The sequence below is a fragment of the Thermobia domestica genome, chromosome 1, assembly GCF_964235325.1.
Source record: "Thermobia domestica chromosome 1, izTheDome1.hap1.1, whole genome shotgun sequence".
Lineage (NCBI taxonomy): Eukaryota > Metazoa > Arthropoda > Insecta > Zygentoma > Lepismatidae > Thermobia > Thermobia domestica.
The window spans coordinates 198,347,290-198,419,378 of NC_137454.1; the positions used below are offsets into that span (position 1 = coordinate 198,347,290).

Sequence of the window (72,089 nt, forward strand, 5' to 3'; positions counted from 1 at the left end):
GTTAGGCAACCCAACAAATGCCGCTCCAAGATTAATTACGCCTGGCAGAGCAGCTAGAACAGCAGCATGAAATTGCCTTCACCTGTTAAAAATACAAATCGTAAAGAGTGTTTTTGTGCAGCAGTGAGGCAAAACGCTGGCTGACGAAATAACAAGAGGAAGTCTTTGCATACTTGTACTCACAGTACAAAGCACAGTACCAGAGGCGCCGATGAGACTTTAATAATCTTATAACTAACTCAAATGAGGGATTATATAAACAAGTTAACTTACTTCAAATTACTATACATATATGCGTATCAAATAATATACAGATAGATTATGCGGTATATGTATTAGTTTATTTGTTTTAAAGTAAACACAAACCCTTGGCTGAGTTTTAAAACTATTAACAGTAGTCCTACCAGCAAATCAATTAAAGTATGGATTGATCATTCAGTGGAAGAACCCAGCTCCTAATGAAAATTTTGGGGGTCTAACAGGGCCTGACCTCCTAGGTTCCGGCGCCACTGATTGATATGTAATGTTACTTCGAAAAAAGAACTTGTCTGATTTCATTACTCGTGAAATAGCTTTTGAAAATACTAAATATTGTTATGCTGTAATTTATTTGCAAATATTAAAAATGCAAAATTCGATAATACTTAAACGAGTTGGAGAACTTATCCGTACTAAGCGTATTTCCCATTAGGTTGTAAACATAACTGAGGTTCGTGATTTTTTAAAAATATTTGTGCAAATTTACACACTGAGACACGAGAAGAAAAGATGAGAATATAGTGTCAATAAAAACAATTAAAAATGCATGAAATTAACGGTTAATATCAAATATAGAACCATTAACAGAATTAACTCTGTAACTCGTTTTCTCCATTCATTTTTCTTCCTTTATTTTCAGAATTACATCATCACTGAATTTCTTCACTGGAGATTATCTTTAAGTTAGCAGCATCCAACTGGAGCTCAGCCTTGTAAATGAAACATTTTAAAAAGTGTAAACGGCGAAAGCAAGAATCGAACACTGATTGGTGGATTACGAAATATTAACGTTAACCACTCATCTAAAGCGTTACTTCTTCCGGCTCGCCTAAATAAAGAATCAAAACAGTAGCTTGTTAATAATCAGATTGATTGGCAAAACACAGGAATATGTAATTGAGGACTCGGAATATGTAATTGTATTCACTAAATATCAACATTACAGATTTTTAAAAACAAAATACAAAACTCCTTTATTTTGAGTCAAATACGGCGCGTGTATTATACTCGTAAACAAACTAAAGACGAATCAATTGCAGCGTGGTAATCGTGGTTCAGTGATCAAGCCGCTAGACAATCTGAAAGTAGTTAAATCGAATCGGACGCATAAAAGACCAGTACCTTTTTTCTATTTTAGAATTTTGGTGGCGATTGATGGACAGTGACACACGTTTTATTATCCTCAGATATTTGAATACTCGGATGTTTCAATACTTGAACTATCAAATCTTCAGGATAATAGTAAGCTAATAATAATTATTATTATCCCATAGAAGATTAAAAGTTAGGAGCTTATTATTATCCCATAGAAGATTAAAAGTTAGGAGCTTATTATCGTTCAGAGCATAACATTCCAACCAGAAATGTAACATTTGGCAGAATATTTCGGTTTTGTTTAGTGTTGCTCACGAGAAGAGGAATATCTCATCTCGTTTCTGAAACAAAACAAACAAAATTGAGACGAGAGTTAACATTTTACATTCATGACGGGACAAGGTTAACTCAAATTATCGTCTCGGTTTGGAGATGGAAATCAAGACGAGACGAAAAGTATCGTAAACATTTAGTTTTATCTCGATTCTCGAAATAGTTTATGTCCATTGTTTAAGTAACAATTGCTTTGTACACTGAATCTTACACGCTGTTTTGTTACTTTGTATTTCGAAGCTCATTGAATTTATTCGGTCTGTGTAGGTATTTTTGTAGCAAAGCTTTTATAATTACTTCTGCATATCCTAAAAGTTAGTTTATTATATGCCTTACTGTTAGTGATATTCAGTTATTTTTATTACAGTTATTTTCCTCAAAATGTACAGTAGAATACTTTCTAGATGAAACTTTAGTGGAACGCTTTGGTTTAAAATTTTGGTAGTTGCAGAGGTGTGCCCTGGAGGTCCAGACATCCTCTCCAAATCCCGACTTACCTGTAAGTTTTGCCTAATTTTAGGACAACTTTAAAAAATTTATTACCATTATTATCATTATTACTACTACTGAAAATTTAAAACCTCAATATTACGTCCTATTACAATGTAAATAAGCAAACTGAAGTTGATAGGAAAAGAAAGGATAAGAGATTTTTCGACTGATTTGTGTCTGAAACGAAACGAGAGGGCAGAAAAATGGTGCCAGCTCCTGGACAATATTAATATCGAAACTTAGGATGCCTAACAGAAACTAAGTAGGATTTGTCTTCATCACGATACATAGTAGCACGCTTTCTTTGGGTAGAAGACTTTGGATTATGTATGCGTTATATTGATATTTTAACAAATTATACATACCAATATAGAAAAGAATAGTTCCTATTTACAAATTTTGGTTGAACGGATATATGGAATGTGTTGGAAATGGCGAACGAAAATATTATTATTTCTAGCAGTAGGAGTAATAGTAGAAGACGTTCGGAATAATTGCTCGGAAACAATCTCGCTTCAGATACATTTATGACTCATACTAGGCCCTAAGCATGACCCTTAGGGGTCGTATTCATGAATTATTTGCTAAACACTTTACGTTTTCACACAGTACGAATCAAGGTTGTAGAGAGACATGTGACGTCATTTTGCTAGTATTTTCCCTGTGTAAAAACTGTCTCCACTCTAACTTAAGATCGAAAGAAATCGAGTATTTTTAATTTTATTACACAACAGAAGTATAAATATTGTAGTGGATAAAACAACTTACCACAGCGAGAATCGAACCCGGGACCCCTGAATTACGGAATGAACGTTCACGCCGCTACGCTAAGACTCCTCTGTTAAATAAGAGTCAAAACACAATTATGTATGTAGGAAATTGTACACGTTTACGGCAACGATGAAACACACTGATTTCAGTCATGATAAAATACTATAGTCGAGAGACTTCAAATTTAAATTAAAAAAAAGACATATAACACCTCACTTTCTTTTCTCATACACCGAAAGTATCTCCGTAACTTGTCTTTATTATACTTAGTAATACTCGTTTTACAGTTATTTGCAGTTACCTTGAACGACAGGGACACCAACAAAAATACATCTAGTACATATACAATTTCAAAGGATCTCTCACCGGGAACTGAACACGGGAGTGCGAGCACTGAACTATCTGAGGCAGTGATGGCTTGGATCAATGAAAACGTGACCCTCCACCCACCATGACCCACCATGGTCCGCCATGACCCTCCACCAACCGTGATCCATTCTGACCCACAATTCACCTTGACCCAATCGGACTCACAACCCATCGTGACCTACTCGGACCCACCACCCACCATGAGCCACTCTGACCCACCATCCACCGATTCGCTCCGATCTACCACCTACCAAAACACATCGTTATCAACTCTGACACATGATACACAACTTGTTCTCTACTGACTAAAGAGTTTATACTTGTAATAAAACGAGGTTGTTTAATTCTAACTGATCGGAGTTTCAATTTGTACGGTCACTCGCTTAAGCACCAGTCAGTTACAATAACGGTGGATCTCACCTTTACGATATAAAATGGTAAAGTATTTGTCAAGGGCCATATTTTTTGGTAATTGGTATTTAATAGTAATTACCCCTTCAACTATATAGGTTGCTGCTCCAACATTGGCATTGGGATATTTAGATGCATCTGTATATATTAAAGAGTGGTCCTGAGCAAATTTTTCTGTTATGCTGCCAGATGTTTTGATAAAGTTGTTTTTGCCAACCTTCTTAATATTGATGTATGACGGAATCAATGCTTCTATTTGAACCATGTTTACTGAATATCCCCATGCATAATAAGCAATAGAAGGCAATTTATGGATATATTGATAATATTTCTGCAATTTAATGTAAGCTTCCACAATCCATGGTTTGTTTTTCGTATATGGAGTTTTCTTGTTTCCTAATAACATGGTTATTTTTTGTAATTTGATAATTATAGTTGATTTTGCTTTGCTGAAACTGTTATAATAAACTTGTTTGCTATTTTTGAAATTTCCAATTGTATTGGGATACATTTGGATTCATTTAATAAGGCTATTTTTGGGCAACATGTTGGTTGTGAAAAAATAATTTTAGCTATATTATATTTGGTCTAGGAGTTAATTCGTGCGGGTGGACAAGAGATGGCGCAACGAACGGAGCGTCTCACAGTTCCGTGTATCCACATATGTGTTGCAAACCCCTGTCATCGCGTATCGTTCGTAGTATAGGGCAGTGGATTAAAGCGTCAACAACACCAGTTTGTAGTTAAGTGAACATGGCGCAATTTGTGCCTGATAAAGTGTTTTTGCGGGGTGTCCTGCTGCATTACTTTAACATACAGAAAAGTGCGACTGAAAGTCATCGTATTTTGGTGGAAGTGTATGGTGACCATGCTCTAGCTGAGCGAACGTGTCAGAAGTGGTTTGCACGGTTTAGAAGTGGTGATTTCGGCTTGGCAGACCAAGAGCGAGCTGGACAGCCAAAAAATTTCAAGACGAAGAATTGACAGCATTGCTGGAGCAGGATTCGTGTCAAACGCAGGAACAACTTGCAGCAGCATTAGACGTTGATCAAACAACAGTCTCCAAACGCTTGAAAGCCATGGGAATGATTCAAAAGATGTCACATTGGGTTCCACATGAATTGAAAGACAGAGACGTTGAAAGACGAAAAACCATTTGCGAATTGCTGCTTCAACGACAGAGCAGAAAGGGGTTTCTGCATCGAATTATTACGGGTGATGAGAAGTGGATCCATTACGAGAACCCTAAACGAAAAAAGGCCTGGGTGAAACCAGGTGAACCAGGTCCATCACAACCAAAACGAGATATTCACTGTGCAAAGGTTATGCTGTGCATATGGTGGAATATGAAAGGTGTGGTGTACTATGAGCTGCTGCAACCGGGTGAAACTATGAATGGAGAACGTTATCGACGACAATTAATGCGTTTGAAGCAAGCTCTGGCCAGAACACGACCAGAATGGGAGAACAGACATGATAAACTTATTGTTCAACATGATAACGCTCGCCCACATGTCGCAAAACTGGTCAAAACCTATTTAGAAAATGTCGGATGGGAAGTTTTACCCCACCCGCCGTATTCACCAGACGTTGCTCCTTCGGACTACTACTTGTTCGATTGCATGAACAACGATTTGATTGGACAGCGGTTTACTTTTTCAGAAGATATCGAAACATGGGTCTCTGACTGGATCGCTTCCAAGGATGAGGACTTCTTTCGCCACGGAATCCGTACATTGCCTGACAGATGGGCGAAAGTGGTGGCTAGCGATGGACAATATTTTTCTTAAGGTATTTATGTATTTTGTGTTTGTACTACAGCTTCAATGTGTGCGTACCAACCGCACGAATTAATTCCTAGACCAAATATAATATTTGTTCTAACTTATTATAATGTTTATTGCTTTTGTTGAAAAATAAGCTACCGTATAAAAGTTTTGCCTGGTTTATTTGTTTTAATATTTTGACTAATGTGAATGGGTTGATGCCCCACTTTTTTGCAGATAAACTTCTTAGAAGTTGTACATGTTTTTCTGAATTCTTTATTAGATATTGCATGTGCTGATTCCAATTAAGTTTCTTATCTAAATATATACCAAGATATTTAATATATGGTTCAGGTTGTAATTTTATATTATTATATGATAAGTAATGTTTTAAATTATTTCTTTTTCGTGAAAAAATATGTATTTAGTTTTACCCCAATTCAGTTCAAATCCATTATCATGCATCCAGGTAACCAAAGTTTTTAAATTAAGTTCTATAATATTTATTCCTTTTTCAATAGATGATGCAGTAGTACTCAGAAGTACATAATCAGCGAACGACATTATTGTACTATCCTTCCATTTTTTATTGATTAGGTCAAGAATATATATATTAAAAAGTACTGGACTTAATTTGCTTTCCTGTAGTAGTCCTAATGATGATATTCGGGGTTCCGTGTAGGTATTATTTATCTTTCGATTTATGAGGGTGTTATGTACTATTCGTATTATTTTCCCTGGAATATTTAGGTTTGCCATTTTTCTAATTAATATGTCCAAAATTACATTGTTATATGTTCCTTTTATGTCAAAGGAAGTTACTAGCATTACATTCCTTGTGACAAAAGTTTTATATATGTTTAAAGTTGTTAGTGCCAAAGCATCATATGTTGATTGTTTTTTTCTGGATCCTCTAAGGTTGTATGAAAGAATTGATGATATTCTAAAAACCAGTTTAATCGATTTAATAATAAATTTTCAAATATTTTGTATGCACCTGACAGTAATGTTATTGGTCTGTAATTGTCTGCTGGGTTTAAAGAATTTTTTGACTTCGGTATTGGGATAACCAGTACTTCCTTTGGTATATTTCCAGTGTTCCATATTTGATTATAATAATTTAGTAATAACTGAAGTCCCTTTGAGGGTAAATTTTTGTAATGTTTATATCCGATTCCCTCAAATCCAGGAGTCGTATTTTGATGTATATTATTTATCACTAATTGTAATTCTTTCATATTAAATTCTGAATCTAATTCTGTGCAAGTATTACTGAATAAGTAGTCTTTCAGTAAGATACGATTATTATTTACTGAACAAAGAGAAAATTTTTAATGGGATTGCTCTATCCAGGATAAATCTTGTAAGTGCAGTTGTGTTTCTTGATTGAAAGAATAATTTTGAAATTACTTCCAGAAAGACCAAACCTTATATGAAGATGTGCGATCAGATATAGAATTACAAAATGTTTGCCAACTTAGTCGTTTTGTGTGATTGATTATTTTTTTAATTGAGTTTTTTTCTTTTGATATTCAAATAATAAATTTGTTTTTCGATTATTAATAAAGTCTTTGAATGCTGTTTGACAAGCATTAGCACTTCCTTGACATGTTTTGTTCCACCGTACGGGTTTTCTAGTGGTTTGTGTTTTTCCCTATGATTATTTATTGTGGTTGATGTGGATTTTATTATTTTAAGTAAATCTGACGCTGATGTTGAGGATGTGAATTTATCGTCAATTATTTTTTAATAATTCCTTCTGATTGAAATTTGTGTGAACATGTTGAAGTTTGGATCCTGAATTTTTAGTTTGTTGATGTGAAGGATTATCCATATTTTTAATATAGTGAGTTTTAAAGATTATTGGAAGATGATCGCTACTGCAAGGATGATAATAAGTGGACCACTCCGTTTCTATATAGTGAACATATTTAGTCAATGTTAAATCAGGTGCACTATATGAATTTATGCATATACGGGTAGGAGAACCATCATTAAGATATATGTAATTAGAATTTATGAGTGATTTCATTAATGCTCTTCCAGATTTATCGTTTCTGTTTGATCTCCAAATTTTAGCATTAGCGTTATAATCCCCTATAATATAATCTAAACTGTTATTAGAATTTAGTAATAAATTCCAAAAGTTTGTCTGGTTGAATTTTTGGAGGAATATATATATATATTTAGCATCTTAGTATTGTGTATTTTGTTTCCTATAGTTTAGATATGAGGATGAATAAATCTGAAATCCAAAGAGAATATTTGATATATAATATTTCTTTTAATACATACTGCTATTCCACCTTGGAATCAAGTTGAGTTGATTTTAGTTTAGCGTCCCGTTCAACAGCGAGGCTATATGAGACGTGGACCTACTGATTAACGTGGAATCCAAACCACATGATCTCCCGCCGAGAATTGAACCCGGGTCTCCCATGCCAAAGGCGCGTACGCTAACCGCTTAGCCACAACGGAGCTCCCACATAGGAATCAAATCTGAGTTGAGTGATACAATTGTATTTTTACGTCATTGCTTTGTTCGTTTTATATTCATATACGTTGGTTACATATGTAATTTCTTCTTCCTTTTCTTTCGGATAAAAGATAGTATCAAATTTTACAACACTATTGCCAATTTTACAATGAGCATTTATATGAATTATTTACAATAATTTAGATGTAAATATTTAAAATAAACTAAACAGTGATAACGAATGACAATAGCAAGATATATGAGTAATAAACAAAGAATAATATAAATATTAGTAATAGAATAAAAAGTTGCACAACATTAACAGAAACTTGTAACCAGTAGTAATGATACACTATCAGTGGTGCATTACGGTGATAATCACGTTAATGGGTGCCGCGGTGGATCAGTGATAGAGCGTTCACCTCTGGAGTATGGGGTCCTTGCTTCGATTCCAGCTCGCGGTAAGTGACGTTTGTGGTGGACAAAACCGTGTGTGTGGGTTTTCTTGGGGTTCTCCCGTTTCCTTCCAGTTTCTTCGTTACACTATTTCATTCATTTCTCATCATCATTGTCTAATTTAGGGTAGCCGGCATAAACCTAGAACGTAAAACTTGAAGATTTCATTTCATTTCATGTTAATGTTGATGTTTTCTAGCGTGCTCTACGCTAAGGCACCATTTACATATGTACATGAAAATAAGTGTTACAAACATAGCTAGAAAAATACATTACATATCCATTAAAATACGACTTGTGTATGGTGTAGCAAGAGCTTGCATTATGGTTGTTGGGTATATACAGCTTATAATAATAAAGTTAGTCGTCTTGTAGCCTGAAAAAAATCAGTAATGTTACATCTTCCTTATTCTTTAACCTCATGATTAATCAATAAAGTTACTTGTTATACGTGCACATTATTCCATTTTCATTATTTCTCCCTCTATTGTAAAGATTTTTGTCCTTTTAGAGTAGAGCTAGAAGTCGGTACAGCAGAGTTTGGACTTCCCATCAACTTTTATTATAAAATTCTCTTGTATATAATAATTATTACAAATAAGTATAAATTCCTCTAATTCTTTGGAGGTTTGTTGGCGAAATATACGAGCCCAATGACCATGAGTCTTAGGGCATGTTGGATGGGGTCTTCTCAATGACCATGCGTCTTACACAATAAGATAAGGAAGTCTCAATGACCGAGCGTCTTAGAGAGTTGCTGGTTAGCTGCCTCTCAAATGACCATGCATCTTAGAGAGGGTGTTAAAGAACTCTCATTCATAAGTCCTAAACGACACAAGACCTAAAATTATAGGCACTAGAGCTAAGTTTTAAGTCTTGTGCTGCAAAATTATTTTTAGGTCTTGTGCTGTTTAGGTCTTATGCCATTTATGACTAGTGTCGCGAAATGATTTTTAGGTCATATGCCGTTTAGGTCTTGTGCCTCTTTCATTCACTAACCTTAGTTCTGAAATTCGCCGCCACCACACAAAATTGTGACGATGCATTTACTAGTTAGCAGTAATGTTACGAATGCAGCTAATTCCAACGGTAACAGCTTTATTTATTCCTAAAAAAATTATTATCATTATCTGTTTTGCAGTTATACATGAATTACATTATATAATCTATTTCATTCTAAGAATTATTACATAATTGGTTAAGAAAATCGTTTCTTTCAAATAGAGATACGAGAATTCCATGAAAATTCGTTAAAAAAATAAAAAAATAAAAAGCATACTCTACCAGACTTTTCTTAACCAGGCAAGCATTCACAATTGTAATATATACTCTGTGGAGTGTATTTTATTAAGAGTAGGACAAAAGCCCGCTCTAACTTTCCAAATGTAGGACAAAAACCCACCAAAGTTTACTTAATTAGGTCAAAAGCCCACTAGATATTTTACAACTGAACATTTTGGGCGACCATGATGGAAGTTTTAGGTCACGTCAAGTTCTGGAAACGCCAAATAGTTCATAGTGTTCGTTTTGGACATATTTCGCTTAATAAGATTTCATTATACGAAAATATAAGGAAAAATATAAAAATATTAAAATATTAATAAGAAGCATGATTTGTGCAGCCACCAACAAAAGTATTTCCCCCTTAAGTGCTTTGATTCCAGTACTTGGGGTCTACATAACTTGCAGTTGTAAGAACTCCTGGACAGATGCAACCCATACTACACATAACTTCGCTCAGCACTGACAGCAGTTGGTACCACTGAGTCAGGTCTTTATGCAAGGAAAATTCTAAGTAGATGACACACGAAACAGTTCTCCATTATGTGATGATTGTCTATGGTTCAAAGTGTGTTGTCCAATGAAACCACATATTACTCTCAATATTGCTGTGTATGTAATGTATTATTTCGTTATATACTGTATGTTCAGAGAAATAAAATACTGACCATGCATAAATCAGAAAATGCTTAAAAGTAGATGAAAATATCAAATCTGGAACAACTGCTGGAAATAAGTTTCTAAATGATTGCCTCCATTGACAGACCTTCTCCAATTCTCCTCATTCCAACATCTTTTTCTTTCTGGTGAGAAGATCTTGCTTGTCACACTAAGTATGCATTGAAATTGATATTGAAACATTTGAAAAAGTTTCAACCTGACCGGGATTTGAACTCGGGTCCACTGAATTACAAGTTCAATGCACTAACCATTTACCTACCACGTCATTTCTTCTTCAAATTAAACTATTAATTAGCTAAAATCGTTGCATGTAACACTATACAAACATACTAATGCTCGTATAAGGGGATGTTCCTTATGTGATTGTCACAATGACTTACTCAAGATTTCTCCTTTAACTAAAAAGCAAGTTATATAGATATTCGTAAATGAGGAAAATATCACGAAACGTTCTTTAAGTTGAGGCAAACTCATCGTTTTTAACCACGGGCCCGATTTACATTAATACTATTCTTCCTCAATTTAACTTCTAATTTTGAAAGAAGAAAATACGGCACACATTATTTTTGCATTCTTTGAATTGTATGAAAACGTGTAGAAAAGGAAAGTTCTACTTTTATCTTCCGTAACTACTATTTTATTTTCTTATCTTTGTATGAGAAATTGTTAACAGACTGTTAGAGCATAACACTCCGTATGGCAGAGACCCGGGTTTGAATCGCGTTGTGGCAATTATTTTTCTCTTTATTGGAAAGTATTGTTTACGTAATTGGTATTGTAATTTTGTTATTATAATTATTATTATTATTATTATTATTATTGGAAAGTCGAGACTTGGCTACATATTTTACGAAGTTTTTGATTATTAAATTTCAATTCTTTTTGTTGATATGGAACGTATCTGAAATGGTGAATTGCTTTAAACATTAATATTTCTAGTGGTAGTAGCAGTACTCGTAGTAGAAAGTTATAAACAATTGCTGAGGAACGTTTGTGTCTGATCATTAGTATGTTTGACAAATGCTAACGATATGCATTATGTACTCATCAATTGTTCGCTAAATACGTTATGTTCCCAGACAGTACGAATCAAGGCCAATACGGCAGACGTCATCTTTCGTAGTTCACTTATATATTGCGAGTTCACTGCAGAAAGTTGTTTTAACACTAAGACTGGGAGAACTTGAATATTTTCCATGCTGTCTTATATTGGAAGTATCAATATTACAAATGATAAAAATTTCTACTCGTTACCCAATGGCAATCGAACCTGCAACCACCGGAATGTGAAACTAACACTTATCCCACTACACTAAGACACCACTGTTAATGACGGGGGGAAACTTGGTGTGAAATGTCTTCAGCAAATTGCACGCTTTTACGGTTCCAATATTGTAATACTCTTGTTTCGATCATAATAAAATAGAAAGTCTTATGTAGAAACAATAGTCAAGAGCATTCATATCTAAATTGTCAAAGTAAATTCTTGAAAATGATTGATAGCAGTAGTATTAGTGGATTTTGTTGCAACATTTATATATGAGGAAGTTTAACACCCTGCTTCAGCATCGAAGTTAAATGTGAATTGTTGTGTGTAACTGCAGTTTAAATATATCTCTTTGGGTGTTTCTTTATAATTGTATTCTTTCACGATTAATTAATAATAATATTATTATTATTATTGTTATTTTATTATTATTATTATTATTATTATTATTATTATTATTATTATTATTATTATTATTATTATTATTATTGACACAAGGAGCCCAGACGGATTCGCCGCCTTCCCCCGGGCCAGTTCATCCCTGGCAGCAAGGACTTCATTTTGGCCATACTCCTTCGATTCATGTATAAATAGTACATTTGAGTGCACAGGCCATACATCACGTCTTCGCGGGCCAACGGTTAAAGATTTTGATTTCCCCAGTTTCGAGTAGACTGGATAAAATTTTGAACTCGATAATCTGCAATACATATTTTATTTTATTTTATTTTTTATTTTATTTACAAACATAATTCCAGATACAGCTGAACGCCAATTTACACTTGATACCTAACAAATCTAAGGGGTGATGACATAATAATAATAATAATAGTAATAATAATATAATATAATATAATATAATATAATATAATATAATATAATATAATAATAATAATAATAATAATAATAATAATAATAATAATAAATAACAACATCAAGTAATAACAAGAAAGATTGACAATAGGTGACTAGAATTTATCCATTAAAATGACGTCATACACTGAGAAAAATCCATTATCCGGACAGCGGTATATTGTACAAATACAAGGATTCGTTATGTTTACTAAGGAAATCTGTACGGAGCGTACTTTATCCATATGCTACACAGGTATTGCCTTTTACGCGCTTAGATGTTACATTATGCAGGATATCTGACATCTAACAATCTTCTGTATACTACATACGTATACGTATGTTTCATACGTCAGCTATATATTATATACGTCCATCTGTGTGTGAGATCCTGACCGCCTATAGACACACTTTCTTTCGCCATGGCTGACGTCATTGAACTACCGTCTTTTGCTTGCGAAACGAGGTTGTTTACAAACGGAAAAGAAGAGAGGAAGGAAACAAAAGCCTGGGTAAGTACAATAGTTAACTATTATTTTAGTTAAATATTCCATTAATTGTATATTCTTTTAGTGTAACTTGCTTTAATATAATACTAAGTAATGTAGTTTATGACAATTCATACTATTGTAACTCGTTAATGATTGAGGAGAATGGAATGGGTGTATCTGAATTTTGAGAAATCTTTGAATATTAATGTTTTGAAACATTTTACGTTTCAAGGTAGCAAAATGAATGTTATGTGTTTATTCATTCCGTTTTATATGTGACGATTTATTACTTGGTGCAGATTTTCTACAGGACTGCTTAACATAATTGCTAATAAACCGTTTTCAGCGCGAAAATTTCCTTGTGTAGTGAAGATTTAGGATTTAGATTTCTGGGTTTTCGACATCAATGGCCTTGTTATTCCGTCACATATGAGGAATGACTTTCCTCGGTTAGTACACTATCCGGGGAAAGGAAGGGAAGAAAGGATTGGGGAAGGAAGAAAACGGCCTGGGACCTATATGTTAGGTACCACTCCGGCATTTGCCTGCTGTGAATGAGGAAAACCCAAGGAAACCTCATTCAGGATGGCTGGACTTAAAATCTTTTGATACTTTTTCGACCGAGTTCTCCCCCGTAGGGATGCGCACGAGTCGAGTCGAGTCGAGATTTAAGCCTGTCTCGACTCGACTCGAGAAAATGTTTTCTCGACTCGTGTCTCGACTCGAAAATATGTTGCTGTCTCGACTCGTGTCTCGACTCGACAGTCTCTGTCTCGACTCGACTCGAATTCGAGTCGAGACGTCTCGAAATTCGAGTCGAGACAAAATATACGAGTTAAAATATACACACACATCACCCAGACCATTATGACTACCTACCTAATTGTTAGTATGTCCAACTTTTGGCACGAATAACAACGGCAACGCGTATTGGCATGGTCGCAATGTTCCTCGGTGGGTCGCTGGAGAGAGTTGGCACCACATATGCACACACAGGTCATCTAATTCCCGTAAATTCCGGGGAGGGGGTGATGCGCCCTCAGGTCACGTTCAATCACATCCCAGATGTGATCGATTGGGTTCAGATCCGGAGAGTTTGGGGGCCAGCACATCACTTGGAACTCGCTCCTGTGTTCCTCGTACCACTCCATCACACTCCTGACCTTGTGACATGGTGCATTATCTTGTCGAAAAATGCCATGAGAAACATGGCCGTCATGAAGGGATGTACGTAGTCTGCAAGCAGCGTGCGACACCTTGGCCGTCATGGTGCCTTGCTCGAGCTCCAATAGACACATGGATGCTCACCTGAATGTTCCCCAGATAATAATTAAGCCGCAGCCAGTTTGTCTCCGCCCCCCAGTACAGATGTCAAGGAGCTGTTCCCTTGGAACACGACGGATTCGCACCCTCACATCGTCATGATGAAGATGATATCGGGATTAATCAGATAATGCAACGCTCTGCCATTGTGCCAAGCTCTAGTGGCGATGGTAACGTGTTCATTTCAGTTGTAGTTACCGATGTCGTGGTGTTAATATTCGCCATCGTTAGGAGTGTTCGGTGCACTGTGTGTTCAGACTAGTGTTGTGAAGGTCTGTGAAAAAAAAAACAGAAATTTTGGGTTTAAAAAAAGTTTTTTTACGGTTTTCCCAAGCTGGGGAAAAACGGAAAATTTGGGTATTATCAGAATCATCATTTTTATTAATCACAGAATCATTTTGTTAATATGTTAAATCAAACATATTTCATAGAGATATCTTCATTGTTCTATGTAAAATTCCGGAAATTTTGAAACCATTAGAAAAAAATCATTTGTTCGGAAATATTGGCAACAACAGGAAAATATAGTTTAAAACTATTTGTTGGTCTGATGCTTGTAATCTTACTTGCTGTAACATGTCTGCAACATATACAGTGGGAAGTCGAAAATTCGAACTTATTGGGACCACAGGTAGTTCGGATTTTCAAATTGTTGAAAATGACCAAGAAAATGCCATTTAGGCTTACATATACTGTACGGTATGTTCTTCTATCGATACAGTGGTTATTCAGTACATACAGTAATTACAATACCGTACGTAAGGCTACTTACATTTAATGTTTCTGAAGAACCTGCTTGTACTCTAAATAACACTGTTCTTGTAAGTCACACTTAAAACTTATAGGCCTAAGAAAAAAATAAAAATAAAAATACATGACGAACAATTACATATAAATGAACTTTTGTAAAAACACTGATTTCACATAATGTCGATGGACACGCTATTGTTTGTTTATCGCTAGCGTTAAGACAAAATGTAAAAAGCTTCTAGAGACCGCGTTCGGATTTTTGACGTTAGGATTATCCACGTCCTACTATATATACAATGTATTTCGCTAACGGAAAAATACTTAAAGCAACAGGTTTTAATTCTACTTTACACACATATACCGCACAAGTGAGTAAATTTGGGCAGCGAGAAATATATTATGTGAAACTTCCGTTAGTTATTATTCCGTTACAGACTAGCAGAATATCCGTTCTTCGCACGGGGAGAATACGTTTCATTTTGGACACAAAGGGCACCAAAACTGTCACCAATGAAGTTGTGGAGCCCCAAAACTATGAATTTGACATTAATACCGATAATTTTCAATTATCTTTACATGTCACCATCCCCCTTAGAGTACTAATGGGGCTGAATTTGTGGATTTAAACGGCATCTTCTGTTCATCTCAGCGAGTATGGATTCGAGGCCATTTTCGATCATGTATATATATATACAGAGGCGGATCCAAGGGGGCTATCGCCCCCTCTCTTCACACTCAAGTATACACTGCATAAAATGAGCTTCAATCCTGCTTTACACTGAATAAAACTGCAAACTATGGTTTAGCCCCTCCCTTGATCATATCCTGGATCCGCCACTATACTGTATATAATGCTCAAAAATATTAGGCGTTCAGCTGAAACATCACACAAGACCTTAAGATAGTGTATGAATAAGCTTGTGTTTGACTCATATATATATCATACAAGAAGGAATGCTTTAAGATACACTAGAAAAATGGGGCACATACTGGTGTTGGGGCACGGAAAACCTTGTTCACATAGCTCATGACACAAGACGGTTATGTGTGTACCTCTCGAACTGCTCACAAACAGGCAAGGCAACAACACTGATTGTTCCTTAATATGTCATATGATCACTTCGAATAGCCAACAGAGCCTCGCACCTGTGTGGCATGGATTCAATCAGATTATCGATGAGTTCTTGGGGAATGTGTGCCACTCATCTAGAAGAGCGACTTCCAGCCCTGGAATGGTTGTTGGATTTACTGGCCTAGCGGCAATTCGTCTGCCATGCATATCCCAGACATGGCCACTTCATCCGAGCGATACCCTCAGCATCCAGCATCTCATCCACTAACCGAGCTCTGTGAGGACGAGTATTGTCATCCATGAAAAGGAGCGAATCACCAATGGCACCAGCATAAGGAAGAACAAGAGTTTTCATGATCTCATCCCTATATCTGAGAGACGTCAAAGAGCCATTTTGGATGATGTGGAGCTCAGTACGCTCACCAGTGCTGATTCCTGCCCACACCATCAGTCCACCACCATGATACTGGGATCTTTATCGCACAAACATGGGATTGTGTCGTGCTCTACAATCTCTCCAGATGAAAACACGTCGATTATCAGGCTCCACACTGAATCGAGACTCGTCAGAGAACAAAACATTGCCCCATTCATTGCGTCCCAACCCACGATGTTCCTCTGCCTACGCTCTTCGATCAACACGGTGTCGTGCAGTTAATGGGACACACACCATAGGCCTACGTGCGTAGAGACCCCCTTCTCGAAGGCGATTGCGGACCGTTTGAGTGGATATTGTGCGTCCTGTTGTTGTTCGGAAGGCTTGCGGGAGCAGAGTTGTATTCTGACGCCGGTTTCGACGGGCTGTTAACAAGAGATAACGATCGTCTCTGGCTTTGGTTGCTAGTGGACGGCTCTGTCCTTGTCTTCTTTTTGTGCCACTCCTATGGCATGTGACACCTCCCGCTGTAACTGACCAGCTTCCAACCTGCCGACAGCTCGCCATGCCAACGATTCTGGCAAATCACGTTGTTGCGCAATTTCACTACGTAGATTTGTGACGCACTAAACACAATGAGGACAAAGGTATCCTGGAGCTGGAATGTGTTGGCAGCGCCACACTACAAAATGATATGTTAGCGCCACGTCACTGATCACGTGCACAGATGTTTCAAACGATTCGTTTGCACGTTGGGCCTTCATGATTTTAATCTGAACTGGACAAGATACAGTGTTCTCACATTATTCGTAAGAAGTTTTACATGTGTTTTCATCTGATTCCCTAATTTTTTGGAACAGTATATATATATATATATATATATATATATATATATATATATATATATATATATATATATATATATATATATATTGCAAAATAAGTGTTACAACTCTTGGGAGGTGACTCCTGCCACTGAGACAAGAAAAAAAGTTCTCTTCAACTTTCTGCTATCGGACATAGCTTCAGATCTACAAGGTGCCGAAAGCGTGGGAAATTGACTTTCTGACGCCAATAGTTCGGAAACTATTCAACATAAAGAAGGCGGGTAAAAAATTCACTGAAGAAGTCATATCTGCTCTATTGAATTTTCCATGTTTCACAATCCTACAATGCACGCGCAAGGGATTCCCCAAAGGAACGTAGGGAGTCCCGGATAATCTGCCAAATGAAACTTGGTCTAAATGGATATGAATTGATAGACTTTCTACCAGGTAACAATAATTCGTTTGTCTTAAGTCGATATCTGGAACAAATACAAAATGGCGGACACCTTTATGCCCGTTGTGTGTGGTTGCATAATCGCCAGGTACGGATGTTGGCCAACAGTGACGTTCTGAGTATTGATTGTAGCGAATTTGTACTCAAATGTTCTAGAAAGACATCTGGAGTGTCGGTAGAGCATAACAGATGAAGCAGGGTGATTCACATGATTGGAAACACTTAACGAGAAATGCCCAGATACGCACTCATACTCAGTAAACGTGAGTTCAAAGCGTCGGAAATGTAAGGATTAGCGTCAAGAACATGAAAGCCAGTGCCAATTCACCAATAGTATTCCCTCAAACCGATGCAATATGATGTGCACGGTTGCATACCAATAAGGATGCAACAACTGAGTCCAAGTTGAAATTATTCAATGGACTCACAAAGAAACTGGGCAAACTAAAGGAATGTCACTAATGGGATCGCATGATCGATATTGAAATTTGGCCAATGTGTGTGTTGATATCAACATGTAGCTAATGGACAAATGTCAACATGTCGCACTACTGCTGGGACACCATCTCACGTGCGAAAACTAGGAAAATAACGTACTTTCTGCTATTACATCTGGTGCACCTTTTGGTAGAACGTAACTAGAACACGATTGTATCAATGTCCCTCTTTGTTTGGGACATTGTCCCACAGTCGACACATATGAAAAGAAATCTCTTAATCCATGGTTCAAATTCTGATAGAGCGTGAAAATAACAAACTTCTATCATGTCCCACGTCTTCTGAGACATATGACGCACTCGAAATATAGGAAAATATTTCCAGAAATTCGTATCTTACACACAGTGCACATGCCAAGACAAAGACGAAAATGAACCGATTTGGCATATTTAACACTACAGCTGGAACACCATACATATGGAAAATAAAATGACATGAGAAATAGGAAGAAACGTCTTAAAGCTCTGATTGTTTACAACTGTGGAGTAGGAGTAACAAAATGAAACACACAAGTATGTCGGGAGGCTGTACAAGAGGGCTTGCCAAACAAAGTGGGTACTCCTCAAAGAAATGAATACAGAGAAAGTGACGCTCCTTCCAACCTCAGGGCTAGAGCGCTCGCTTTTGCTAGCGTGGTCGCAGTTTCCAATCCTACTTTGAGCCCACGGCCTCAGATTCAAGACCCGAGTAGGTATTTTCCTATTTTTCGCACGTGGGACGATGTCCCGACAGTATTGGGACATGTTGACATTTGTGCATTAGCTACATGTTGATATCAACACACACATTGGCCAAATTTCAATATCGATCATGCGATCCCATTAGTGACATTCATTTAGTTTGCCCAGTTTCTTACTGAGGCCATTGCACAATTTCAACTTTGACTCAGTTGTTGCATCCTTATTGGTATACAACCGTGCACATCATATTGCATCGGTTTGAGGGAATACTATTGGTGAATTGGCACTGGCTTTCATGTTCTTGACGCTAATCCTTACATTTCCGACGCTTTGAACTCACGTTTACTGAGTATGAGTGCGTATCTGGGCATTTCTCGTTAAGTGTTTCCAATCATGTGAATCACCCTGCTTCATCTGTTATGCTCTACCGACACTCCAGATGTCTTTCTAGAACATTTGAGTACAAATTCGCTACAATCAATACTCAGAACGTCACTGTTGGCCAACATCCGTACCTGGCGATTATGCAACCACACACAACGGGCATAAAGGTGTCCGCCATTTTGTATTTGTTCCAGATATCGACTTAAGACAAACGAATTATTGTTACCTGGTAGAAAGTCTATCAATTCATATCCATTTAGACCAAGTTTCATTTGGCAGATTATCCGGGACTCCCTACGTTCCTTTGGGGAATCCCTTGCGCGTGCATTGTAGGATTGTGAAACATGGAAAATTCAATAGAGCAGATATGACTTCTTCAGTGAATTTTTTACCCGCCTTCTTTATGTTGAATAGTTTCCGAACTATTGGCGTCAGAAAGTCAATTTCCCACGCTTTCGGCACCTTGTAGATCTGAAGCTATGTCCGATAGCAGAAAGTTGAAGAGAACTTTTTTTCTTGTCTCAGTGGCAGGAGTCACCTCCCAAGAGTTGTAACACTTATTTTGCAACACCCGATATATATATACACAGGGTGTTTCAGATAAAACGTCCAGTGCTTATAAATCGGAAACGGCTGAGAATAAGAAGATGAAACAAAAACTGAGATAGGAAAATGTCATAGGGCGCATCACATGGTGTTGTTGTGGTGACCCCCAGGGCCCTCCTTCAAGGTGCCCAGGGGCAAACTTCAAATTTTCAAACAGGAACATGTATTGAATCATATCTCATTCAATAGTACTTGAAAAACGAAACAACTTTTGTAGGAAACAATTTTCGATTTGGGCCACCGTTTTTAAATGGCCGCAAAAAGTGGGTCCTATATCAGATAAAACGTCCAGTGCTTATAAATTCGAAATGGCTGAGAATAAAAAGATGAAACAAAAACTGAGATAGGAAAATGTCATAGGGCGCATCACATGGTGTTGTCGTGGTGACCCACAGGGCCCTCCTTCAAGGGGGCCCAGGAGCCAACTTCAAATTTTCAAATGGGAACATGTATTGAATCATACCTCATTCAATAGTCCTGGAAATACGAAACAACTTTTGTAGGAAACAATTTTCGATTTGGGGCACCGTTTTCAAAATGGCCGCAAAAAGTCCTGTATCAGTTTGAAGTTGACACCTGGGCCCCCTTCACGGAGTTTCCTGAGGGTCACCACAACAACACCACTTGATATGCTCTATCATCGTTTCTATCTCACCAGGGAACCGTACGAATGGGGCACTCGAGTTGCCGGACGAGGTGAATCACATGTGAGAGAGGATGTAAAAAGATGTCCATATGCAAAATTGTAGCGGCTGAGGTCAACATGGACGAGCGTGAGAGGCGGAAGAAGTGGGGCCTACAGTGGGACTTAATAACACAGAAATATTCAGAATCACACGTTTCACTCCCGAATGGTGAAAGAAATGCATGTCAAATGTATAGGAAGTGGAACATGAGAAGATGTGCTATATTGTGGGGGATATGGACATCATGGGCGCCATCTTGAAAGTAGCCATCTTGAATTTGAATTCAAAATGTTAAATGAAAAGTGGGGCATGTGGTATATCAATTAAGACTGAAATTTTACCAGAAATGCATTGGTGTGAAAACTGCTATTGTAACTGTCTTGTGAATTAGAAAAAAACGAGCAGGTAAGAAAGAGCACAGAGATGGGTAAACAAATGTCACATACCCATGAAATAAACCTTAAGAATAAAAAATCCAAAGCTAATTAGGTTGAGGCTGACGACAGTTTCTGATTCCTATGTATTGTTTGTTGCATTACAAGCCTACAATGATGGAATTTTGGCACGTAGGGGTTTGAACACTGGACAACACAAAGAATGTCAGAATAAGTTACTGATATTATAATTCTGTGACTTATTATAACATATTGTAATATAAAATATTGTAAATGTGGATTTTTGTTGCATTACATTTCAATTGCAATTTCAATGTAGATCATTATAAACTCTGTGGCTAGATGCAAACTAGTTGTGCGTAAGAAAAAGAAGTTACAAACGATAGCGGTTGGACCAGGTAGTACAGAGCCATCGACAACATTCTGTGCTAACAGAGAGAGACCGCGCGAGCGATATGAATAACTGACTTGCGTTAGCAGCAAGTAGACGAAAATATAGAGACAAGAGAGTGACTAGTGCGAAGTTTATTGTGACCTAGGTCGTTCACTTCCTGGTAAATAAGTGTTATAAATTGACGTTTTGTGTTGCAGTGCTTGAAGTGTAAAAGATATTTGGGTCCTGTTCGTGAACATGAATCCCCAAGTAGTGGTAGCTTTATTAGTTCGTGAGTTTGGGACGTCCGAGGATAATCCCCGTTGAGAAGATCGGTAATGCTTTTGAACGCATCAGACGCTTATTAGTAAATAACGATACGGTGCTCGAAGAATATCAAACGTTAGTTATAGACGAGTGTCTAGCAGATGAGAATGAGATTGACAGTGAGAGTAGTGACAGTGACCATCGCGAAGAATCTTGTGTAGCGAATGCGTCAACTCATTCTCCAAAAGATAGCATTTGTGAGCAGAGTAATAGTTCGTCATACGCCCCTTCTCCACCAAAACAACCTACGAAATGTACGAAGGAACAGTTAGAGAAAGCCTATAATTACTGGATTGAGACAGAAAGAACATCCGGTAAAAGAAGAAAAGCATCGTCTGTATTTTCACGGAACAAATTTCTACAGGGGAGTCTGAAGCTCCTTCGTATTTTTGAACGCAGCCTCAACAAAGCGTTCATCAGCAAAATAAACGACGAGGTGCTATTACGTTTTAAACGAACGCGGGCCATCAGTGGAATAATTCACGATCGGACAATTCGAATGTGGGCGATGAATGTAAAGAAAGGCATTTATCCAACTGACACTCTTAACTTCAAGGCATCGTCTTCCTGGGTGGCAAACTTTAAAAAGCGTAACAATATTGTGTCACCCAAAATTACGCACTCCGTGTCCAAATCTGCCAAAAGTGAGCAAGAATTACAGAGAACTGCAGACGTGTTTGTCGAGGAAACAAAGGCTATAATCATGGAAGAAAACCTCAATTTAGGTCAAGTGGTTAACATAGATCAAAATCGATTTGATAAGGAACTGCATTCAGGCAGAACACTGACAACTAAAGGCAACAAACGGGTGTATTCTAGCATTGGATCACCGACAGCAGTTACGCACTCTTATATGGTAATGCTGATTATAGCGATGGATGGTAAACTGTTATCACCATTATTTCTAACATCTGCTGAACCTACAGGTAAATTCCCCGCGAAAATGCGAGACACTCCTTCGAATATCAAGGCATTAGCTCAAAAAACTGCAAATATGAGCAAGAATGATCTGAAGTTATTTCTCCAAGACGTATTTTGGCCAACTGTGACGGAAAATCGACTTTTGCTGCTTGTTGATTCGTGGTCTTGTAGCAAAGATGCGCAATTGATACATTCTACTGTTCCAGATAATGTTGTCCTTCACAAACAACTCATATCTCCCAAATGCACTGGACTTATTCAACCTCTAGACGTTGGATTCTTTCGCACTTACAAGCAGCACGTGCGATTTATCACTGACGTCGCATTGAACATTGATGGATTTCATATCTAGCATCGAGACAACTTCATCCATCTCCAAGCTTTCACTCATTTTCAATTTCGTGCTTCCCGGTTCATTAATTTCATTAAGCATGCCTTCTACGTAGTTGGATATCTTGAAGAACATCTGGGAAAATTCCAAACTCCAATGACCTTTTGTTTTGATTCTGACATAGCAGCAGATTGTCAGGAAGATCAGTGTACTAATCCCAGCTTCGTCAGGTGTGCACACTGCGAAAATGTCTTTTGCTTCCAGCACATTCTTATCGATACCCTCCACATCAACTGTGTTTCATAGACTGGTACGATATCTTTTTGCGCCTATATTTTCTTGTAATTGCCTATGTTATGATTCATGTTATTGTATTTCAAACGACTCACGGTGTAATGAAACGTGTTTTAGGGAAGTACGTATATTGTTGACACACAGACAGCAATCTTTATCCCCTGCAACATTCCCAGTGAATTGCATGTGAACACACTTTTTGTACTTTTCTTATAGAGATGCATCCAGTGACTACATTCTGCGAATGGTTTAGATAATATGGGTTTCCACACGATCACTGTCATATGCGTACAGTATATCTTTTTGTCATGTATTCTTTGCTGGACAATTGACTTGTACCTTAACAGGACTCAAATGAACATTGATTATGTTGCCTATGTCCATATATTTCCCCCAGACGTTGTTGCATGTTCGTATTTCTCAACTCACAATAAAGAAACTTTAAAATTATTCACACCAATGCATTTCTGGTAAAATTTCAGTCTTAATTGATATACCACATGCCCCACTTTTCATTTAACATTTTGCATTCAAATTCAAGATGGCTACTTTCAAGATGGCGCCCATGATGTCCATATCCCCCACAATATAGCACCTCTTCTCATGTTCCACTCCCTATACATTTGACATGCATTTCTTTCACCATTCGGGAGCGAAACGTGTGATTCTGCATATTTCTGTGTTATTAAGTCCCACTGTAGGCCCCACTTCTTCCGCCTCTCACGCTCGTCCATGTTGCCCTCAGCCGCTACAATTTTGCATATGGACATCTTTTTACGTCCTCTTTCACATGTGATGCACCTCGTCCGGCAACTCGAGTGCCCCATTCGTACAGTTCCCTGGTCAGTTTTTTTTTCATCTCTCTATTCTCAGCCGTTTCTGATTTAAGCCTATAAACATTGGACGTTTTATCTGATACAGGACACACTTTTTGCGGCCATTTTGAAAACGGTGGCCCAGATCGAAAATTGTTTCCTACAAAAGTTGTTTCGTTTTTCAAGTACTATTGAATGAGGTATGATTCAATACGTGTTCCCATTTGAAAATTTGAAGTTGGCCCCTGGGCTCCCTTGAAGGAGGGCCCTGGGGGTCACCACAACAACACCATGTGATGCGCCCTATGACATTTTCCTATCTCAGTTTTTGTTTCATCTTTTTATTCTCAGCCATTTCGGATTTATAAGCACTTGACGTTTTATCTGAAACACCCTGTATATATAAGGCCTGTGGAAGTATTACCCTCATTTCCGCGACCGCGAAAACTATGGATCTGAGACTAAATCGATCATTTTGGATTACTTTTACATGTCTCGGTATATCCCCCCCCCTGCTGATTCTCGGTCTGCATACAATGGTAGATGAATTTGCAAATCATCGCTAATGGAAGTGTCACCATTGTTCTCAGCGATCACGAAAACTATGGATTTGACACTAATATCGGTCATTTTGGATTACTTTTACTTGTCTCGGTATCCCCCCTCCCCGCTGACTCCCAGCCCACATGCGATTGTAGCTGAATTTGCAAATCATCGCTAATGGAAGTGTCACTATTGATCTCAGAGACCACGAAAACTATGGATTTGACACTAATATCGGTCATTTTGAATTACTTTTATATTTCTCGATATCTCAACTCCTCCTTCCCGGTGACCCCGACCCGGTGCCGCATAACATGAATTTGGAAGTTAATGCGATCGGAGTTTCACCATTGATTTCAGCGACCGCGAAAACTATGAATTCAACACTAATATCTGTTATTTTCTACTACTTTTACATGTCCCGGTAAACAACCCCTGAGACCCCCCTGGTTCGAATTTTGACAAAATCGTTTAACTCTGGTCTGGAGCCTGGACCAGGGTATTCGTGACTAAAATTTGGTAACTCTCGGTCAATTTGTCTGGTTCCCAAGCCGGTTCCGGTAAACGCCTCCCCCTGAGACTCCCCTGGTTCGAAATTTGAAAACAACTTTTCGTCTTGATCTCGGGCCTAGGCCAAGGTACCCCTGACCAAAATTTGATAACTCTCGGTCCACTCGTCTGGTCCCCAGGCCGCATACAGACAGACAAACACACATACAAACTATTTATTTTATTTATATTAGACTAGATAGATTCTTGCAAATTATACCAGATTTTCACATTATCTTTCCGAACTAATTTTACAGACCCGCTCCTACTTATCTTTATATGTATACAGTATATCTATATTTATATTTATATATGTATATAACAAACGCAGGAATTGCCCCATAAATAACGCTCCTGGAGGACCCCTTTCTCAAAAAAATTGCTGGGGAAACACTTGTACAAACTTCAGTTTTCGTACCGGACGATTACCAAGACATGGTGAAAAAAAAAACTTTTGCTATCGAATTAAAAATAGTTCTCCTCAGGTTAGTATTCACTGATAATATTTTTATAAAATTTAAATTTGATGGGTAAAATCAGTGGACTTTGAATACATCCACATCGTATCCACTGAGTTGCGAAATTGTGTACCTCCAGACATGGACGGCCGAAGAAAATTTTCTAAGGGGCATCTTCAATGTTTGCTATATTAGTCTGGCATTTAATGTGCATGGTTTGTTATTTTACGTATACATTTTCGTGAGCCAGGGAGGTTCATTCTTATCAAACACGGAGATTATGAAGGAGCAGATTTACTGTACAAAATGTAATAAAAACATCTCTTTCTGATTTCTATCATCCCGCAGTCCAACCCCGAGACGGAAACATAAGAGATGGGCTTTTTGTTTTTAAACAAGATAACGTGTCTTGCGAATGCTTTACATTGTGAAGATTATATTAGTGAAAATTAAACGAATATAATTTTACAACTTAATATACATATTACTAAATGTTTAGCTCCCCGTTGCTATGTTGTTAGCGATGCGCCTTTCTCGAACGAGGTCTGACTCATGGTAGGAGCTCATGGGTTTCAAATCCGACATTAAACTGTACGTTCACGTCTTGTAGAGCTTTGCTCCTAAAAACGACGCTAAATTATAATCTAATTTAATATTACTAAATATTAAAAAAATAATGACTTACCAATGTGACGTCAATTTGGCAGTCATCAAATCCATTTTATACTTTTACTTAATCCAGTGGATATTAATATAACAATCACAAGACACACGCTCATATGAATACTCAGAAACAAGCACATACACACGTACACATACACAAATATGAACACTTCAAATCTATTTACATGTGGTGGACTGCACGGCATCAAGCACTGTTATCTTCGTCATCTACTCATGTATCTGCATTTTCTGATTCATCCACAGATTTGTTATTTGTACGCATCAATCATTTTAGCATTTTCGGGAAGGTTCAGGGTTCGTTCTTCATTTAAAGAGTCGGTTCTTTGTATTGGAAACAGAATGAGGGGAGGAAGGGGGAATTTATACTTTATGAATGAATAACATTTTAAGAAATATATACAAAACATGCCGCTTCCGACGCAGCACTAAAGCATTTCTTTTAGCGGTGTACTACTATTGGTACCCTGATGATAATACCCCCTCCCCTCTCAAGTTGTCAAGTGAGAAGGGACAGAAACATCCCAGACACTCAGGGTTCAGTTGACTATAATAAAACTATGGGTAAGTAAACATCTTGTGCAGAGTCACGTTTTGCTTATTTTTGAACATTTCTGTGAAATCAACAATACAACAGCGAAAATACTAACTGGTTTTATTACTCCAGCCATCGCTTCAACTAAGGGATAATTCCCAACGGTCAGTGAGCCATCTAAATTTTCGTTCTTTTTCTGTTTCTTTTTCTGTTTTCGTTCTCTTTCTCTTTTTCTGTCCTCGTTCTTATTCTCCACATCTTTAATGAAGTAGGGGGCGCCCAACCCCTCGACATTTGGACGTCTTTTCCTCTTGTTCAGCGTTGCCAACATGTGCGATAATTATCAAATCATACGATAATTTTGGCCCTGTACGAGGTACGATAGCTGGTGTACAATAACACTAGTTAACAAATTTAAACTTTTTGTTTGTTACATGAGAAAAATCACCTGATCTTAAAGGAACTTTTTGCGCTGAATTCGAATATGCACTCGGTTTCTCTCCATCACGTACAGTTTTCCCGTAACAGAGGGATTTTCGGGAAATTCCCTCAAAAATTTCCCTTTTTCAGATATTTTATTCCCCTACCTCCTGTCCCCTTACATATAGTAACATAGAAATTATACCTAAGTATACCTTGATTTATATTTAATAAACCCTAAAAGTTTCGTAAAAATCGCTTTGTTCTTTTTAGAGAAATAAATATACTGTATTTGTATGTATACTGTGTGCACTGTTTATTGCACCTGATAGTAATGCTTTCAGATCTCCTGAGTTGGGGTAAAAACGATTTGCTTTATTACTACAAACACAGACATAAAAATGAATATTTACAATAGTCAACAACACACTTGTATTGCTCTCTGTAAATTAGAAACGTGCATAAAAGTAGTATATTTTTTTTAAACGTACAGTATATGTATATCTTAATACATATATATACAATTCTCGAAGTTTTTCGTTTTGTTCATGAAATGGTTATCAATATTTGTTATCAAATGTAACAGATTGCAAAAGAACTTCCACTTCCCGAGCCCCCTACCAACTGGGAAGAGATATGGCCAAAAGACTCTGATGATGATCATGACCTTGATGAACCATCGACATCAACATGTACATCCAAGGATCCAACGTTCATCCCTGACTGTGTTCGCGAGCCACATTTCATCCGGCAATGTGAACTTAATGACCTAGTCCGTGATTTGCACCTGACAAAACAAGAGGCGGAACTTCTGGGATCAAGGCTCCAGCAGTGGAACTTATTGGATGCAGAAACGAACATATCAGTGTACAGGAAAAGGCATGTTCAATTTTCAAGCTATTTCTCAATGCAAGATAATGTGTGCGTATGTACGGATATAAATGGGTTGATGGCGGAGCTAGGAATTCCTTACGTTCCAGAAGAATGGAGGTTATTTATCGACGCGTCAAAGGTCAGCCTTAAAGCTGTCCTTTTACATAATGGAAATAAAAAACCTTCTATATCACTTGCGCACCCAGTGAAGATTAAGGAATCCTATGACGCCATGTCAACTTTGCTAAATCTTATAAATTACAAGGACCATTGTTGGCAAATATGTTGTGATCTCAAGGTAGTTGGTATTTTATTAGGACTGCAGTGCGGTTACACGAAGTACCAATGTTTTTTATGTTTATGGGATAGCCGAGCTGATGACAAACATTATGAAGTGAAGGAATGGGAACCTAGAGTGAATTACGTACCTGGAGAATGCAACGTCAAATACGCTCCTTTGGTAGATCCTAATAAGATATTACTACCGCCACTTCATATCAAGTTAGGACTTATGAAAAACTTTGTCAAAGCCATGGACACATCTGGTGAAGGTTTCAAGTATTTGCGAGATAAGTTCCCTAACCTGAGTGATGCTAAGATTTCAGCGGGAGTGTTTGTATTAGTCCCCAAATTAGGAAATTAATGCTTGATGATAGCTTTGACAGCAAGTTTAACAGTGCTGAGCTAGCTGCCTGGACAGCATTTAAGTGTGTTGTGCGCAACTTTCTGGGCAATAACAAAGCTGAGAGTTACACAGAAATCGTACAGGACATGATACAGAAATACAAAGAGTTGGGTTGTAGGATGTCTTTAAAAATCCACTTTTTGCACTCCCACCTCAGCTTCTTTCCTGCTAACCTAGGTGCTCTCAGCGACGAACAGGGGGAAAGATTCCACCAAGATATAATGGCAATGGAGAAAAGGTACCAGGGACGATGGGATCCTTCAATGATGGGGGACTATTGTTGGGGTCTTGTTAGAGAATGCAACATTTCTTACAAAAGAAGGAAGTAGTGTACGTTTTTGTAACCCAATGGAAGTTTCATATATTGTGATAGTTTTGATTGTCTTTTCATGACCTTTTGGTACATTTGTATTACTGTTTATTGTAAATTGTCACACTTGTAAATTATATTGTATTATATTTTATATATGTGTTTGTGGTAATAAAGCAAAACGTTTTACCTCAACTTAAGAGATCTGAAAGCATTACTATAAGGTGCAATAAACAGTACACACAGTATACATACAAACATATTTATTTCTCTAGAAAGAATAAAGCGATTATTACGAAACTTGGAGGGTTTGTTAAATATGAATCAAAGTATACTTAGGTATAATTTCTATGTTAGTATATGTAAGGGGACAAGATTTTGGGGTGTAAAATAAACGAAAAGGGAAACTTTTGAGGGATTTTCCCGAAGTTTCCTCTGTTACGGGAAAATCGTACGTGATGGAGAAAAACCGAGTGCATATTCGAATTCAGCGCAAAAAATTCCTTTAAGAACAGGTATTTCCTTTTATGTAACAAAACCTTTGTTAACTAGTGATAGAAAAATATACGATAATTTAACAATTCCTGGAAAGAAGCAAAGATAATTCTGGAGATTGCGTAAAACAATATATGAATTTTTGAATATACAAGTATGTGACAAAGTTACTTAAAACATTACAAAGATGACCAACGCCTAGAGAAGGAAAGTGACGCAGGCAAATTGAAGTTAATCGTGTAGTAATTTAAAACTTCTATGTTACACTGTTAGCTACATTTTACGTTTATCGTACTTTAAAATCATAAAACCAATTCAGCTGCTGACAAAGTCTTATTATTATTAGGTAATTGGTTAATCGGATCATTGCAGTTTAACATACACTTTGAACACCGATACTGTATGAGATGGAACATACTGTAAGATTGCTACAAATCACTACTAATATTTGTACTGCAGACACGTAATCCCACCTGTAATCAAATCGTGAACCACTACCACGCACACACGAAACCAATCAAGAAGCTAGTAATTACTAGCTACTTAATGTAGATAAGTTTTCACAAGAAAACATATTGTGTATTGAAGGAAAATCAGATTTTTTTCGATAGACTGGTGAAGAGTTAAGCCTTAATCTTGTTTCCTATGGAGCTTCTTAAATAAAGTTTTAGCTGTAAACGTTCATGTTACTTTCGTCTCAATAGTAATAATAATAATAATAATAATAATAATAATAATAATAATAATAATAATAATAATAATAATAATAATAATAATAAAAATAGCAGCAGCTTGATATTGAGACTGGAAACAAAATGTACTATAATTTTGGGACAAAAACTATAATTTTAAATGCTACGCACGATAATATCTTCTGATCAGGTTGGCAACGCTGCTCTTGGTTTCGCCACTTGTTGAAGACAATCACCACAGCACTCCTCGAACACCTGACAAGTCCTGCAGTTTCCGAAATTCTCGTGCCGAGTGTTTCTGAGCGAGTACTTTCTTCAAAATAATATTAAAAATTATAGAAAGATTTTCGAGACATTAGAGTCGAGTCGAGATTTTTACCAGCTGTCTCGACTCGACTCGAGTCTCGACTCGAAAATTCGAGTCGAGAAATACGTTTGTCTCGACTCGTCTCGAATTTTACAAAGAGTGTCTCGACTCGAATCTCGACTAGAATTCGAGTCGAGTCGACTCGAGATTCGAGACATGTCTCGACTCGAGCGCATCCCTACTCCCCCGGGATCGAACCCGGGACCGTTCGCACCGAAGGCGAGAGCGCTAGCGACTACCCTACGCGGGGCCACTTGTGTAGTCTAGAAAACTCATTTTTACTAGGATATTTGCAAGATTTTTTTTCTTTTAGTTTAACGCCCCATGATTGTACATCAATGTAAGAGAGAAGGTGAGGGGGAGATGAGATACATGATAATGGTGGAATCAAGAAAATGTAAGGAAACTGGAAAGTCTTAAGAATAACCACACCTACAGTGTTCACCAAAAGCCTATTTGTCGGGAGCAGGAATCGAACCAGGGACCTAACGCGTCAGAGGTAAGCGCTCTACTACAAAGCTTTCTTTTGTTTAAAGAACTTGTTTATATTGAAATATATATATTTTACGAAGATATTGACATATTTTACAGCCTTACTGAAATTAAAAAAAAGTAGTCAGGGAGAGTTTACTTGTCAGATTTTTATTTTTTAATTTAATTTATTTTTATTTTTATTTATTTTTGCTTTGTTATGTTCCCTAGTTAATTAATGTTTGGGTTACTGAAAATTAAAACCTTTTTAGTATTATTGTTATGTCATCACTTTGGAACCAAAAAAGTTAGATTCTTTTTCTTGTGTTTTCATATAGGAAGTTGGTAAGTTTGTGCCTTAGCATTGGTTTGGTTTCTAGAACGTAATTGAAGGTCATGTTGAGTTGAGTCTTGGCGGGTTTGAGTTCGTGAAGTGTCAGGCACTGCTTGTACTCCTGTCTTCTGTCTGTGATGTTTCCTGGTTTTGGGCTGTGAGGTACTTATGCTGAGGAGTACCAACGCAGGCCGCGTGATATACAGGTAGCTACAACACAGCTTCAACAGCTACGAGTGCCAGGTGTTTGAATTTCAGCTTTCGTTACGGCGTGACTAATGCAGTATAGTACTAGGTTCAAATTCTATGGGTGGTAAAAATGGTATATTACTTTCGTGGTGTGGTAAGAAATACAACGTAATTGTTATTAGTATATTAGTGTTTCTTCATAGTATAGTTTCACTATTTCTAGAAGGAATTAAGTATTAACGAAGTAATGAATAAGCAAAAGCACACTTTGATTGACGTTAACTATTTCTCATACTCCATTGAGAATGTTTTGATCCTCAGTTGCGCAAACATCCAGTGTGCGTTTCTTTGTTTAATTACACTGCCTTACAGATGAGCTCGCTCGTGGCTAAGTGGTTAGTGAACACGCCTTTGGCGTGGGATACCCGGGTTCGATTCCCGGCCGGGGCCGCGGTGGCTCAGTGGTAGAAGGTTCACCTCTGGTGCTTGGGGTCCCGGGCTCGATCCCAGCCCCGCCAAGTGAACCTTGTGGTGGACAAACACCGTGCGCGTGGGTTTTCTCGGGGTTCTCCCGTTTCCTCCCACTTTCTTCATTCCACCATTTAGTTCATTACTCATCACCGTCTCCATTAGCCTAACCGGCATAACCGTGGGACATAAAACTCAAAGATTTCATTTCATTTTTTCGATTCCCGGCCGGAGCTTATGTGGTTCGGATTCCACTTCAATCTGTAGGTCCACGTCTCATACAGCCTTGCTGCTGAAAGGAACGTTAAAATCAACTCAGCACTGTTTTACAGATGCAATTGTTCGATTCCGAGTTCGAATGAAGCTTTTTACGGGCAGGGGGCGACTTTTATATATACAATCCAAGGATTTTAGTTATCAGTCAGTGATGCAATATATAGACCTATATATATTACAAAATTGAAAGTGACTATGTTTGTGACTCTTAATCTCTTAAGAGCTGCGGTGGCTCAGTGGTAGAGCGTTCACCTCCGATACTTCGGGTCCCGGGTTCGATCCCAGCCCCCGTCAAATGAACTTTGTGATGGACAAACACCGTGTGCGTGGGTTTCCTCGGGGTTCTCCCGTTTCCTGCCACTTTCTTCATTCCACCATTCAAAGGTTTCATTTCATTTTTTCTTAATCTCTTTGGAATCTTGTACTTAGGTTCACAGCGGAAGCGACGAAATAACTCGACTCATCCATTGTAGCTCTCTTCGCAACCAGTTTCCAAAATGTTGGCAATAAGTTTGCGAAACGAGAGGTGACGACTAAAATTTTGGGTGAAAAGTAGCTATAAAAAATAATCGAGAAATTCATTGTCTATAAGCATTGTTTTAAAGTTGTAGATGTAAACTAAACAATATGTTCTACTCACTGGCGCAAATCCGGGGGGGGGATGACGGATACATGTCCCCTCCAATCCTGGAACTGAGGGGGACTTCTCCCCAATAATCCGATTTGAAATGTGTTTTTTGGGAGAAATTTGATTATTTTTGTCCGATTGCTACAAAGGAACGTGAGATAAAATAGATGTCCCCCAGAATAAGCCTCAAATCTGCAGCCTCCCAACGCTGAAGACAACTCTGATCCTCCACAACATTGTTTTTCAACTTCATAAGTATTTCGGACATCGCCAAAAAAAAGTATGGTAACGGTCTTACCCCCCCCCCTCCAATGTTGAAGGCAGATTTGCGCCGCTGGTTCTACTCACATCTTTGTAAACAGGGCGCAACCAATCCTTTAATTCAGGGATCATTTCAGGTTGTTTCGGGTACTTTTGTTCATATTGTGGTCAAAATAGTTCCGAAATAATTAACACTACAGTACTTACGTTAAGCAATTTTTTTGTAAAAGAAAAAGTGCAGAATAATTAAAAGACCCCAAAGGGCAAATATAACAAACATCTTCTTCGCCTTTATTCACGCATCTATAGCTAATCTTGTTGCTATCGGTAATGATGTATTACGTGTGTCTCTCAACGGAAACTCTGCGAACTAAAGGACATCAAGTTTGTAGTTGTTCTTCGTTAGAGGGCAAGGGTAACAACAATGCAGGATTGTGGGGCAGTGAGTACGCTGTATTTCCAAACTCTTCATCAGTTGCGCTGATTAAAACAAACAGAAAAAAAGAACGTAAAAACTGTTTTGAACTAATAATGCTTCTCTACAGATGAACATTTTGTTTGCAGCAAAAAGTCGCTAAATGTGTAAGTAGGTAAATCGTCATTTAAAAATCACCCAAAAAAGTCTCCAATCGGAAAAAATATTTTTTGTCGCTATCGTAGGGCGACCATACGTCCCGTTTTGACCAGGACAGTCCCGTTTTAGGGGCGTGTTCCGGCCGTCCCGTCAGTAGATGGAAAAAACTAGTATTCGTCCCGTTTTATGTAAATGAAAGAAGTAAATAACAAACCCAGTACCTTTACTCCTTTTAAAAGTATTAATAATTAATAATAACAAAGAGGCAAAAATTGAACTGAAATTCCCTATATTAAACATACTCTATAGTTCGCAGTACTGCTCGAAAGGCAGCAGAGGTTTTAGCAGTTGGTTGTGTGTTGAACAAATTTCAACGTGTCTTTCCTTTTTCATAAGTACCCGCTCTGTAACAAAGAGAGAGAGGAGGAAATCTGATATCAAGGCACTGATAAGAACAAAGGTAGATCTAAAAGTCTAGGGTTGCAAGAACCTGTCCCGTTTTTAACTGAAAATTTTATGGTCAACCTACGCTATCGTTGAGGTCGAATTCCCCTTATTTAGCGACTTTACCCAAAATTGGCAACATTGACCCCCACCGAACAGCACCCCGTTATCTTTAGCCTAGCCAGTATAATAGTGGGACGTAAAACTTAAAGATTTCATTTCGAACAACACTCCCAGAAACCTATTGTTATACCATTCCCAAAACACCCTTTTGTACAGTTCTCCCTATTCGAAAAAAATTGTAAATAGCAGTGTTCATAGATAAATATGGAACTCAATTTCCCTGAATTTTCCAGGTTTTCCAGGTATTAATTTTGCAATTTCCAGGTCTAGTGGAAGAAACTAATAGTACGAGAACACATAAATTTTAAGAATACTATATTTATATATTTGAGAATGGCCACCCTTCTACCCAATGAACGATTGCAATTAAATATTGAGTCACAAGAAAATAAATAATTAAAATAAATAAAATTTAAGTTGAAAAATATTAAGTTGAGAAGCCTACTAAGGGAATTATATAATACTTTTGTTCCATACTTGAATACATTCAAAATATACAAAAATATTTGCTTGGGGAAGAAAAAAGGGCCCGCGAGATTTTAACTAATTCTTATAGTACTCGACGACAGAAATAAATTACTGAAAGAATTTTCAAAATCGGCGCAGGTAAACATGCAGAAAATCATATTTTCATGTACCGGTTCAAAATGGGGAAGAAAAGACGACCGCGAGATTTTAACTGATTCTTGTAGTACTCGTTGAGGGAAATCGACTAGTGAAGGAATTTTCAAAATCGGCGTAGGCAAGCATGAAAAAAATCGCATTTTCATGTACCGGTTCAAAATGGGGAAGAATAAAGGGCCCGCGAGATTTTAACTGATTCTTGTAGTACTCGTCGAGAGAAATCGATTAGTGAAGGAATTTTCAAAATCGGCGCAGGCAAACATAGAGAAAATCTTATTTTCATGTTTCGGTTCAAAATGGGGAAGAAAAAAGGACCGCAAGATTTTAACTGATTCTTGTAATACTCGACGAGAGAAATCGACTAGTGAAGGAATTGTCAAAATCGGCGCAGGCAAGCATGAAGAAAATCGCATTTTCATGTACCAGTTCAAAATGGGGAAGAAAAAAGGGCCCGCGAGATTTTAACTGATTCTTGTAGTACTTGACGAGAGAAATCGATTAGTGAAGAATTGTCAAAATCGGCGCAGGCAAGCATGAAGAAAATCGCATTTTCATGTATCAGTTCAAAATGGGGAAGAAAAAAGGGCCCGCGAGATTTTAACTGATTCTTGTAGTACTCGACGAGAGAAATCGACTAGTGAATAATTGTCAAAATCGGCGCAGGCAAGCATGAAGAAAATCGCATTTCATGTATCAGTTCAAAATGGAGAAGAAAAAAAGGGCCCGCGAGATTTTAACTGATTCTTGTAATACTCGACGAGAGAAATCGATTAGTGAAGGAATTGTCAAAATCGGCGCAGGCAAGCATGAAGAAAATCGCATTTTCATATATCAGTTCAAAATGAGGAAGAATAAAGGGCCCGCGAGATTTTAACTGATTCTTGTAGTACTCGACGAGAGAAATCGACTAGTGAAGAATTGTCAAAATCGGCGCAGGCAAGCATGAAGAAAATCGCATTTTCATGTATCAGTTCAAAATGGGGAAGAAAAAAAGGGCCCGCGAGATTTTAACTGATTGTTGTAATACTCGACGAGTGAAATCGATTAGTGGAGGAATTGTCAAAATCGGCGCAGGCAAGCATGAAGAAAATCGCATTTTCATGTACCAGTTGAAAATGGGGAAGAAAAAAGGGCCCGCGAGATTTTAACTGATTCTTGTAGTACTCGACGAGAGAAATCGACTAGTGAAGAATTGTCAAAATCGGCGCAGGCAAGCATGAAGAAAATCGCATTTTCATGTATCAGTTCAAAATGGGGAAGAAAAAAAGGGCCCGCGAGATTTTAACTGATTCTTGTAATACTCAACGAGAGAAATCGATTAGTGAATGAATTGTCAAAATCGGCGCAGGCAAACATAGAGAAAATCTTATTTTCATGTTCCGGTTCAAAATGGGGAAGAAAAAAAGGGCCCGCGAGATTTTAACTGATTCTTGTAATACTCGACGAGAGAAATCGATTAGTGAAGGAATTGCCAAAATCGGCGCAGGCAAGCATGAAGAAAATCGCATTTTCATGTACCAGTTCAAAATGGGGAAGAAAAAAGGGCCCGCGAGATTTTAACTGATTCTTGTAGTACTCGACGAGAGAAATCGACTAGTGAAGGAATGTTCAAAATCGGCGCAGGCAAACATGGAGAAAATCTCATTTTTATGTTCCGGTTCAAAATGGGGAATGAAAAAGAACCGCGAGATTTTAACTGATTCTTGTAATACTCGACGAGAGAAATCGACTAGTGAAGAATTTTCAAAATCGGCGCGGGCAAGCATGAAGAAAATCGCATTTTCATGTATCAGTTCAAAATGGGGAAGAAAAAAGGGCCCGCGAGATTTTAACTGATTCTTGTAGTACTCGACGAGAGAAATCGACTAGTGAAGAATTGTCAAAATCGGCGCAGGCAAGCATGAAGAAAATCGCATTTTCATTTATCAGTTCAAAATGGCGAAGAAAAAAGAGCCCGCGAGATTTTAACTGATTCTTGTAGTACTCGACGAGAGAAATCGACTAGTGAAGAATTGTCAAAATCGGCGCAGGCAAGCATGAAGAAAATCGCATTTTCATGTATCAGTTCAAAATGGGGAAGAAAAAAGGGCCCGCGAGATTTTAACTGATTCTTGTAGTACTCGACGAGAGAAATCGATTAGTGAAGGAATTTTCAAAATCGGCGCAGGCAAACATGGAGAAAATGGCATTTTCATATACCGGTTCAAAATGGGGAAGGAAAAAGGTTCCGCGAGTTTGAACCGCTACGATGTATGTTCACGAATGTGCCCGTCTTCTCAAATTTAGTTAATTACTGTGACACTGAAACATGTGACACAGAGTCACATTGTGGATGACTCTGCAATCGGCAACCACTGCACATATACTCCTCCCGCCCCACAGTTTGATTATTTCGATCCATTCCTCACGTGCTAACGGCATGGTTCAACATCTGCAAGAAAGAGGTAAATGTAACGTTCAATTGGCAATAGCTCTTCACCAAATTAAGCTGCATGAGATCTGATTGCATATTTGACACACTGAGAAAATTCTAGCCCGTGGCCATATGTATCACATATCCCATCAGTTCATAAAAATTTTGAACACAAAATTACGGTCGTCCGTGTAACGTTCTCCCAAAAGGCCTAATGTGTATCACCCACCTCACATTCAATGAAACCACATCCGTGTAGAATTTAGAAAGGAACTTCTTATGATGTATACAGGATGTCTCAAACGTTCCCTGATATAGGGTAACTGTTATTATCAGAGTTACAACAAAATGTAAGAGGAAAAACATCTCGAAATATGACGTTTTCAATCTAAAGTGAACACTTTTTAAAAAAATCGGACGAGATGTTTGTGCTGTATACTCTTTATGCACCCAATTTTAAATGAAAATGCAACGGACCTAGATTAGAGCCCTTTATATATCTACAAGGAATATAAATCATCTGATTATATTGCATATTCTGGAATTCCCCAGGGCTCTAATCTAGGTCCGTTATTGTTCCTTTTATTCATTAACGATCTCCCTGATCATATATTATTAAGTAACAAATTGCTTTTTGCTGATGACCTCAAAATATATGGTAGGATAAAAACCATCCATGACTGTCTCGATTTACAACGTGACATGGAAAATATTGCTAATTGGTGTTCTCTTAACAAACTTAATGTAAACATAAACAAATGTAACATTTTATCGTTTACCAGAAACAAAAGTCAAATAGAGTTTGATTACTCAATGAATCAGATCTTACTAAATAGATTAAATTCAGTCAGAGATCTTGGAGTTATATTTGATACGAAACTGACATTTAACAACCATATAGAGAACATAGTTAACGAATCTTTCAAGATGTTAGGGTTCATAATTAGAATTGGAAAGGAATTTAACAATAGTACTACACTAACAAAAATGTATTATGCCTATGTGCGATCAAAACTGGAATATGCTGCTGTGATTTGGAACCCATCACAACAGCAATACAGACACCAACTGGAAAAGGTCCAATCTAAATTTATCAAATACTTGACGTACAAGACAACTGGAATCTATCCATATTATGAAAATTATCTAACATTAATAGACAACTTCTGTATCCCTACACTTGAACAAAGGCGAAATGTGACAGATTTGATTTTTCTCCATAAAATAGTACAAAACGAATTTAATTGTACAGATCTCATATCAACATTAAATTTTCATGTCCCAACACTTAAAACTCGTGCTAATAACTCTGGTCTGTTTTATTGCAAAAAAGCAAGGACCAACGCATTATTGAAATCACCAATTTGGAGAATGTGTTATACTTATAACAAAATATGTATCAAACACAAAGAAATTGACATCTGCAATATGAACTCTATGCTTAAGAAAACTATTGTAAATGTATTATGTAATACACCAACACTATAATTGGGCTTATGCCTGTTGTGTTGATGGCAAATAAATAAATAAATAAATTTACTTGGACCCACAACATAAGTGAATGAAGTTACTGTTTGAAACGGGGGCTCGCCATCGACATGTTAGCGTAAAAGACAGTAACTTCACTCACTTATGTTGTGGGTCCAGGTAAATGGCAATGTTGCATTTTCATTTCACATTGGGCGCATAGAGAGTGTACAGCGCAAACGGGTCATCCGATTTTAAAAATTCCTTCACTTTAGAATGAAAACATTATATTTGGAGACGCTTTCCAAAGTAGTATAATTTAGTTTGTTTAAATTTACAATTTAATACAAGTAGATTCGGATTTACATGCGTAGGATTTTGTATGCATCTAACTAATGAATTCTTTATTTTCATGCTTAACTTAGTGACTTGGCTTTGGACTGCAACTGATTATTGTAACCCATTATTGCTTGAGAAGAAACAAGATATCCGAATCTTCATTTGGAGAAATCAAACGTCTATTGGAAAGCTGGGGATTACAATCATTAATTTCTACATTTCAAGGTGCGTAAATTATATATTCTGTGTTTATTGTTAAATTACTATTACTATTATTGGGTTTAGAATCAATCAAGCACTTCATGATATTTTATGAGGATCAAGATGGGGCCGGATAGATAAGTATTTGAGCGTCAGGCTCTTATTTCTTTTCAATTTAATATTTAATCAATTATTATTTTTCTCCCTCATTATTCCACCAAATCGTATTCCAAGATCATATATCCATTTTTGATCGATATATCCATATTTTTGATCTCTTTCATATTTCTATATTTTCGATTTTTGATATTGTTTATATTTCGATATTGCTGTATTTTTCGATATTTCGAACAAGTTTCGATAGTTTGTCGATATCGATTATCTATATCTAAATTCGGATATCCCAAAGCCCTATCGAACCCCCTCCGAAATGAAGTTTTTGGCTATGGACCTGATTAGGGATGCGCACGAGACAAGACGAGACAGAATTTTTGTTACGAAATTCGAGACGAGATAGAGCTCTTCCAATAGAAACGGGTCCAGTTTTCGAGACGAGACATAACTTTCGCGGCACCTTTTCGAGAGGAGACAATCTCAAATCTTTTTTCTTGCGCATCCCTACACTTGATCATGAGGTATCAAAAAAAAAGAAAAAGTTAATGAGAAATACCGGTAACATGTAAATACAATATAGGTAGCTAAAACATTTTTGTTTTCATTCGTCAGTAATGCATTGCTATTAATCTCAGGGGGGGGGCGCGGTGGCTCAGTGGTAGAGCGTTCACCTCCGGTGCTTGGGGTCCCTGGTTCGATCCCAACTTGCGCCGTGTGGACTTTGTAGTGGACAAACACCGTGCTCGTGGGTTTTCTAAGGGTTCTCCCGTTTCCTGCCACTTTCTTTATTCCACCATTTTACTCATTTCTCATTATCACCGTCTCCTTTAGCCTAACCGGCATAATCGTGGGACGTTAAACTTAAAGATTTCATTTTTTATTAATCTCTGTATTTTATAGTGTATTCTCAAGCTTAAGGTGATGTATAATTAAATTTTGAATTCAGTTAACTTATTTTGTTTCTCATATTGTTTTTAAAATGTATGTACAAACGTTTATTTTAATTCTTGAGAGTTTAAAGTGACGTATAGTTATTAAACATAGTATTTAATATTGTACTCTTAACGTGGATGTGATATACAGTTAACTTTTGAATTCAGTTAACATTTTTCTCTCTGAAATTGCTTTAAAACGTATGTAAAAACGTTTTTATTTTATTTCTTGAGTGCTAAAAGTGATGCAAAGTTATTAAGCTTACTACTTTATATTGTATTCTTAACCCTAAACTGATACACAGTGCGTTTTTGAATAAATTATGTCAAGTTATTTGAGTGACGAACACTGATAGAAAATACTGACTACTACTGGAACATTTTGATTTTAAGGTGACGACTACTGGTGCAAGGATTTTAAAATAGTGTTTTTCCTCCAACGGCTACTCCTTTTTTTAATTCTAACTACATGGTCATTATAGGAAGGATCAGTGAGTCTTTCCAACTATGGTACAGCTCCGACAGATTCACGATGCTCAGAGAAGAGACAAAATAGTGTTTTCAACCTTAAAGTGAGAACCACTGGCGTTTTTACCCTGCTATGCAAAAGTAAGTGAGTACTCCAATGGGGTTCCAATGCGGTACTTAATTTCTGCGTTTTAGATATATGGAAATACATGTCTCTAAAATGTAAAGAACTGATTTTTTTTTACTGAAAACTGCAACTCGGTAAGCCTTATGGATACCGAGGTATGGGAAAATAAACTATAGGTATGTGGGGCTTGCATACTTGACGCTACAATTCTGAAATTGAATTAAAATATGACTAACGGCTATCAAGATGTTGTCAAATAAAGGGAGGACCAACACAGTTAAGGGGTTTTCGTGTTAGATGCTAAAATTTCCGAAATCGGTCATGGAAAGTTAATAAACACCAGTAGCAATTTCGTCTTAAAGTAATTAGATATCTTCATGGAGTGTTAGAACATCATGGAGTCTACCAAAATTAAATTTTAAAAGCTTTTGAAAATATAATCTGACATTTGTAAACAGTATTTGAAATATGTGTTTACCCAAAACTTCCAGCTAGTACATCTAATATCTGGAGAAACACTGTGAAATAAAAGCGTACGAGATCTTGAAATTTCGGAAACAATTATTGGTGGCAACAAAATTAAATAAGATGGTACTTCTATGGGTTAAATGAGTACCTCAGTACAATTTCGATCGAAAGATTAGTTCAGTCCTAGGTTTTCTTCAGGCAATTCCAAGGGTTCATCGAGCTGTGCAAAAGAATGAAAATTCGCTGTCAATATCTAAGATAGTACCAAGATATAAGGAATTATATATTTTATGACGTAAAAATAGAGATCTTTACGGATTTGTACTTTTGGGTCTTTCCTATAAGAAAAAAAAATCAGAAAACTACTGTATATACCTTAATAGACAATTCAGTGGGCGGGGACACAGCAGCTTAGTGGTAGGGTATTTAACTAATCTTTTTTGCAGAAACTATTGGAGTATTCACTTAACCCGTAGAGATACGATCATACTTAACTCCCTATTTAATTTTAAAATTAAATAAAAGGAAATATTTCAGTGTAGCGACCCACGATTACGCATTTTAGTCTCAGGGAGATTATGATTAAAGCAAGTGAATGTTGTTGACAGATTTGATGGAATGCAAAGGTGGGAGGAAAGAGTATCCCGAGAAAACCCACGAATACGATGTGCACTACAAACTGACTTGACCGTGGATCGAACCAAGAACCCAATACACCAGAAGTAAGCACTCTACCACTAAGCCCCCGTGCCCCCACCCATTTAATTGTCTATTAAGGTATATACGGTTGTTTTCTGAAATTTCTTCTTCTTACAGCAAATACTCAAACGCTTGCTATATTAGATATTGACAAAAAATATTCACTTTATTTCAGAGCCCGATGAACGCTTGGAATTGTCCAAAGAAAATTTAGAGCTGAATTAATCTTTCGATCGAAATTGTAATGACGAGTCTGAGGTACTCACTTAACCCATATAAGTACCATCTTATTTAAATTTTGTTAGGATCAATATTTGTTTTCTGAAATTTCAAGATCTAATACGCTTTTATTGTCTCTGTAGCTGCTAGATGTACTAGCTGGAAGTTTTAGGTAAATACATATTTCTAATATTCTTTACAAATGTCAAAATATATTTTACAAAGCTTTTAAAATTTAATCTTGGTAGACCCCATGATGTTCTTAAACTCCATGGAAATACCTAATTATTTTAAGATGAAATTGCTACTGATGCTTATTAACTTTCCATGACCGGTTTCGGAAATTTTACCACCTAACACGAAAACCCCATAACTGTATGGATCCTCCCTTTATTTGACAATATCTTGATAGTCATATTTTAATTAAATTTCTAAATTGTACTGTCTAATATGCAAGCTCCACGTACCTATGGTGTCGCTTTTTATTTCACCATATTTCGGTAACTGTTAGGCGTACCGACTTGCGGTTTCGGTAAACACACACCTCTAACGTTCTTTAAAACGTTATTAAGACATATTTTAGAATATTTAGAAATGAGAGTTCTGCGAATATCATGGTACCCGAAAACCCCCATGAGGGCGTGTGTAGTGTATTTAATTGAAACTACTTTTGAGGTGTTTTAAGCCCTCGTAATTACGTTTCCGAAACTGCACCACCTAGTACGCAAACCCCACACTTCTATGGTGTCGCTCTTTTTTTTCCCTATATCTCAATATCCCTAAGGCTTACCGAGTTGACGTTTTAGGTAAACAAATGTCAGTTCCTTACATTTTAGAGACATACATTTCCACATATCTAAAAAATACAGACATTAGGTACCCCATGGTACCCCAAACACCATTGGGGTACCCACTTACTTTTGAATAGTAATACATTTTGAGTTGTTCAGCATCAATAAACACTTTAGTTTTTCTACGTGCAACCCAAAAGTCCATACCTGACCGAATAGATTTTGTCCATTTAATCTCAAAAATGTTAAAATACTTTGTATTGTTAAGTACAACCAAGTTAAGCACACTGAATTTAATATTTTAAATATTTTCTGATTTTTGTTTCAGGTATTTCGTGCATCAAAACAAAACCAGGATTCTGCTTGGAAGACAGTGAAAAGAAGCAGTGTAGGTTGTGGCTAAAAGTACGTCCTTTCTGAAGACAGACCCAATTGTATTTACATTATTTTGTACGAATATATAACCCTATAATGTAGTACGAACGATACTGTACTACAAATTATTTCTTTCTCCCATAAATTAGAATAAAATATTATCTCTGTTTAAAGAAAATGTTTGTTAGTGTTAAGTCATTTCAACTCTTTTTCTCTGTAATAAGAACATTATCCCTCGCAATATTTTTTATCTTTATGCTATTACGATTGGATGAAGTAAAATTCTATACGAAGCACTATTATTTCAGACATGCATTAATAACTAATGTATTTTTCTGTATGTAAGGCAATGTGTATACTGAACATGTCTAGCGAAGGTGTTTTATTGGGAATCCGAAGAAAGAAAGAAAGAAAAAAAAGTTGAACTTACCAACGTATACGTCTTCGAATTCTGGACTAATCCAAATTATCCAGAGAAAACATTATATATTTCTTTGTTGCTATTTCAGATGTATCCTTTCTCCAAATCATATGAAACGGAGACTTCATACATCGCTATACTTTGTATGAACTATGTTCCGTATTTACTTGATCACTTTGTAACTTTATCTAGTGTTGACAAGGCCGCAGGTGTTAATCGAATAGTTTAGTGTATCACTCATGTCACCTTGTGACTAAGGTAGGTCCTGTCGGTATATATATGGTACTGGGTTCAATTAGCGATAAAATACATTTTTAGCGTTAAACAAATGCAAAAATCTACACGAAATGAGATACCGTGATCTCTGACTTACGGATAACACCAAGCAACTAATGGTACTGAGTGTGATTGAGTTTACTAATTACTATTTGGCTAAAATCAGTGTTCCTTTATGTATAGTTCTTTTCGTGCTTTGAATTGCAAAGTTTGAAATAACCGTTTTAAATTATTGTGTATATATATCTTCCGAGTAATTCTGAGAATCATTGCTCTTTCTTTAAGAAATGTATGAGACTGTTAAACTGCTCGTTGCTTAAAATGTTGCACTAAGAAGGATGCATCCAGGAAAGTCCAAATTTTGCAGAATGTCTAGAGCAGGGAAGAATAAATATGTTTAGTCGATGGCTGCACAACGCCTCCGCTGTCACCACGTTGTCACATAGCGAATACAGCGGACGTTTAAGAATATTCTGCACTTACTATTAGGTATCTGCCTGGGAACTTTGCTGCAGCTACCCAGTCTCCTTCTTGGTGTTGCATTTTTAATGGCGAGTACTGAGTAGGAATCATCTTGTGAGCGAACACGTTTTCGGCTGTCAGCATACTTTTAATTATTGTGACATTAAAAAAAACATACCTGTTAATTAAAATGTACACAGAAGTTATTTCTGGAAAATTCTATTCAGGCCTCTTGTGGTAACAACTGCACTTTAGAAGAAGATACTATTAAGGAAAAGAATGAGGTAAAATAATCTTTATATCGTACAAGCAATGGATGATAACAGCTTAATAAATGATTGTACGTAAATCTTGTTTGAGTTTGAATATAGGATTGTATATGACTGTGCATTTGGCATTATTATTGAAGAGCTGCAACTAACTGCAAACCATATGATAAATTCTTACAGTAATATATCACATATTGATTTACTCTGTATGAAAACGAAAATAGTTTAACATATGGTTAACCTTCTTTGTGCCCATAATTTTAAAATTAACGCTTGTTTCACTTTTCAATACTTGGCTTTCCAGTAGCTTTCCAACGAATTAGCAGGAAGCCCAAACTTACAGGACACCCTGCAGGTAAATACATTTCTTTGGACAGTTTCACTGCTCTAAACTAAGATTTGAAAAGTGTAGCATTGTTAATTTTATTATTATTGGCACAATGGAGATCAACCATATTTTAAGCTATTTTTGTTTCCATACAGAGAAAAACAATATGTGACAACATTACAGTAAGAATGTATCATGCATTTCTCAGTATGTTGCAGCACTTCAATAATGGTGCACTATACGTACAATCTAGATGCTAAATATGTCCAATCCATATATTACAACAAGGGCAATACGTATGCGATACAGGTAAAATCCGTATATTTCATATGGACAATCTATAAGCTATATACATCCAATCCATACATTACATATGGCCAACCTGTACGCGACATACGTATAATCTATATGCTGCATGTAGACAGTCTGTAAGCTACATATGTGCACTCTGTATGGTGCATACGGATATTCTGTATGCTGTATCGGGACAAGCTGTGTGCGACATAAGGAAAATCTGTATAATACATGCGTACAATACGTATACTGTATCTAGTCGTAGGTACGGGGCACAAGTACAATATAGATGCTGTCTCGGGGTTGAACGCAAGAAACACACGTACAGAACGTATATTGCATACTTCTTGAAATTATGCTCCGTCCTGATAGTCAGTGTGTGTCGTCATTATTAACCCACATGCTACATACGATCCTGACGTCACAAAGCTAGATATCACCTCCGTATATACTTGTTATTGAAGATTACGTCATACGAATGACGTCATTGCACTTATGCAGACAGTTTGTATAATACATACTTCTTCAGCTATATGTTTGCTGCAGGATGTTATATACGGTCGTACGTTAAGTCCAGAAACTACAGGAATTACGAATGTAACCTGCGTTTTTAAGTATGCCACCTACATTTTTTTTTCTCAGTGTAGTGCAGAGTTATATGCAGTTTCAGAATTAAATAAACTTATGGGTGTACGTGATATTTCATTGTATAACTTAGGAACCTGTAGAACAGAGAGCGTTGAGCTATTGACAGTTTAGGTCGTACTAAGTGAAAAAGATGTGTTACGAGTTTGTCTCAATGGAATTCGGAAATACAATTCTGAGAGTAACATTTCGGATCTGAACTGGCCGTGTATGAATTTGTAGAGATATTTGAGATAACTGATTTTATGACGAGTGTCAGGTAGTTGAATATTTAGTGTTCGTAACAGTTCGTGCTTTGTCATCGCACGTGCGCGAAGTACTCTGAAACGTACTATTGCCAGGAAGAGTTTGAGAACTGAGTTTAGCCGGGATAGGTTTGTAGGAGCTGCCATAGTCCAGATAGATGAACAATATTCCAATTTAGGAGAAATTATTGCCTTGTAGAATATTGTTAAGGAAGAGAGGTTTATTATCTCTGTTAATCTGTACAAAAGTCCTAGAAGACGCATCGATTACTTAGTGATAGAATTTATATGTTCTGTAAAAGTTAGTTTTGTGTCAAAAGTAACTCCAAGATCTTTATGACTATTGAGTCCTGTGATAGGTAAACCATTTATGTTGTATGAGGTGTGTGCAATATTCTTCTTTAAGGAAAATGTTATGGATCTACTCTTATCGGGATTTACTTTTAAGAGCCATGTTTTAAACCAAGAGGAAAAGTTATCTATGTCGTTCTGAAATACGCCGGAATCTTCTGTACTGTTGACTTTGATGAAGATTCTACAGTCATCTGCAAATAACAAGATTCTGCTGGAGGTTGAGTTGAAGCAATTAGCCAGGTCATCCATACACAATATGAATAAGAGTGGACCAAGTACATTACCCTGTGCTACTCCGGATGTTACAGGCAGCAGGTTAGAAATTGATCCCGCCAAGACGACTCTCTGGGTGCGACCTTGTAGGTAGCTAGTCAATCAGAATAAGAGTGGTCCATGAATACCGAATCTATTAGAGATTTTGTAAATTAGATAAAGATGGTAAATGGAATCGAAGGCTTTAGATAAATCGAAATAGATTGTGTCAAGTTGTGCATTGTTGGAGATACTGTTTATGGCATGATTAAGCATGTTACTTAGGTTAGTAAGACAAGAGCTATTAGGCACAAAACAATGTTGGGCTGTGTTAATATAGGGACAGGTAAATTTGAGATGTCTGTGTTTGATAATTTTCTCGCAGACGATGGATATATTTGAAAGAAGTGAAATAGGCCTATAGGATGACACGTGATCCTTCGGTCCGGATTTATAAATGGGGAGACACGGGCTGTTTTCCAAGAAGAGGATGGTTTTCAAGACATATTAATGACTCGTGAAAGAATATAATTATAAAGAAATACCCGAAGAGATAATTTCAACTGTAATTTCACGTAACATTTAGCCTCGATGCTCAAGTAGAACGTTAAACAACATACACTAATACTACTTCTATCACTCATTTTTAACAATTTACTTTGACAATTTAGATTTGAATGCTCTTGACTATTGTTTATACACAATACTTTCTATTTTCTTATGATTGAAACAAGAAGTTTACAATATTGGAACCATAAAAGTGAAATTTCCTGCAGACATTTCACACCAAGCTTTTCGGACCTTAATTAACATCGATGGCTTAGAGTAGTGGGATAAGTGTTGATTTCATAGTCCGGTGTTTGTTGGTTCGATTCCTGTTAGGTAATTATTATTATTATTTTCACGTATTATCACTGAAGTAAAACTAATTCTACGTGGACAGATATATATAAAAGGGCCCCCTTAGGTACGGCACATGGAAACTGATAATTTGTTTTATAGAATGCCTAGGTACGCTATTCTAAATAGAAGTGCACCAATAACAACATGACTTCATTTTCGCAGGCAAAGTTTAATCACTTATTTTAAAAAGAATGAATCCTAAAGAACAGAACTGCCATAACGTCATTTTTATTAGATATATTGAATACAGCTGTATGAAGTTAACACCTGATTACGAGGAACTGAAGATTAGCCGGGGCTTTTCCCAACTTTTCTAACATAGAAGTCCCTTGAGATGATAATCAATTAATGGTGTTATTTGCGTGTTATGATCAGTGGCGTCTGTTCAGATTTTGACCCCCCCCAGCAAAAGATTTTGAGCCCTCTTGACAAGAACGCAATTTCAGGAAATTGAAGAGGAAGCAAAGCAAATGGGTCTAGAGGTGCCACACATTTGCGGGGTTCCAAGGAACACAGCCTGTTGTCGGGGATCTAATCCCACAGAAACTGTCGGATTTACTAAAGTATCGCACATTTGGCAAACCTCATTCTGCATACTAGGAACATGCGACAGAATTCTAAAGTAGAGTCTGAATCCTTACTCTATTAAATCCGTACTTGGAGCCCTATAATTTTCCACCTAAATTGGACTTCTCAGGTCTCATGTGTTGCATACTTGTAAGCAGGCAAAAATTAAAATTGAACATTTCTCCGAGGTTTTGTCAATGATTTCAATATCAATCAAACTATTTGAATATAATGCACTAATCAAACGATGTTAGAAGTTAGCTGATAGTTTTAAGTTGTTTTCTATGTCGTTATTTATGTTAAGCATGATACGTTAAATCGAATATTAAACTTAAAAGTCAAGAGAAATTAAAGAATTTAGATTTTCGTCCGTGTGTACTAACAACGAAGTCATATGAGTTATTTTTTCTCTTACATTATATATATACCCTAAATATATATGTAAATATATATGTGCAATAATTGTGAAATTGCATAGGTAGGTAGTGTATACTATATTTAGGGTATTTACGATATCTAGGGTGTATACGACATTTTGCGTATACTATATTTTATTGCTACAAAACAGTATTGTTTATTGGGTACTTTAAACCCTTTAAATCTCAGTCGCAGACATCCCAAACGCTAATATGTACAGGGTGTTTCAAAACAACACCAACAATATTTGGGAGGTGATTCCTGACACCAAGATAAGACAAAATATAGACCATCCTGCACAAATGTTTCATTTCGGAATTATAAGCTACCGAAAACTTGAAAAAATGAATTTAAAGGGTCCTAGCTAAAATACTATGGGACCTATCGTATTCGGGTCAAGATTTTACTTAGGAACTAGTATGCTCCCTATCCAAAAATATATGTTTCAGAATCCTACGGTACTAACGAAGCATTTTTATAGAGGGAGTTTAGATACGATCATGTAATTTGAAGTACTCTCCAACTGACTCTATAAACATTGTTGCGGGAGTACCGCAGGATTCTGAAACATTGATATTTGAATAGGGCACATACTAGTTCCTATGTGAAGTCTTGGCCCGATTACGGTAGGTCCCATAGTTTTGGAGCTATGAACCTTTCAAGTTTTTTTTCATGTTTTCAGCAGCCTACAACTCCGAAAGGAAGCATTTGTGCACCCAGATTGGTCTATACTTTTTGTCTTATATTGGTGTCAGTAATCACCTCCCAAACATTGTCGGTATTGTTTTGAAACACCCTGTATATATATATATATATATATATATATATATATATATCGGGCCGGATCCCGAATTTTATGACGGGGTGCACCAGTACATTTAAATTAAACTTAACTTTTTACTGCCTTTAGGTATCCGTGGTGTGAATGAGGAAACGCCCTGGAAAAGCTGTGTCCGGCCTGGGAACTAAACCCACGACTTTCCGAAATCGGAGTCAACGTTTTATATGCCACCGCCGCTTTGTATCGGTAGCCTGTAATTTGCATTATATAATTAATTTGATTCTTTAGTTCATGAATTTCTCTAATCTTGGAGTTCAAAAGTTCTAATATGAATTTAAAACTTTACTCGGTTGGAATTTATATGGAAAAGTGGCAAATTTGAAAGTATCCTTGTTTTATCATTTTTCCATAATGGACTTCATTAATGCAAATGTTATTTATTTCAAAACTATTTTAGCTTTCGTTGGATTGTAAAAACCAAAGGCTTGAGTTTCAGGTGATTTACATTAAGGAGCAATTTGATTGGCCAAATTTAACATACGTTAACGATTTATCTCTCTACATGCGACGATTAATTCGTGTTCTCCGTGGCGAAGTCGGAAGAACACGCGCCCAGTGATCACAAGATTGGTGCTTCGCGCCCACCCCGGGGTGCCTGTTTTAGTATTTTTAAACTCACTTTAATCAAAACAAATCACGCATATGGGGATTTAACATAATTTGAGGGAGTAAGTTTGTTTTTCATTGGCGTTTCATTGCGTCTCTGTCGCACATGGAATAAATTTCAAAACGGAAGTGGTAACACAGCGGATCCCTGCGGGGCATCCGATTTTTGCCAAGGTCACTAGCTGCTCATCACTGATCCACTGATGCTTGTGGCATGGGGTAGCTTGAGTTTTAAGTTGTTTACATTATAGGTTTTCTTTCTCTATATTTCACAAAACCAAACTTCCATACACAATAACGTAATAAACAGAAAATATGTATAAAAATTATATTTGTATTATAAGACATTTCATACCAAGTTTCCCCCCCTTAATTAACAGTGACGTCTTAGTGTAGTGGAATAAGCGTTAGTTTCACTTTCCGGTGGTTGTGGGTTCGATTCACGTTGGGTAATGAGTGGATTTTTTTTATCATTTGTAATATTGATACTTCCAATATAAGACAGCATGGAAAATATTCAAGTTCTCCCAGTCTTAGTGTTGAAACAACTTTCTGCAGTGAACTCGCAATAGATAAGTGAACTACGAAAGATGACGTCTGCCGTATTGACCTTGATTCGTACTGTCTAGGAACATAACGTATTTAGCGAACAATTGATGAGTACATAATGCATATCGTTAGTATTTGTCAAACATACTAATGATCAAATACAAACGTTCCTCAGCAATTGTTTAAAACTTCCTACTACGAGTACTGCTACTACCGCTAGAAATATTAATGTTTAAAGCAATTCACCATTTCAGATACGTTCCATATCAACAAAAAGAATTGAAATTTACTAATCAAAAGCTTCGTAAAATATGTAGCCAAGTCTCGACTTTTCAATAGTAATAATAATAATAATAATAATAATAATAATAATAATAATAATAATAATAATAATAATAATAATAATAATAATAATAATAATAATAATAACGGAATAACTGAATTCCAATACCAATTACGTAAGCAATACCTTCCAATAAAGAGAAAAATAATTGCCACAACGGGATTCGAACCCGGGTCTCTGCTATACGGAGTGTTATGCTTTAACACTCTGTTAACAATTTCTCATACAGAGATAAGAAAATTAAATAGTAATTACGGAAGATAAAAATAGAACTTTCCTTTTCTACACGTTTTGATACAATTCAAAGAATGCAAAAATAATGTGTGCCGTATTTTCTTCTTTCAAAATTAGAAGTTAAATTGAGGAAGAATAGTATTAATGTAAATCGGGCCCGTGGTTAAAAACGATGAGTTAGCCTCAACTTAAAGAACGTTTCGTGATATTTTCCTCATTGACGAATGTCTATATGGCTTACTTTTTTAGTTTTTAGCTAATAGTATATATGGAAGATGAAGTGACGCGCAGGTATGATTAGCGCATTGAACTTCTATTCAGCTGACCCGGGTTCAAAGCCCGGCCCGGTTGAAAGTTTTTCAAATTTTCAATATCAATTTGAATGCATACTTAGTGTGACAAGCAAGATCTTCTTCTGTCCAGAAAGAAAAAAAAAATGTTGGAATGATAAGTGGAGAAGGTCTGTCAATGGAGGCAATCATTTAGAAACTTATTTCCAGCAGTTGTTCTAGATTTGATATTTTCATCTACTTCCAAGCATTTCTGATTCATGCATGATCAGTATTTTTATTTGTCTGAACATACAGTATACAACGAAATAATGCATTACATACGCAGCAATATTGAAAATAATGTGTGCTGTTCATTGGAGAACACGCTCTGAACTATAGAGATTCATCTTACTAGGGAGGTACTTAAACCTGAACCCAGAAAGTGGGGGTGATATATATATTTCCTGTAAGCTTGGATCAAGGTAAGATCAAATCCTGTTACCAAAATTCGGAAGGTCTCATGCATTCCGCTTGGGGTCAGCACTTTACTCATTTTTATTAAAATCTTTAAGCGTGTCTATAAAGTCCGTTAGAATCCCGAAAAATCTGAAACGGTGAGACAGATCTGAAAACAGAAAATATGTCTTTCATCATTTCAAAAGTATAACGTATCAAAGTAAAATAAATTGTTCCAGGGTACCCTGCAGGGTCCCAGACAGAGTCCAATTCAAATTTTTAAATGGAAAGGGGTGTTAACTTTCATATCGTATGAAAGTCGGTTAAATGAAAGAAGATAAATCAAGTCTCGACCCTCTACGATAAGCCTGTGCAAAAAAGCGGTGGATCAAAATATCAACACAATCTTCATTGCTAAGTCTATGACCACTCGTATGAATCTGAAACGGTGGGATATGTGTAGAAACAAAAACACGGATATGTCATTATTTCAAAAGTATAATGATTGAAAGTTTAAAAATATGTTGCAGGGTCCCTCGCAGGGTACCAGACCAGTGGCGGCTTGTGAGTATATGATATGGTAGTGCCAAAACGTACACAATAAATAAACCATATCCGTAAAAAAATGTACATGTAAAGGCACAAATAACATTATTTTATTACAGTCACACACACACACACACACACACACACACACATATATATATATATATATATATATATATATATATATATATATATATATAGAGAGAGAGAGAGAGAGAGAGAGAGAGTTATTTAGAATGAAGTTGTTTGTGCCTACAGTTAACTTATTATAAACATAAAGCAGATTTTGTCCAGCTTGTGACTCCCCTTCCCCAAACAACACACGGAAAACAAAATAAAGGATTGGCTACATTACAACAACAAATTCGAACTGTTTTTCAAATATATGTTCATGTTAAATTGATGCAATCTTTCCTTATTACGGATCACTTGCTTAACACACAATTTTAAATTAGGCATTTGCTTTCCTAAATTTCCTGCTTCCAGTTAGTTTGTCGTCATATGATAGGGATGAAAACGGATATTTCACTAAATTACTTGCCGCATTCATCGTATTGTTCTGGTTTCACGGAAAGTAGTTACAAATATAGAGAAAGACGAAAACAGCACTACACTTCAGTGCCGAATCCAGGGGGGGCGATCGGCCCCCAGAAGAATAAACTTCCTTATTTTATACATATAAATAAAACCCATCCCAGAGTTTGAAGCTGTTAAAAGTAGCTCTAAGTAGCAGTATGACAACCCACCGCCCCCCCAGAAGTCGGTTCTGGATCCGCCCCTGCTACACTTAAATACTGAGCATGGAAACTTCGCAAAAATAGGCCCTATATAATTGCCAAGTTACATACACACACAACAATTCAACACCACAAACACTCAGACACACAATGTGTTTATGTTTCAATCAGGGGGCGATCATACCTGGATTGACAACACAATAACGAAATAAACTCCAAATCGATTTTTGGTAGGGTCAAATCTAGATGGTACATATTGATATGTAATAAGTAACTAGTTTGGAAACACTGCAATAGGAACAAGTGAATCAGGAATCACGTGTTAGAATTCCAGCCTACTTAACTCCAAACCAAAGCCCCCTTTCCTAGAGCATCAAAACATAAGACGAAACAAATCTTCCGCCTTGAGCCACCTTCGATCGTGGCACAAAACGCTAGTTATTTCTCCGTACTTTCCTCCTGGTCTCCAACTAACGAGCATGCGCACAAACCATTTTTAGAACAGTCGGGAGAGCACGGGAGAACTTGGCACGAACAGAGTAGAGATAGGGCTATGTAATGCTAGCGTTCGAGTAATTCTGAGGGCATTCAATCACTGAGCGCGACTCAAACCAGCTTCTCGTGAGCAATGATGACACTGCAAGTAAAGTATTGTGTATAAAATTAAAAAGTTTCTTATTTAGTAAGATGCAAATATTATTTATATTATTTTTTGTATTATTTGTGGTAGTGCCATGGCACATTGGCTCCCCTTCAGCGGCCGCCGCTGTACCAGACGGAGTCCAACCAGTGTTGCCAGACTGATCAGTTGGAAAAGCAGAAGATTCGAACATAAAAAACAGGAGAAAGCAGTAGACACATACAGTTGTGGCATTTTAGTGCAAATGGAGGGGGACCAAAAAAATTTGCCATTATTAAGGGGACAGCGGTCAAAACAATAGGTCCAGAATTCATTATTACTTAAATTTTCAAAATAAAACAATACATAGAAAACATAAATTTGAATTTTAATTACTTCAAAATAAGAGCTGATGATCGTGGAGAAATGATCTAAGCTACTCTTCCAACAAGGGGGTAAAAGTGGTTCTGAAATAGTAGGATGACGCATGATAGGCCGTAGGCCGTCCTCCTTGCCTATGTTTATTTACTGTAATTTTTTAGGAAGTAGGGGACGCCATAGACATTTTTGGAAGTGAGGTAACGACGTCCCCCCAGCATACCCCTTACTTTTACCCTGCTTCGAACTCAAGTCCCAATCTAAACAACACTTACTCGTAAATCTTACACATGATCGCCAACCATCATGCATATAGAAGATGACTTACAGTTGTATCCTTGTATTCATATTATATACATCAAAACTCTATAACTATTTGCACTACAGAGCTTTTTGTATGGATACAGAGAAATTTTCTCTTTTTATGTAAGAAAAGATGAAAATTCAATATTAATAATAATATATTTCTGTAACTTCTCGAAATAAGGAAAAAGCTGGAGATTGTTCACTTTTCATTTTCTTTCACAGTAGATCAGTAGAACGTAGAAAAAGCAGGAGATCTCCTGCAAAATCAGTAGGTCTGGCAACACTGTGTCCAACTCAAAATGTTGAAATGGGAAAGGGGTTCAGGTTGAGTATCGTATGAAAGCTGATGTTAATTAAAAGATGAAACAAGTCTCGACTCTTGATGGTATGCGTGTGCTGAATGGTGGTGGGTCAAAATGTCAAGACAAGCGTAATTGAAAAGTATATGCTCACTCCTATTAATCTAAAACGGTGAGACAGGTGTAAAACAAAAAAGAAAGAAAAGAAAAGAAACCAGAATGTTTCAACAAGCTTGTGTTGACATTTTGATCCACTGCCATTTTGCAGAGACTTATCATCAAAAGTGGAGACTTGTTCATCTTTCACTTCAGATCAGCTTTCATAGGATACTCAACTTGAACCCCTTTCCCATTTCAATATTTTGAGTTGAACCCCGTCTGGGATCCTGCGAGGGACTCTAGAACATTGTTTTACTTTGAATTATTAAACCTAGGTACTTTTGAAATAATGACATATCCGTGTTGTTGTTTTTACACCTATCCCACCGTTTGAGATTCATAAGTGGCCGTAAGCTTTGCAATGAAGATTGTGTTGACGTTTTGATCCATCGCTATTTTGCACAGGCTTATCGTAGAGAGTCGAAACTTGATTTATCTTCTTTCATTTAACATCAACTTTCATACAATATGCAAGTTGATAATCCCTTTTCATTTAAAAATTTTTTAGTTGGACCCCATCTGGGACCCTGTGGGGGATCCTGGGACAATTTATTTTACTTTGATACGTTACTCTGTTGAAATGATGAAAGGCATATTTTCTGTTTTCAGATCTGTCTCACCGTTTCAGATTTTTCGGGGTTGCTATGAACTTTATAGACACGTTTAAAGCTATTAATCAAAAGAAGTAAAGTACTGCCCCCTAGCGGAATGCATGAGACCTCTTCAATTCTCATGACCGGTTTTGATCTTTCCTTGACCCAAGCTTTCAGGAAATATATACATCACCCCCACTTTCTTTCTGGGTTCAGGTTCAAGTACATTCCGGGTTAGAGTGGAGAGCTGTTTCGTTAGTTTCCTACCTTACGATTTTGTCTGCATAAAGACCTGACTCAGTGCTACCAACTGCTGTCAGTGCTGAGCGAAGTTACGTGTAACTTATGTTGCATCTGTCCAGGCGTTCTAACAACTGCAAATTATCTGGACCCCAAGTAATGGAATTAGAGCACTAAGGGAGAAGATACTTTTGCTGGTGGCTGTACTATGAAGAGCATCTGTTGTATTTAACTGTAATAAACACCTATATGTATTCGAAAGTATATATATATATTCTCTTTTCATTTCCCAAGTCCCTTCCAAGATAATCACTAATTCAACACAGATAAATAAGGCATATTTTAAACAAAAATGTTTCCGTTTTTAAAAAATCCTTTGTAGACCCTTATATTGTTAAGACAAATCAAATACTGATTAGATATGTTCAACAATTAGCGTAAAGATGTTTCTATAGATAAGAGCAATGCTGATAAGGCTGAAAGAATGGCTGGTAAATATTTTTTTTTTATTTACGATACTACTTTATTAATATTATGTGATAGGTTCTCATTCATAACAAAATATTATATGGAAATATATCCGTACAATAGAGCGCAAAATAATAAATTAATAGATTTGTAGTATATAAACCGCTCTTTCAAAAACTGTGTAGTTTACGGCTACTCTAACTTAAACACAAACTTTCTTGAATTCTTCTACAGAAATAAAATTAATTTAAGTGGTAGAGAGCCAGAAGTAATAAAAAGCTTCTTAAAGTAGGAATTGGTTCAACTAGAGAGAATAAAAGCAACATGTATTCTTTTTGCATTAAATCAATCTTCCTGAGAATTTCTAGACCGCCTGTTACTTCCTCTAAGCACGCGTTTCCTTCCAGAGATCATTAAAGATCAGAGAGGTAGGTAGTATTTTCATTTACCCCTACTTTCAGTTAAATATATACTGCTGCTTTAGCACTATTCATCCTAGTATCATGATTCGTACGTCATTCTTTTCAGAATAAAACAAGTTTCTTTTAAATGAAGACAAGTATGTGAGTGTATAAACGTACAGGGAAAGGAAAATTTTGAGATCATTCGAGAATTTTTGTCTCTTTCAAAGCGGATATAATTCATCTTGTAAAATACTCCTGCTCATTCCTAAGTCAAGTGCCAAGTCAGATCGCAGTACATTGAATAGTTGCGAAGAAAAATTATTTCATAATTCTGTTGAAAGATCCAGGATGTCATATAAAAACATGGAAAAATTCGAGCTTAAATTGATTTTATGTTTAGCATCCCTGTCAGGGGCGAATCTGTATGAGACGTGAACCAACAATTTAACGTAAAAACCGAACCACATGAGCTCCGTCGGGAATTGAACACCTGCTCTCCCACGCCAAAGGCTCGTACGCTAACCGCTTAGCCACGAGGGGCCTTAAAATTCGATCTGATTAAAAAAAAAACATTAATTATTCCTCCAAGTTTCATGATTCATACGCCATTCTTTTCAAAATGAAATAAGCTTTCAGATAGTACCTTCCATATGTGTCCGTGATGGACACGAAAAGGGAAATTTTAGAATTTGGAAAATTTCCGTAAAAAATCCTATCAGGACAGATTGCGCCCCTGGACCGACTACAACTGCACATACTTGAATATGATCTGCCTTGAAGTATACTCCTGTCCCTTCGTAAGTGATGTGCCAAGTCAACAATACCTTGCATACCTTGAATAATTACTAAGTAAAAATATTTCCCAATCCTGCTTTTATCTAAGATTTCATGTTCCAGTAGGATTGGGAAATCTTTTTTTCCTCGTAACTGTTCAATATATTAGAATGTGACTTGGCACATAAGCTATGAAGGAACAGGAGTATATTTCAAGGTAGAGTGTACCCGGGTTCGTGGAGCTGGAGTAAGTCGAGGGATGCAAAACTTCCTGAAAGAAGAAGTTTTAGAAAAATTTCCCGAATTATCTCAAATTTCCCCTTTCGTGAATGTCACTCACACATATGGAAGATACTATCTGAAAGCTTGTTTTATTCTGAAAAGAATGATATATGATGAACTAATTGAGTATTGTCCGTTTACTGTAGCTTGGAGCTGTGTTTTGACACAAAACCTGGCCAGCGAATCTTAGCAGTCCTTCCCCTATTTTCCCCTTATAGCAGTGGTAACAGTGGCACTAACTCATCAATTTTAGCACTAGTAGGGTTTGGTATTTGCAAGTTGCGTAAATTTCGAAAGAGTTTACTTCTTCTCTAATCAGGACCGTAACTTATGTGGGGCAGGGGAGGGGCAACTGCCCTCCCCAGGGAGGTTCCCCGCCGTTCGAAGGGGCCCATTTAAGACAAAATTTTCTTAATCCATATACAATACGAACATGAAATTATAAATGAAGCATCAAACAGTTTCACTACATCACATAAAGCAGCGCCCAAAAGGTAAATAAAACAAAAGTGAGTCGTGGGCCCACTTCAGTAAGAAACGTCTAGGGGCCCTAGATATAACATATTCGTATGGCTTTGAGATTTGTCAATATTGTCTCCTTAATTAATTTGTCATGTATGGAACGGGCCCAGGGGCGTAAGTAACGACCCCGCAGACCTTTCTGTGAGGGAGGGCCCACAGGCTCCGGGGGGCATAAATAGTAAGAGAAAGATAGAAAGAGGGGGCCCAAGGCCCAAATACAGGTATTAATGCTTGCCCGCCAGAAAAAATCTAAGTTACGGCGCTGTCTCTAATGTGAATTTATTGGTACAGTTCTGCTAATAGTTAACTATATCAGGTTGGTCTCTTTAAACCTTGGGCCGTGGAGAGAAACAATCTTACAGGAGGATAGTATTCAAATTTTAAGAAGGTGGGGAAAGGAGAGCAAGGATGAGAAAGATGAGAAAGATGAGAAGAAAGATAGAAAGAGAATGAAAGAAACATTTCTACATTTACTTCATAATGAATTTAAGCACATATAAACGAAAAAGGGATATCGGAACCCACCACATAATATTTGTGGAAGTGTTGGCAGCATAATATTCTGAAGGAATATATTTCCCGCCAATTCTGGGGCCTCAGTGTTTGGCCCAATTCTGGCCTTACAGCAGTGGCGGATCCAGGGGGCGATCGTGGCGATTGCCCTCTTGCCCTCCCCAGGAAAGGAAACTTTCTTATTTTATATATTTAAATAAAACCCATCACAGAGTTTGGAGCTCTTAAAAGTAGCTCTGAGTAGCAGTATTAAAACCCACCGACCCCCCCCCCAGAAGTCCATCCTGGATCCGCCCCTGCCTTATAGAAGCTACCATCTAGACATTCACCGCGTGGAACTGAGGAAAACCTTAATAAGGAATACCGGCCAGAGTCAGGTTCATGCCCACGCTTGATCTACCTATTTGAATGCCTTTTTTGTGTTGCACAGTCTGGTAAGGGCACCCAAACAGGGCAAATGTGTATAGTTTTAAAATGTTTACATGTTAAAATTCGCTTTATACTGTACTTTGAACACGTAATTCAATGTGTATTATATTCTTTTTACAGCAGCATCGTTTATTTCCTTATACTTTAAGGCTATGGTTGTTAGTATTTATAATTATTGCATCATACTAATCCTTCTCAAAGCTCGTTCAATTAGTATGAAATTCTAGACTTAGCAGTTTGCAACATTGCAAACCTTCACCAACAGGCAATATGTGGCGAGAATATTTCCACCTATACTCGCATCGAAATTCCCAGCCCCTGTTTACAATCAGTACAATACGTTTCTGTCGCCTTATCATAAAAACAATGCTGTCCAGCGAACCTAACGGTCTTTGGTGTGTCTGTTTATTGTTTACAATACAAACTGCTACTACACAATATTGCCAGGCGTACAAGGCTTTCTCACACTTTCGAACAAGAACACTTGTACAAAATTGAGTGTGCATTATATGTAAGATTGTATTACATAATAACTAACTCGATTTGTCATAACGTAAATCTCTCAGTCATCTCAAAAGCAACAATTTATGTAGTAATAGCACTTGGTCCATGCCTGTGCAAGAAGTAGGTACATTCGGTTCGGTGATTCATGTGCCTGGCAACCATGAATTAACTATGTAGGGGTGAGAAGCAAGGTTTTGACGCTCGCACTACAATTGTTGTTTGTAAACAATTTTCCATTCTAGAGTGAACGGACAATACGTACTACCATGAGCAAAATAAATGACGCGTCTCTTTATTTTGAAGTTTTTTGAAAATATCTCCGTTTTCTTTATATGTTCGAAATTTCGGAAGGTTTCCCCAGCAGGACAGGTTAATAACAAACCCGTTTTTAATATTTGTGTTAGATATTAGCTTAAAATAAAGAAATTAGAAGCAAAAAACATTAAATCGACAGAAATCTCGAGAATTACCAACTCTGCTAAAGTGGGAAATTTTCAAGAACGCGAGGGAATTCTGCAGTTCAACACGAAGCAGCGACATCTATGTCATTGAGAGAAGCGTGGATTAGATCTACAAACGAAAATTTTAACGAAATATTTCTAGTATGTCTTATTATATGCATTATCAGCGAACTCCAAATATATGAATCTATGCTAAGTATTAACGTATAGATAGTGCAAATAGTGGAAATTACCTATGGAAAAAGACGAATTGTTAGCCCAATCGTAATGAAAAATCGTCTTTACTGTAGAACAGGTTCAGCTTACGTAAGAGAGCAAATAGCTCAGTTAGGTAAAGCAACGAGTTTGTATACCGAAGGTAGACGGTTCGAATCCCGTGGAAGTACTGTTGTCATTTTTATCACTAAGGTTATTTTATTTATTTTTTATTTGGGAAAGAATCAAATTGTAACATATGTGTAAAACTCATGACGATACCAAAAAAAAAAAAAAAAAAAAAAGAGAGAGAAAATATCGTCGCATTTGCATTAGTGTCTCTAATTTTTGTTTGCAAACAGATTCGTAATTATTTTCCCTGTGCTCACTGATGCATAACGAATGTTTTCCAGTAAATGTTAATTCTAATTTGGAGAATTTTATAGTTTCACAATGTTTCTCACTACATAGTCTTCTATCTACGTGTTTGGATATTTTGATAACAGATTTCCCTATTAAATGTTTAATTTTCTCTATAAATATTTGTCTTAAATTGAAATTGTTTTGAATTTACTACATAAGCAAAGTTGCCCGAAGGAGGGGAGCTCAAGTAATAGATATTCTACGTAAAAGCAACCTATTGTAGAATGATGATGCTTCTTACCTTCAGCACATAATCTTAACGTTAGAGAGTCAGAGAGAAAAATCCTGGTTTTTCCTCCTCTATGACCACCCATCTTAAACCTCTACATATCATTGTTCGTCTCACATAATTTCGGCTCTCCAAAGACATTCATATTTATTATTATTATTATTATTATTATTATTATTATTATTAATGAATATGCCACCCTTACATAATGTTGTAACTTTACACATCTTAGTTTAAAGTGCTTTCTTTAGTAATAATTTGAGCAACCACGTCACAAAATTTAAAATGTATGAGGGAGCACGACGTTTTATTTCCTCTCCTCTCTTTTCAGCACCCTCCAACAGAAGGTATAGAATTTCTGAGAAGCAGGGCAGACAAAATGAATAAGAAATATATTTAGAGCATCCTTTCCTCCTTCGTGAATGTAATATCACGTAGCATTTTTTATTCTACTGAAGACGACCCTAGGCCGTTATGGTTAGGTAACAAAAGAAATACCTAATATATTTATAGCGCCCCTTATCTGTAATATTACCTCTTCTTTATTTGTTCGACGCTTCCTTACACAACCAAGAGTGACAAAAAGAATAGGAAAAGTGTCTAAAGATTACAAAAGACTTTATATTTTGTCAGAAACAAGGCAGTATATACACAACATTGCTTTCGTTAACAAGTGTTTCACCCTTGAGTCGCTTATAAAATTATGCAGAATAACTTTTGCCGATCATTGTTCTAGAGGGATTTGTCCAGGATGGTTTGGTGTCGAGCTAATTACGATAAGTATATTTATTTACATCACTGTTAAAGAAATAGCAAACTTTCTGAAAGGAACTTACTTAGGAAACAGATCTTCCTACTACTTAGCCAGAGCCCACTCTGAAAAATTGCATCTGGCATTCTGAGTGAAAGTTCTATGGGACTATTAGAAAAATATATTCCCGTTTTCACGCTGATGGTAGAATTTCTTAAACAGTTATTGAATTACGTTCGAAGGGTAGGCGTAAATAGCGCCCCCGCAACAATGTGGCGTGGGGACCGCACAAGCTGCAAGGCCAAAAAATATACAGAAAGTACGCAGGGGCGGAGCAGGCCAAATTTTCACACGGACAAAGTGACTTTTTGGCGCCCTTCCCTAGTAGTAGCCTATATTTTACATTTTATCATAGTGTTTTTAATAGTTTAAACCAGGAGCGTCATTTCAGATTTTGCTTTGGGGAGGGGGGCAAGACCTCTTGATATAAGTAAAATTTCGCGTTTTTCACTGATTTACTACTATTCTAATGATAAAATCTATATACATCTCAAACTCACGGGGGGCAAATGCCCCTCCCTGCCCTCCCTAAATGACGCCCCTGTTTTAAACCCAGTTTCAAAAAGAAATCCATTACCTAGGAAAAGTTCACAAAGAATATGGCCCGCTATAAACAATACCAACTCCACCCCCCCTGGTTTAGTGGCTAGCACGCCTGCCTTCTGTGGTACCGGGTCCAATTCCCGGTGGATTACTGTTGAACGATAAAAGTGGTTCGGATTCCACTATAATTAGTATCCACATCTCCCTTGCCCATTAAGGCATAACCGTGGAATGCTTAACTCAAGCAAACAAACAAACAATACTTACTTCCCGGCACTCTTTATTCTACATGCCATCTCTCAATTTTTCGATACAGCCCCCTTAGTACTATGAAACTCTCTTCTTCCATAGTGAAATGGAAAAAGATCATATAATTGCCACTACTTTACAAGAATATAAACCAAAAACGTCAGTAGAAAGCACATTATAAAATTTACTTTTTGAGGCTCGTTTTGGTGCCCCTCTTTCTCTGGCGCCCCGGGCAGTCGCCCGGCCCTTAGTCCGCCCTTGAAAGTACGGACGCATAACTAAGGACTGCGGAGGAGAGGTTAACCTTCATGTTATGCCACTGGTTTGACGTGTTTGAAATGTTCAGTAAGTGATCAGTTGGTGAAATAATTTCGACGGTTACTGATGTTTAAAGTTTAGCTAAGACAAAGCTACCTAATCAAATACATTTGATATCGCGATGTCACAATTTGATTTTTCCTCACATAAAAAAGATAAAAACAATAGTAATAAAAACCCTTACTCGTACTGGGCTCCTAACTAACTAACAACCTAATTCTTACAGACTAGTTGCTCTGACCAACTGAGTTTCGATTTCTTACGCGAAAGAAGTCTGTTATATTAAGAGGCATGCTTTTCATTATTAAAACTGTTCGAAGTAATACGAACATGGCTTAAGAACAGAGACGGAACTGAATTACCACTCGATTGACCTTGAGGGCAAATCACCAAAGCGTAGCTATAAACGTAAGTTCAGCATGCTTTTCTCTGGAGTTGTGTTCAGTATTCCTATCTGCCAGTCATGCTTGTTCGTAGGAGTAATATGTTACAAATCTAACCTTTCGATAGAGCACAATGACAGAGAATCAAAATTAATGAATTCTTGCCCTTGTGAACTTGGGATACCACCATGTGCAATAAAACTGTCGCGTCTTCTGAAGTGATATTTTATCGAAAATAACTCGTTTTCCTTTATATATCCGAAGTTTTTGAGGGTTTCAAAATGAGGAAACGTTACTGACAAACAAGGACGCATTTAGGGGTGGGTCCAGGTAGTCCGGACTCCCCTCTGAAATCCCAACTTCTCTGTAAATTTTGCCTAAATTTAAAGATTATCTTTTAAATTTTATTATAATTTATCCTAATATTGAAGTCGGACTTCTCCCGAAATAAATTACTGCATGCGTGCCTGCTGACAATTTTCAATATATTCCTTAAATAAGTAAAATAACTAAATTAGGAGCAAAAAGCTTCAACACGGGCTAACTTTTGTCCACTGCCAATATTGTTAGAAGGGATATTAATAGCAAAAACTGCTAGGCAATGCTGAACCTTGGAACTTCACTCCGAACAGCAAGCTTATTATTGAGAACTACATATGAAACATTTTATCAAAACTTATCTAGCTTTTACCTGGCATGAAATTATTATATACACCAAAATTCACTCTCCTAAAATGTGTATCTAAACATTGCTCTACGTATCTACGAAGCAATGAAAATTATTTATCGAAATATGTGAGCAGGGAATTCTAACAGCCAGCCATTTTATTTAAATCGTAGTAAACCCTGTAACCGGGCGTTAACGTGAAGACAAAGCTTGGTCCATTGGTAAAGTGTTGGAAGAATATAAACTCAATGTTCGTAGGTTCGAATCTATCCATTCACCATAACATTTTGTTCTTATGTGTAACGATGAAATAAGAAAGAAAAAATGTATAACCGTTAAGACAAAACTTTAACCAAGTCTGAAGAGAACAACACTAAAATAGTAATACAATGATGTCAACCAAAAATTATTTCATGTAGCGTTTGGACGAAATTACAGCTGTTAACAATTGCAGAAATAAAAACAGGCTGTAATGCAGTCTAGACTTCTGAATGCATTTACTTCCTGAAAACTTCCGTCTCGTCCTTGGTATGCCGTTAATCATTGTAAAACCTTTCAATTGGAAGTGAAATGACACAAACTAAAACAGTTTTCAATCAATAAATGTCTATGTGTAAAAGTAGGTGTCTTTTATCTGTAGTTCTGAGTTCCTTTTACTTTGAAGTGACAAATGAGAGAAGAAAGTATGGTGTTCGAAAAAAAATCAAATTTGAGATTTCAACGAATTTACACGTATTATAGCCCCTAACACCGAAAAAGTTATTTTTCGATACATGTCCATCAGTTCGTCCGTCCGTTCGCTACACTTTTCTGTGCACTCGCCTAGAAGCCATACCTGAAGCCATACCTCGCCTAAAAGCCATACTTGAACATACCGTAAATTAGTTGAAAAATTTACGGTATGTTCAACTTATCTGCACCAAATTTTAGTTTAAGATTTTCATAGTATTTCCTATAGTTTTTTTTTTATTTCCCTCCTACTCCCAAAACAAGGGTAGTTTCCTGTACGATGAAAATAAAAAAAAAGATATTTTCTCATAACTGGCTCTAACGATCTTGTTTTCTTTCTTTTTTTATAAATCAATATTTAATTAGCAACCCTATTTTGTGGTATAAGGCATTTATCTGAGAAAAATCTACAAGGGGTAGTTTATACTAAGGGGGTGAGTTTTTTCTCAGTGATTTTCTCAAAATGGACTCAAATGTTTTCGTTCATATTTCATAAATAAAGATTTCATTAATAACTTATCAATATGGCATAACTCGTTTGTCCTAAAAAAAAATGCGAGGGGTAGTTTATTCTTGGTGGAGTCTTGTCTGGGCGATTTTCTCAAAAACGACTCAAAAGAGTTTATTCATATTTCAAAAATAAATATTTCGTTAATAACCGAACAATATGGTAAAACTCGTTTGTCCTGAAAAAATATGCGAGGGGTAGTTTACTCTTGGGGGTGTTTTTCCTCCACGGTTTTCTCAAAAATGAGTCAAGCAATTTTGTTCGTACTCAGAAATAAATATTTCATTAAAAACCTAGTAATATGGAATAACTCGCTTACCCTGAAAGAATCCTCAAGAGATAATTTCTTCGGGGAGTTATTTTTCCCTCACGATTTTCTCAAAAATTACTCGGACAATTTTATTGATAATTCATAAATAAGTATTTCATTAATAACCCTATATTTTAGTATGTCATTTCTATGAAAAACAATTACAACGGATAGTTTATTTTTGGGGTCAAGGTTTTTTCCCCGACAATTTTCTCGAACGACAGGCGATTTTGTTCAAATTTCGCAAATAAATATTTCATTAATAACCAAAAGTATATCTTAACTCATTGTTCGAAACAATTCACAATAGGTAGGTTACTCCTGACGTGTTCTTTTTGAACGACTTTCCCAAAGTGACTCATTTGATTTTTTTCATATTTCATAAACAATGATTGCATTAATTGGTCTATTATATGTCTAATGAAAATGTGCTCAAAGTGTGAGTTAGTTTTGTAGTATGGATTTTCTTCAATCGAAGTTTTTATTCGATAATCTGACATTCGATGTATTTGAATAATACGATAATTTTATTCGTATTATCCAAATACACACTTCAGTAACAACTGCGGCCTAACACAGTTAAGAAATTGAATTGAAAAAGTTTAGTGCGGTGGCCCTGTAATTGAATATTTTTTGAGAAACTCCCTAGCTTTTTGTGGTAAACTCAGGCTTTTCTTTTTCGAGCGACAAAAGAGAGAAGAAAATATAGTGATTGTGAAAATAATATCAAATTCAGATTTCAACGGATTTACATGTTTCATGACGTCTACATACCGAAAATGTGACTTTTCGACACCCGTCCTTCCGGTCCGTCCGTTCGGCACACTTTTATATGCACTCGCCTAGAGGCCATACCGTTCAACTTATCTACACCAAATTTTAAACTTAGGGTTTACTTAGTATTCTTACAGGAGCTTTTCCATTTTTTCCTACCACCTAAAATAAGTGTGGTTTACAAACAGCCGAAAATCGAAAAACGCTATTTTCTCAAAAATGGTTTTAACAATTTTGTTTATTTTTCATTAATCAATATTTAATTAACAACCCTATATTGCAGTATCAGATATTTCTCTTAGAAAAATTTACGAGGGGTAGTTTATTCTTGGAGGTGACTTTTTCTCGACGATTTTCTCAGAAAAGACCCTGGCGAATTTTGTACACACTTCATAAATAAATATTTGACCTTACAACATGGTATAAGTCAATTGACCTGAAAAATATATGAGTAGTAGTTTATTCTTGGACTTGAATTTATTCCCAGTGAGTTTCTCAAACACGACCAGTTGGCAACCCTGTATCTCGACAACGAAGCTGAATTCGAAAACTGCAAGAGGACCATTTGTCTCCTTTTGATGTCACGAATCACCTCCCGAAGTTTGTGGACATCTTTCAGGTTCACCCTTAATGAAGCTTCTTTTCGAAAAGTTAACTATTAACTTTAGGCATTGTTTATCTTTTTTTAAATCACAAATGTCGTTATTAATTTTAAGGCAGAGAACTACTTCTGAGAGAATAGATCTTGAAAAATAATTTTAAAACTTAGACTTTTGTTTTCGAGACATTCCAGACAAGACGAGACATTTTACAAGCTAACTCGTGTCCAAAACATTTGCCTCGTATTATCTTGGATGTCACAAAGCGCGTCTTGTCTCTTTCTCGAGACATGTCTTATCTCGTGCGCATTCGTTAACACTTGGGAAGGATTATCTTTCTACTCAAAGCATTGTTTTTATAATGGTTGCATATTTATGATAATTGCTGTCCACATAAATTACAGTCCTTTCAGTTGAATTAATTTTTATTATTATTATTATTGAAATTGCAATATCTAGTTTAACGTTGGACGATTATGCACCTACGCTAAGGGAGAATGATGATGAATGAAATGGTGAAATGAAGAAAGTGGGAGGAAAATGGAAAATCTCAAGAAAACACATACCCATGCACACGGTATTTGTCCACCACAAATTTCACTTGGCACGAAGTGGAATCGAGCCACGGACCCCCTGCACCAAAGGTCCCTGCAATGCTTTATTATTATTATTATTATTATTATTATTATTATTATTATTATTATTATTATTATTATTATTATTAATAATAATAATAATAATAATAATAATAATAATAATAATAATTGAAGCGAGCTTAACGAGTTTCAACCGTACGACTCAACCAACGTTTGGGTGCCTGTTCGTTCGTCTGCTCCTCTCATAAAAGACATTTCATTTTAATGAAACTAGTAAGTGCCTTCTTTTAGCTCTGCGAAGTAACTATTGCTTGGAATATGAATCTGCAAAACATAAGAGGTAAAATTAACCAAATGGTGCAAGTTTCCACTTATATATACAAAACAATTTTGCAATATCAACTACGTGAATCTTGTCCCATAAAGAAGCCGAAACCCCTACACCGAAGAGCCCTCCGAGATTTGATCATTGTCCACACGGACTGAAATTGTCATTTGAAGCCAAGACTTTAATACGAAGCAAAATATTTCTTTAAAATAGACGAAAAATTCGAAAGTTATAAACATGTTAATAATTTTGCCTTTTCTCATAAGGGGGCCGTATTAGCCTACACTGAAGAGCCTCACGAGATTTGATCATTGACCACTCGGACTGAATTTGTCATTTGGAACCAACACTTTAATACGAAGCAAAATATTTCTTTAAAATAGACGAAAAATTCGAAAGTTATAAACATGTTAATAATTTTGCCTTTTCTCATAAGGGGGCCGTATTAGCCTACACTGAAGAGCCCCACGAGATTTGATCATTGACCACTTGGACTGAAATTCTCATTTGAAACCAAAACTTTAATATGAATCCAAAAATTAAACTTTTACGTCAATTTAAACTGACTGGGTTCCATTTCCCCCCACTATTGTTTAGTTTAGTTAAGTGGTAATTTGTGACAGCTTCACATCATCAAAAGAATGTTTCACTTCCCCTCCCCTCCCCCAGGAGTTCGTGCTGGATCCACCACTGGAATCAATAGACACTCTTCCTATTCTTTTTGTCACCCTTGATTGTGTAGGGGCTCCCTCGTACAAATAAAGAAGCGGTAATATTACAATCAAGGGGCGCTATATAGGCCTATAGGTATTTTTTTAGTTACCTACCCCTAACCGCACAGGGCCATCTTTCGTAGAATAAAAAATATTACGTGATATTCCAATCATGAAAGGGGAGAGGATGCTGTAAATATATTTCTTATTCATTTTGTCTGTGATGCTTATCAAAAATTACTTTCTGTTGGAAGGCTACTGAAATGAGAGGGGCAAAATAAAAAATCGTACCCCCTCCTACATGGTTGCTCAAATAAGTACTAAAGAAAGCATTTTAAATTAAGATATTTAAGATTTAAACTAGGAAACTAAGATATCCTACATCATGTAAGGATGGCATATTCAGGATTATTATTATTATTATTATTATTATTATTATTATTATTATTATTATTATTATTATTATTATTATTATTATTATTATTATTATTATTTGAATGTGTTTGGAGCACTGAAATTTTGTGAGACGAACAATGATATGTAGAGGTTTAAGATGGGTGGTCATAGAGGAGGAAAAACCAGGATTTTTCTCTGTCTGACTCTCTAACGTAAAGATTATGTGCTGAAGGTAAGAAGCATCATCATTCTACAATAGGTTGCTTTTACGTAGAATATCAATTACTTGAGTTCTCCTCCTTCGGTCTACTTACCTTATGTAGTAAATTCAAAACAATTTCAATTCAATACAAATACATTGTAAAACTTTTCCGTAATTAAACATCTAGGGAAAATTAAACATTTAATAGGGAAATCTGTTATCAAAATATCCAAACACGTAGATAGAAGACTATCTAGTGAGAAATATTGTGAAACTTTATAAAATTCTCCAAATTAGAATTAACATTTACTGGGAAACATTCGTTATGCGCCAGCGAGCATATGGTGAGCAGTGAGCACAGGTGAAATAATAACGAAACTGTTTGCAAACAAAATTAGGGACGCTAATGCATGTGCGACAACAGCATTTTTTCTTTCTTTTGGTATCGTCATGAGTTTTACACATACGTTACAATTTGATTCTTTCCCAAATAAAAAAATAAAAAAAATAACCGTAGTGTAGTGATAAAAATGATAACGGCACTTCCACGGGATCGAACCCGCTACCTTCAGCATACAGACTCGTTGCTTTAACTAACTGAGCTATTTGTTTTTTTACCTGAAGTGAGCCTGTTCCGGTAAAGACGATATTTCATTACGATCGTCCTACCAATTCGTCTTTTCCATAGGTAATTTCCACTATTTGCTCTATCTTTATGTTAATACTTAGCATATATTCATATATTTGGAGTTTGCAGATAATGCATATAATAAGACATACTAGAAATATTCGTTAAAAGTTTAGTTTGTAGATTTAATCCACATTTCTCTCAATGACATAGATGTCGCTGCTTCGTGTTGAAATGCAGAATTCCCTCGTGTTCTTGAAAATTTCCCACTTTAGCAGAGTTGGTAATTCTCGAGATTTCTGTCGATTTAATGTTTTTTGCTTCTAATTTCTTTATTTTAAGCTAATATCTAACACAAATATTAAAAACGGGTTTGTTATTAACCTGTCCTGCTGGGGAAACCTTCCGAAATTTCGAACATATAAAGAAAACGGAGATATTTTCAAAAAACTTCAAAATAAAGAGACGCGTAATTTATTTTGCTCATGGTAGTACTTCATTGGCGGAGGTCTCTTGTTCTGTTTACATATTTACAACAAATATTTAAATTCGGGTCACACTTTCGTCATCTATGTTTCCAATGGGTTTCCATTTTCGAGTAAATTGGATTTTTCAAAAATTACTTCCACACTTTCTCCTCTCCGTACCCTGCAAACTGACTATAGTTCGCGTCACCCGAATTGGCGTGTGGCATCAGCCAATAAGCTCGCAGTGCACTGTTACTAAACCTTCAGGGAGGAATTTAATCATTCATAATTGTCCACAAATACGATCAAAATCAATCATGAATGATTAGATTCCTCCCTGAAGGTTTAGTAACAGCGCACTGCGAGTTTATTGGCTGATGCCACACACCAATTCGGTTGACGCGCACTATAGTTGTGTCACCTCCAGAAAAGGCGTGAAAAGTGGGTAAAGTTTTGGTATTTCGTCAGACATCCAATGTTGACTCTTTGTCGGAGGAATTGTCACTCACAGAATACCGCATCTCATTTAATGCATTTCGCACCATAATCTTCAGCATTCAATGAAGAAACGTGCAACTCATTAATATTCACAAAAAATCTAGTGTTTTATCACTTAAAGGTTCATAGATGAGAAAACTCTTTCGCATTTTGTAGATGAGATTGGAAGAACACCAAGCCTTGGGTACAGTTTCGACATGTATTCTCCTACGTAGCCAGGTTGCACTAGGTATTCTTGAAAATTTCTGAAATATTTTGGATGACTTCTTAAAAGAAAACTTCAATTTTCTGAAATTTCAAGTTCTATCTGGTCACCACATAGCATTTTCTTATCTGATTTCTTAGGACAGTTCTATCCTATTACCATTATAGCTCAACTGAAATATTCTGCGGAAAGCGAAACTTAATGTTGTTCACTGAGCTTTGAAAAAAATATTGTCTTATCCGTTCAAATATATGAAGAGACTTTTCTGATGGTTTCGTTACTAGAACATCGCGAAAGGTAACATTCTCTTCCAACTAGCAACTGAACTTCCTCAGGAATCTATTAACTTAGTTTTCGATTATTGCAATGCATGTACAGTTGTTTCAATCTTGGGACACAGCTGTAGTGACGGATGGTGAATTTGGAAAAATAAGCTTAGTGTTTGAAGAGATTCCGAAGCATTCTGTATTATGGGCATGTCATAAAAAAAAAAAATATCCACTTTGATAATTTCTGATATCTACAGTCTCGAAAATGTTGCATAATTCCGAAGAATTGTATTGAAATCTTTAGGGTCATTTTTAAAGGGTGCCACCAAAGCAAAATAGGTGACTATGATTTGACTT

The 72,089-nt window shown here is 36.6% G+C and overlaps 1 long non-coding RNA gene across 1 annotated transcript; it reads left to right on the top strand.

The window, feature by feature from the left end:
* The first annotated feature begins 31,058 nt into the window (after window positions 1–31,058).
* LOC145666985 (uncharacterized) lies at window positions 31,059–43,775 on the top strand. Its single transcript, XR_014127845.1, has 3 exons — window positions 31,059–31,218; window positions 39,417–39,555; window positions 43,678–43,775. It is a non-coding gene; the product is annotated as an uncharacterized LOC145666985 (long non-coding RNA).
* The last annotated feature ends 28,314 nt before the right edge of the window (window positions 43,776–72,089 follow it).